Raw genomic sequence first — 72,089 nt, forward strand, 5'->3', positions numbered from 1 at the left:
TATACAGAAATATTTTAAAAGAATATAGATATCACAATACAGCATTCAGTATTTAGCTCTTAAAAAATAAAATAAAATAGGGCACCTGGGTGGCTCAGTCAGTCCGACTTCAGCTTAGGTCATGATCTCACAGGTTCGAGCCCTGTGTCGGGCTCTGTGAGGACAACTCAGAGCCTGGGGCCTGCTTCAGATTCTGTGTCTCCCTCTCCCTCTGCCCCTCCCCCACTTGTGCTCTATTCTCAAAAATAAAAATATTAAATTTTTTTTAAATATATCTTTCTACATAGCCACAATGACTATTTTTATACCTAGCAAAATTAATAATTTCTTAATTTCATTTTATACCTAGCCATAATCAAATGTCTCCAATTTCCCCTGGTTTTGTCCAAAATCAAGATCCAATCTAAAACTATGCACCACAATGGTTATCATGCCACTTAAACCTCGGTTAGTGTAAAACAATATGGATCATTTTCATGTCATTCCTTGAAGATAACAGAGCTCTGGATTTCTCTCATGACTGCTTCTTAGTATTTTTTAAATCTAAACTTAATTTTTTTATTAATTAGAAATTCATTCCAGTCCAAAGGTTGAGGAGATTTTAAGTTAGCCATTTTAGGCTGGTGGAATGCATTGAATCTGATGTTGCATTGGACTGCATTTCAGTAGAAGACAGAGACTCTCTCCTAAGATTTGGTTTAATATCTAACTCAAATGACAACATGTATTTTTCTTGTCTTCCCTTTTCTCAGTGTAATTGTGCATTGGAGAATTTTTTATATAATTTTAAATCAGAAAAATTATTCTCTTTGATATTCAGTATAGTGAAACATTGCTAATAAGAGCCCTCTCAGGCTTTTGTCTGCTTTTAAAAATGACTTCATTAAATTTTCAAAACTATTTCCTTTTCAAAACATTTAACTTTTTTTCCCCAGTCTTCTTGAGATTTAATTGACAGATCCCATTGTGTAAGTTTAAGGTATACAGCATGATGATCTGATAAATGGATATATTTTTAAATGATTACCACAGCAAGGTTGGTTAGCATATCTGCCACTTCACATAGTTTATCATGTGTGTGTGATGACAATGCTTAAGATCTACACTCGAGACAATTTTTAAGTCTACAATTCAGTATTGTTAACTGTAGTTGCCATGCTGTACATCAGATCCCTGGCACTTACTCATCTTACAACTGAAAGTTTATAATCTTTGACTAACATCTTCCCATTGACCTTATTATTCCTCAGCCCCTGTCAAGCACCAGGCTGTTCTCACTTCTGTGAGTTCAGTTTTTTTAGACTCCACATACATGTGAGATCATATGGTATTTGTCTTTCTCTCTCTGACTTACTTCATTTAGCATAATGCCCTGAAGGTTTATCTAAGTTGTCACAAATGGAGGATTTCCTTTCTTTTTATGGATGAATAATGCTCCATTTTATATAAACATGGTGGGGGGGGGTGCGGTCAAACCCATAACCCTGGGATCATGACGTGAACCGAAATCAAGAATTGGTTGCTCCACTGACTGAGCCCACCCAGGCGCCCCAGAAGTCGAATACTTTAACAAGCAATAACGGGAAGTATCTTTTAGTTTTTAATGTTACACCTTTTTAATTATTTAGATAAAAATTGAGGTTTGCCTTTCAAAGATTGAAGCATATTTACTCACCTTCTGAAATCGGAAGATTGGTGTAGAAATTGTAGGGGAAGATAATAAGAATCGTAATCTTGATTAGATACTAAAACAGATAAAAATCAGAAAAAAATATAGAAGTGGCTTTTCCTGAAGTTTCCATGAGTTTGGGCAGTGGCTAAAATCCACTATGGTTGCCAAATTTCCTCAAAGTACATGTTCCTTTGGATGACTTGCTTGAGAATTCTTCTTGGATTAAAAAAAAAAAAAAAGAACAAAAAACAAACAAAAAAAACCAGACAAATGGTAAAAACACTGTTTTCTCAACTGAAACTATCCAAGTTAAAAAAAAAAATTTTTATCTTAGGAGATGAGCTTTTTGATACTGGCAAATGGTAAAATTCCTTGTTGAAATGACAGGTGTTTATAAAAACACATTTCATTCATTTTAATTATTGCTTTGACAAGGTACAAAGAGTTTAATCTTTCCTAAGTCCCACTGTAATGTTTGCTTTCTACAAGATTCAGTTACCTTGGACAAGGTCTCCATTAGCTACTTGCTATGGACTGATGATTACTTGATATGGTTAAGCTAGTTCAAAGGGTAATTAAATTAATAGCCAAAGAAAATATGAGCCACATATGAATCCAACTCTTAAACAGAGTTTCCTAATAAATATTTAGGTCATTGACTTTCTTTTTATTCGTATTTCCTGATGTAGCTCAAGGATTTCATCATAGTTTCCTCATTTGGTCTCTTCAGATCTAGAAGATGAGAATACATACATACATGCAAGCATACCTATATGTCTAACAAAAAGCAATTTCCTAAATAAGTAGACTGATTAGGATTTCAGGTCTTTTCTATGTCTCTGTGTTGTTTTCCTGTACTTTGCTGTGTTTACATTTGCCTACATAATTCCACAGAACTGTACTTCTGCATACTTTGACATTTTAAAAAATGGTACATAAAATGAAAGCCAGTGTTTCAAATTTGAGTCTTCTGGTTCAAGTAACAAAAGAAGAGCCTTAATTTCTCAAATTTCTTTCCAAATGTTTCCATAATTTTGTTTTCTTTTCTCAGAAACATCTCCACTAAATTCAATGCTCTGAAAGACATATATGATGTTTCTTGCAAGATTGATAAAATAAAGGAAAAGGACAGGAAAAATCCAAGAGTCTATTATGCAATTTGCATTTTTAGAGACTTGCTTGCAAACCTTAACTAAAAAAATAAGTCTTAGATTAGATTAATTTAATATTCATTTAATGGAGGAAAACCAGAACTTTTTAAAAAATGTTTCATGTGTATAGGTCAGGCAGAAACTTGCTTTTTCTTTTTCTACTTCTCAAATTCTCTGAATTTCACATTATGAACTTAGTATCTACAAGAGAGATGTATTTGCAATGAATAAAGAGGCATAATGTTTTACAATTAGTTTCTTTTAATTTGAACTGATGTCTGTAAGTGGTTTGTTTGGCTTAAAATATTGAATAATTATTACCTACAGGCTATTGGGTATGTAATTAGTGGGCACACAAGAGAGACTAGAGTAAGAATGTAATTAATTGTATAATGATGCTAAAACAAGAATGTATATGAAAGAAGTTGAATCCATGTCTTCAACAGATTGTGGAGAGTAAGTGCTTTAGAAAGGAATTCCCATAATAGCAAATATTACCAACATAGTAATGTATTTGAATATAATGATATAAAAATGATTCTTAATAGAATATTAATTTGAATAGTTTTCCAAATATTAGTTAACTAGGCATTTCCAAATATTATTTGAGATACATTAATGTAAGATGAGATGTATAACTTTTATCTCTTTAAACTCCTGGTTTATTTCCTTTACCCCTTGGGTATCTTCAATTCCTTTGAACAACCAACCAATCAGTGAAGTGTTTATTAAGTGTCTACTACAGACTCCGTAGTCTGCCAGGTATTGAGGTGTGGGGCATGCATATGTATAATCCATGGTCCCTCAACTCAAGGAATTTACAATTAGGTAGTGAGTGCTATGGGAAGCAAAGTGAATAAACAGACATGAAAAATTGGAGGTCAAAAACAAGGTAGACAACAAGGATGCGAAGATAATTCAATGAGGAAAGAATTAGCACAACTGTATATGAGCACACAAAAGAATGGGTTGGACCTCTATCTAACACCCTATCCAAAAATTAATTCAACATGGACCAGAGGCCTAAATGTAAGATCTAAAACTATAAAACTCTTAAGATAAAATGAGGGAGTAAATCTTCATGACCTTGGATTAGGCAATGAATACTAAGATATGACACCAAAAATCAAAAGACAAAACACCAGAAACAAAAGAAAAAAAATACATAAATTAGACATCATAATTGAAAGGTTTTGTCTTGCAAAGGACACTGCAAAAAAAGTGAAAAGACAACTCAGAATGGAGAAAAATTTTGCAGATCATACCTTTTTTAAGAGACTTGTCTCTGGAATATATCAAGAGTGCTTCCTATTCAATAATACAGACAACTCAAGAAATGGGCAAGGGAATTGAATAGAGATTTCTCCAGAGAAGATTTACAGTTGGTAGATAGGCAAATGAAAAGATGCTTAACATTATTAGCTATAAGGGACATGCAGATCAAACCTGCAATGAGCTACAACTTTATACCGACTAGGCTGGCTGTAATCACAAAGACAATGATGAGTAGTGGGAAGATGTGAAGAAACTGGAATTCTCTAACTATTGGTGAGAGTGTAAAATGGTGCAGCTTCTTTAGAAAAGGCTCTGGCATTTCCTCAAAATGTTAGACATAGAGTTATTACATGACCCACCATTTCTCATAGATTACTACGTGAGGAAAATTAAAATCTAGGCTCATGTGGAACATGTACACTAATGCTTTCAGCAATAACATTCATGAAATTCAAAAATTGGAAACAACCCAATTATCCATCAACTGATGAAGGGACAAACAAAATGTCGTATGCCCACACAAAGAAATATTATGTAGCATAAAAGGGAAAAAGTACTGATTTAGGCTATGGCATGGCTGAAACTTGAAAATAGTATGCTCAGTGAAAAAAAGGCAGCCACAAGGGGCCATATATTGTATAATTCCACTTATGTGAAGTTTTCAAGATAGGCAAACTCATAGAGACAGAAAATAGATCATAGTTGCCTAGGGCTGGGTTTCAAATAGGGAGTGGAGGGGAAATGGGTAAGCACTGCTGATGGGTTTCTTGGGGTGATAAAAACGCTCTAAATGGTCATGGTTGCACAACTCTGTGACTGTACTAAAAACTACCGAATTGTACACTTTATGTGAGTTATACCTCAATAATTCTGTTAACTTTTGTTAAGTAGTATGAATATAAGTGGGAGGTTTTTTTTTTTTTTTAATTTTTTTTTCCAACGTTTATTTATTTTTGGGACAGAGAGAGACAGAGCATGAACGGGGGAGGGGCAGAGAGAGAGGGAGACACAGAATCAGAAACAGGCTCCAGGCTCTGAGCCATCAGCCCAGAGCCCGACGCGGGGCTCGAACTCACGGACCGCGAGATCGTGACCTGGCTGAAGTCGGACGCTTAACCGACTGCGCCACCCAGGCGCCCCTATAAGTGGGAGGTTTAAATGACGCCTTCAACCTTATTGATTCTATGAAGAGAAGAATAGTTTTTTTTTATTTAAAGAAAAAAGGAAGCAAAAGAAAATTTTAGACTTAGTGTAGAATTGAGGAAACATCTAGTCTCCCTAAATGCCCCCATTTTTCAGATGAGCAACTTAAACAATAGAGTGGCAGTTAAGCCCATGAATTCTGGAGGCACACAGGCAGTGGGTCTCTATCACTCAATGACTAAGTCCTTCTGGACAAGGCCTGTGAACTCACAGCCTCAGTGTTGCCATCTACAAAGAAAGATGGATACGGAATATGATCTACAGTTGTTATGGGATTAAACAAGAACACACACATACAGGCCTGAAATATAAGGAGTACCCAATGAAAATTAACTATTGTTATTAAAGTGTGCTCACTCCCTCAAGTCATTTAGTATATGTAGTGGAGCTAGGGTATTAAAATTTTTCTGACTTTTTTTTCCCCTATGCTCTTTCCATTATACCAAAGATTAAAAATTAATCATTCCACCAGAAAAGAATTTGAATGTATCTGAAAACAAATCACTTGAGAATAATTGATTTCCTATGATTTTGAGTCTATAGTCAGAATGAACCTGTACTTAAGGTTTTAAACAGGTCTTGTTATGAACCTGTCACATCTAGACATAAAGTTTTGCCAACAGAGTACTTACAGCTTGACCCCAGGGATCATTTTTCTTTCCTCTGAATTCTCACTCTCGCCCAACATTCAACTTATTACATGTTCATCTGATGGGATGACTCATTACATCTGCATGTCTTAGGGAATGAAATCTGAAAACAACTTTACAAAGCAACTAAATTAAAAAAAAATGTTTTTAACGTTTATTCATTTTTGAGGGAGAGAGAGACCGCGCACGCATGAGTTGGGGAGGGGCAGAGAGCAAGGGAGACACAGAATCCAAAACAGGCTCTAGGCTCTGAGCTGTCCCCACAGAGCCCCATGCGGGGTGCAAACTGATGAACCGCAAGATTATGACATAAGCCAAAGTTGGACGCTCAACCCACTGAGCCTCCCAGGCATCCCACAACTAGCTTTTAATCTTTATCCAGGGTTTATCCTCCAGGAGAAACAGAGAATAGCTGCAGATCTTTCTTAGGCTTTTGATAGCATTCTATCTGCATGGCTAATATGAGTTGGCACCTCTTGTGCATATGTTTATTATTTTGATTATTGACCTCTGCAGGTGTCATCATAGTAACATTTTGATTAGTAGACAAAGAGGTTCTGTCTACAAAGGTACTATCTGAGATTATCTAGATGAGAATACAAAGCATTTAGGTATGAGGAATATATCATAAGTGTATATTTACGTACTGCTGATGAGAGTGTTTATTGACACAACCATTTTGGAGATTTTGGCAAAATGCTTCAAAAGCCTTCACCCTTTGATCTGGCATTTCCATCGCCAGGAATTTAATCAATAGGAATCATGAGACATATGCCCAAATATTCACTTATTAAAACTTGATCAAAAGATTATATACAGTCATGAAATTTTAAAAACAACTAGCCAGTTAATAATAGCTTAAAATGAAGTGTAACTGTGGTTTATATTTTTAAAATTCATAATTTTAACTTTTTTTAAATGTTTATTCAATTTTGAGAGAGAGAGTGTGTGGAAGGGCCAGAGAGAGAGGGAGACACAGAATCCGAAGCAGGCTCCAGACTCTGAGCTGTCCGCACAGAGCCCTATGCAGGGCTTGAACCCACGAACTGTGAGATCATGATCTGAGCTGAAGTTGGGTGCTTGCCTGACTGAGCTACTCAGGCACCCCTTAAAAACCATAATTTAGGGGCGCCTGGGTGGCGCAGTCGGTTAAGCGTCCGACTTCAGCCAGGTCACGATCTCGCGGTCCGTGAGTTCAAGCCCCGCGTCGGGCTCTGGGCTGATGGCTCAGAGCCTGGAGCCTGTTTCCGATTCTGTGTCTCCCTCTCTCTCTGCCCCTCCCCCGTTCATGCTCTGTCTCTCTCTGTCCTAAAAATAAATAAAAACGTTGAAAAAAAAAATTAAAAAAAAAACCCATAATTTAAAAGGATGCCTTATGTGAAAAAAATAGTTTCAAAGTAGTATGCACAGTAGGGTGACAAAGTTAGAAAAATCATTATGCATATACTTGCATTAAGGTTTATCATTTACTTATTATTTTATTTTTTTAAAGTATGCGTGCATGTGCAAGCAGGTGGGGGAGGGACGGGGGGGAGAGAGAGAGAGAGAGACAAAGAGAATCTTAACCAGGCTCCACACCCAGCGTGGCACCAAGGCGAGGCTCAGTCTCATTACCCTGAGATCATGACCTGAAATCAAGAATTGGATGCTTAATAGACTGAGCCACCCAGACACCCCAAGTTTTATTATTTAGATTTGATTGGCAAAGCGTCATTTGTATATTTATCCCAGTAATTCCTTCAGACTCATGAGCTTTGCAAATCTGTGGATTTCTCACCTAACTGCCTTTCTTCAGAAACTATTGTTATCAGAACTTGAGCTCTACAGACAAATGGGAAGAGTTTATTTAGTGCAGTTATTTTATGGTCTATTAGTATTACTACTGAATTGTATTAAATTCAACTTCAGTCTTCGGAATGTGAAAATGTAGATGCCATGACAGTGTTTCTGTAAAAGTTTTTATGAGTATTTTCAATGTGACCTATTCTTTGCGTTCATTCTTTTTCACTGTATTTATTTTAATCCTTGTAAAATATAATGGTTTTAAACCAAAGTAGACAAAGCAGAAAGTTTTGTCTGCTTGATGTGCTGTAGCGTATTTGAAAGACATCCAGATGTCATCAAGGCTGTTTTCCCAGTAACTCTGCCAATTTGTCATGCATTCTAGGCTTTGCGACGTTGCGGCTTTGTGGCTTTGCAGCTTTGCGATCTTTTTAAGTCATATAGTATTGTAGGCCATGTATCAGACAAATATGTAGTAGACATGACAGAAAATAGTCACTTCTGAGTCTTGTATCTTTTCTGTGTTTCTATTTTGAGTAAAGTCTCTTGTGCTCCTGGAATGCCGATTTCATATGAGTAAACACAAGAAGGAAATTTACCTCTTTGGATGTAGTCATTTTAGCCAGCTGTCTTCTTTCTCCGAAAAGAAAGGCTAAACTCATATGTGTACATGTAATACAGAAAATATGGGAAGTAATTATACTAAGGAATGGAGAAGATAAAACAGTTAAGATTCAGACTGTACCCCCCGCCATACCACTGGCAGTTTCCTTCAGTATGAGGGTGAGGTGCTTTGTGTTACCCTATTGTTGTACCATCACAACAGTGGGAGTGACTGAAGTGATGGCATGCATTCCACCACCAAGTAGCTGTTCCTCTGAATATCACCCAAAGCCTTTTTTGCCACTTCCCCCACCCCCGCCCCACCCACCTCCAGGTCAAAGTAATCTCTAGTGGGCTCTTTGACAGAAGGCATTGCCACATATGTTTCAAAAATAATATATTTATATATTTATATTATGTTTAGTATAAATTATATATATAGCATACATTGTATATATAGTATACATTATATATGGTATACATTGTATGTGTATAGGTGTGGATGTGTATGTGTGTGTATATATATGTATATGTGTGTGTGTGTGTGTGTGTATTTCCTTTCCCCCTCTAAGAAGAGAGTTGTATTCAGCAATAGAATAGATATTTTATTTTCTAAAAATTTTGAGTGATTATTTGAAACATCTTTAAAATTCACACTAAATATCCTGAGAGACAGTAGTTTTATTTTATTTATTTATTTTATTTTATTTAAAAAAAATTTTTTTAACGTTTGTTTATTTTTGAGACAGAGAGAGACAGAGCATGAACGGGGGAGGGGCAGAGAGAGAGGGAGAGACAGAATTCGAAGCAGCCTCCAGGCTCTGAGCCATCAGCCCAGAGCCCGACGCGGGGCTTGAACTCACAGACTGCGAAATCGTGACCTGAGTTGAAGTCGGACGCTTAACCGACTGAGCCACCCAGGCGCCCCGACAGTAGTTTTATTTTAAAGAAAAATTAATGATCACCCCATTTCGGACATGATGCATAATTCAAGACTCTTCATAGCACTTTTCACGTAGGAGTCTTGCATGGCCTCCCATGGCTCCAGGGATCAAGTTACCCCAATGCAGATTTGAGACTTCCCATTCCGAAAAAGATAGCTAAATGATAGATGATGCCATCTTGCTCGCCAACTTAATGCTGCAGAGTCTATGTAAGGGGGTGAGAAGAAGCATAAGGGCCAATGAACTAATGTGAAAGCTGAGCAACCTGGGTGGATAGAGAGCAGAGTGGCTTTATATGAAGCTGGCAGGCAGCCTGGCGGACTCCTGCAGAAAACAAGCTGGCAGAGGAGCTTTTGAATTGTTCCTTTTCTCTTTCTATGAGAAAATAGCAATATCCTCTTAGGGACAGCATCATTGCAATACCCAGAGGGTAAGGAGCTGACAGAAATAAAAAAGGCAGACAAACCCTAAACTATCCCAACTTTTTTCCTTCAGGCAATTTTTCCATTGTTATTATTGAACACTTAATATGTTCAATGTGTTCTTTATTTTGTATATCTAATTTTTTTTTAAGAAAGAGCACAAGTGGTGTAGAGGAGGAGGAGGAGGAGGAGAGAGAGAGAGAGAGAATCTTAAGCAGTTTCCATGCTCAGCATGAAGCCCAATGCAGGGCTCGATCCCATTCCCTGGGATCTGAGCTGAAGCCAAGAGTCAGTTGCTCAACCACCTGAGTCACCCAGAGGCCCCTATGTGTTTAATTCTTGAAACAACAATAACAACACAACAGATTCAGAGAGGCTAACTAACCTGTTCAATATCACATAGCCAGTAGAGGTAGTACCAGGATCTGAATTCAGTTCTGCAACATCACAAGGCTTCCTCTCCCTTAACATTTGAAATTTATAATATTTGGGATTACAAATTTCACAAACAGCTGTCTTCAAGTATTATAAATGAATCTCCTAAGGAGTCATTTTCAAATTAGGCTAAAATATAAGTGTCCCCTGAGACTGGAAAATCCACTAAATGAATTAACATTTGGTTATTGGTATTCTTGAGTTACCAGCAGGCTGCAGACTAGAGTAATGAAGCCAGTGAAAACCTGAAAGAACAAATGGAGGGCAGAAGAGCTATAAATGAAACCATCAAAGTAAATTGTTCTTTGCTCTATCTTTTATTGATGACATGTACGGTCCTAGGCAGAGTACAATTTGCACTCTTTGAAAGCCATCTCTACATGAAAACCTCAGAGACTTTACTTTCCCAGTAAACACTCATGATTACAGCCCAGGATAAGAGACAAAACTGTTTATCAAAGACTGGTCCTTTTATGGAGAAAGAACAAATAAGAGGTTTCCTCACATTGAACTTAATCAAACAAAGTTGCTTAAATGTAGAGTTCCAACTGAAGTAAATACTTAAAGAGCTTGATTAGGAACATAAATTGCAATCGTGTCTGGCCATTTAAAACATACACTGTTTCAAAGAAAAAGAAACATCTTACTTAAAAATATCATGTGTGAAATAAAGCAACTATCCTCTTCTAATTTTGGATGTTTGCTTAAGTATTTGGTTTAAGCAATATCATGAAACACTGTGTTAACTTGTCTAACTTCTCCAGATATTAAATATTTTTAAAGTGGTTGATTGTGGAAAAACTAAAATAGTATTTATAGTTGGTCATTTTACTTTTCTCATAATGTGTAAAAAAAATATTTTTGATAGCCATATGCCATACTGTATTGTCTAGCTTAGTCGTTTATCTTTACGTTTGTTTCCATTTCAAAATTATTTAATTGTAATACAAACTCGTTTATGTTTATCCTTGATTATATGGCCGGTCATACTTATACTTGATTATGGGTTATTTCTCTTTGGTCATACTTCAAAATACTTTTAACAAGAGAAGGGACATGAAAATATAAGATTGTAATGAATGGACATTTTATGACTGGACATGGATGCTCATGAATCAAAAAGTGATTCATATGAGAACTATTTTGATCTTTGAGAACTGTGCTTCTCTTTTTAAATCAAAGCTAAAACTTACACCAGTAAAACAGCTTCATGAAAATACAGATTTAAAGTGCTCTACATTGAACTTTGTACAAAGAATGCTCAAAAATATTGAAAAACTGACTGAAATATAATTACATTTGACATATTAAAACCTCTCTAGGAACTGTCATTATCCTCTTCCTTTGGGCAAATTGAGCAAGTCTGACCTTTGGTACATCTGAGTTTGAATTTTATGTCACAACACATTATTTCAAGAGCAGACTTAAAGTATAATAGAAGTATCTCTTCCAGTGACATGAAATGACACAGAATAGTTAAAACTAAGCTATCCATAGATAAGGATTTTGGCTTCCCACCACCAAAGCTTTGCTTGAGAATCTTGATTTGGATAATGATTTGCTGTGTTGTCCCTGCTGTTGTCTTCTGGCTTTGGCCCTTCCATTCAGGCCACAAATCCACTGTAGACAGCAGCAACAATTAAGATAATTTTCTGGGGTCCCTCATCCACCACTCCATTTGATCTCAAGGTGCTTTAGCTTTCTGGATGACCTTACCTGACTTGTCATACCAACGATGCAGTATTATGCAGTATGTAGTAATATTTCCCTATTTTGCTTTGGTCACTTGTAACCGTGTTTGGCTGAATTTTTCCTCCCCCCCCCCCCCCCCAAGGATCTTTCTGGGCAAGAAGCCTTTGCCAGTGCGTAGAGATCTTACTAACATTTTTAGGTGTCTGGCAGTTTTAACTGCTTGATAAGTAATAGATGTGAATTTAAAATGTTCTGAGATTTGGGGTACCTGGGTGGCTCAGTCAGTTAAGCGTCCGACTTCAGCTCATGTCATGATCTCATGGTTCATGAGTTCAAGTCCTGCGTTGGGCTCTGTGCCTACAGCTCAGAGCCTGGGGCCTGCTTCGGATTCTGTGTTTCCCTCTCTCTCTGCACCTCCCCCACTTGTGCTCTGTCTCTCTCTCTCAAGAATAAACATTAAAAAAAAAATTAAATTGTTCTGAGATTTAAATTCACTTCACCTAGTACATGCTGGGGGGATGGGGCGGTTAGGGCAGATCCATGCAAGGTAGTGTTTCTGAACTTGAAAGGCCATTTTGATCATCAGCTGTAACTGCAATTTCTATTCAGAATACTTGATCTCATTAAGGCCATCTATCTTGAAACCAGATGCAGACTTAGAGATAGTTAAACCAGGAACTTCTTACAAAAAGATGGCTCATTTCCCAGTATTATAGATGCTAGTTTTGATAATAACAAGTCAGGTTGGGTTGGGTAATCCCAGAACAGAGCATGAATAAATGTTATTTTTATTTCTCAGAATACTATAATCTGACCTTTCCTGAAGAGTTTAATTTACTGAGGCAAATAGGGAAAGTAGGGGGGTGGGTGAAATACTGATTACAGCTAAGGAAATGTAAGACCCCTGCATATCCTTGTTTGTCCCAGGGCTATTCCAGTTCACAACTGTTAGTACCATGTATAATATTTATGATGAATTGAAACACAACCAGAGTCATGGAATTTCATCTGGAAATGGCACTGTGTGAACTCGCCCAGGTCTTTTCTATAACTTTTATTTCTTTGTTTTCATTTCTTTTTTTAAAAAGTTTGTATCTTTTGATATATATTGGTATTTTAAAATTGATATATAATTATATGTATTATAATTATATATATAATATATCACCACTTCCTTTCTCTTTTATCTGTACATTAGGTTGTTTCCATGTCTTGGGTATTGTAAATAATGTTTCAGTGAACATGGGGGTGCAGATAACTCTTCAACAGTGTTGTCTTTTCCTTTGGACATACACCCAGAAGTGGGATTGCTGGATCATATACTAGTTCTATTTTTTAAATTTTTTAAGGAAGCTCTATTCCCGCCAACATTGCACAAAGTTCTCTTTTCTCCACATCCTTGCCAGCATTTGTTATCTCTTATATTTTTAAATTTTTTTTTTCAACGTTTTTTTATTTTTGGGACAGAGAGAGACAGAGCATGAATGGGGGAGGGGCAGAGAGAGAGGGAGACACAGAATCAGAAACAGGCTCCAGGCTCTGAGCCATCAGCCCAGAGCCCGACGCGGGGCTCGAACTCAAGGACCGCGAAATCATGACCTGGCTGAAGTCGGACGCTTAACCGACTGCGCCACCCAGGCGCCCCTCTTATATTTTTAATAATAGTCATTCTGAGAGGTGATATCTCATTGTGGTTTTGATTTGCTTTTCCATGATGATTAGTGATGTTGAACACCTTTTCGTGTACCTGCTGGCCCTTCATATCCCTTCCTCAGAAAAATGTCTGTTTATGTGGTGCCAATTTTTTAATTGGATTATTTTGGCAATTTTTTTCTTTTCTGTTGCATTGCATGAGTTCTTTGTATATTTTGGATATTAACCCCTTATCAGATATATCACGTGCAAATAATTTTTCCTTTTCCATAGGTTGTCATAACGTCTATTTCTTTGTAAGATTTTATATTTTTCCATTTATTTCGAGAGGATTTGTAATTGATTCTTGAAGCTGCTTTAAAAACCTTGTCAGATGTTCCATCGTCTAATTTATCTTGTCCCTGGCACCACTTGATTGTCTTTTCTAATTCAGATTATGATTTTCATGGTTCTTGGTATGATGGGTGATTTTCTCTTGTGTCCTGGACATTTTGGTTATTATGTTAGAAGACTCTTGATCCTAGTTATACCTTCTGTTTCAGAAGGCAATTGTGCTGTTTACGCTGAACATATAGGTTCTGGCCTGTTTTGTTGTTGTTTGTTTTGTTTTGTTTTTTTGCTCTATTTCCAATGACATTTTGATTTTCTGGGCCCTTGAAATGTTATTCTTGTCAGCTGCACTCTTTTGGTGCCGTTAGGGTTATTGCTCAATCCCTTGTGATGCCATTTGTGGGGATAGAAGGCACTTACTTCCTCTGGCTGCCTACTGTTCCTGGGTGATCTTCTGGGGGAAGATGCCACTCAGGAGCAGGGAAAAGTGAGTATGCCTTCTTGTTTCAGAATCGGAAGCCAGCCCATGTCTTTACGTATTCCTCCTAAGAGCTCCTGAGAGTCTTGACTGCCAAATGCACAAGGATGTTGTCCAGAAAATGTGTAGGCAGAGGAACATCCAGATGACAACATCCATAAAGGAACATATCCCAGTGGAGAACAAAAGTCCATTCATTGCTGTTAGGAGGACAAGGGAAGCTCTATACGGGTCAAACATTTCCACGTATTCAAATTGCCTGATGGATTTCTTGAAATCTATGTTCCATTTGTCATGTTCACTTCGGGCTGTCCGACTTCAGCTTGGTGAAAACCTAGGCTCCATGGGGTTGGTCCAGGAGTACCACTATCAGGAAAGTAGGCAGTAATTCCAAATAGCAATTCCACTGAGGATTTAGAAACCCTGGCACAAATAAGTTATCTATTCTTTCTTCTTTTTGAAGAAAATTTTCACTCCTCTAGGGGAAGTGGAGAATATTTTGCAATTATTTACCAAGCACTTTATATCAACATTACCTGCCCACAAAAAGGCTAGTTAGTATCTAGATGCTTGTTGAAAGATCCCTGTACCTCCCAATTACAGCCTGGTTTCTCTTCATTTCCTGACCCTGCTCTAGCATTTGGCCCAATTACGCTATTTATATTGGGAGCTTTTTCAGCATGTCCTAACTTTTCTCATTTTAATGGATGTGACTCTGGTTTTAACTCTAGGAACCTCAACGCTGTGCTACACCAGCATTTCCCAGGTAGGGTCTCAGTTGCTGATGACAAGTCACACTACCCAGTACTTCTTCTAGTTTCCTTTACAGTAAGCCATGCATTATGGATACCTTAGATCTCATAGAAGAAGTGCAGTAGGAGTCTTGTTTTAAAATAAGACCCTCCTGCTTCATCTGTCCCTGTCAATTCACATTAATCTTTTGTTCCAGGGCTGTGAACTTCTCAAATACTTGGGCCTCTGGCATGTGACTACCCCAACCAAACCAAACAAAACCAAACATAAAAACAAACACTGTATATGATAAAATGAGCCCTTCCTTCACAGTTTTTGCCTGATGGTCTTGTTGCAAAACTTCCATTCAGAGACCTTGGAACATTCTGAAAAATGACACCTCAAGTTTTCCACCAGCTAGTCCCAACATCAGAGATTGGGAGGGGGCCTCACTGTCATTGTTCTTTGTTGAAAAAATATCTCTAATTTACATTCCATCTACCTGACTTGCATACTTTGATCTTTTCCTTAATTGGCCAGCAAGGAATTCTGGACACAGTTCTTTTCTAAGGCACAGATTTCAATGTTTATTTAATTCATCACTAACATTTTCTAACATTTGCATTTATTTCTAACATTTGCAATGTTTATTTAATGTATCACTAACATTTCTAACATTTGCATTTATTTAAAATGAACTTTCCTTTAACAATAGTCATAAGGTTTGCCAAATGGAAAAAGATTTCTACAAAAGTTACGGAGAGCTTAAAGTATACTGGGTACTGTGCAAAGTGTTAAAAAATAATAATATGGATTTGGCTCCCAAGGACAGTGCAGTGTAACAGAAGAAAAAGTACATGTACACGTAAACAAATAGTTACATACAGTATTAGAAGTATAATTAAACATGGACAAAGCCAGAGGTCCTACGTAAGAATTACTTTTGATAGCATTTGAATCAGGAAAGACCCAGCAGAGCAACTGATATTTGAATTGTGTTGAGAATAAATAGGAAACTATCACATAGGAAGAGAGTGAAGACATGGCAAGTTTAGCAAGGTCTTTGTGCCAAATCACAGATGTGTGGGGCAGTGATAGGAGATGGGAGATATAAATAATTCTGTGTTGCTCGAGTACCAAAAGATGTCAGAAAAGACCATGAAAGGCTCTGCATCCCATGAAAAAGAGCTTGGATTTCATTCACTAATAAGGTTTCTAAGAAATAGGAACCTTAGGATAGATTAAGGAGGGAAAATATGGTGTGATCAAGTTTGTGTCTTCAAAAAAATCACCATTTATTACAAGTAACATTTACTACCCATTTAACAAATTTAAATTGATAAGTTCATAATTATATTGCCCCTTCAAAGGGCAGAAGAGCTCTAATATTGTATAAATTTAGGCATAAAAAAGCACTTAGGTGTCTGACACCTCTTAGGTGAGGCTCATGTAAGAATATCTGGTAGCTTCTCTCTGGCCCTATGGAACTGTAGAGACAAAATGTGTCCATCTGAAAAGAGAAAATGTCCTTCCTTTACAGATTTTCTAGCAAGCCTTAAGGCAAATGAAAGAATTATTCCTGGGATGCTTTCAACTGTCTTGTCCTACCAAGTATTCCTAATGGATGGGAGACCCTGCTCTGTGTGAGCATAGAGTGTGCTTGTTTGTGCTGTTAACTTATGTCCTGCATCTGTCTTCCTGACAACTGTGCATAAAGGCAGCCTTCATGCCCTATTTCCAGATGAGAACTGAGCTCAAAGCACACATTAAAGGGAAAAATTTAGGTTATCTGTGCAAGAGTATCCATCCATTGCTGGTTTTCTCTTAAAAATATCTGACTATAATGACATTTTTATGTTGCTTCATAATGGTGATTGTCCGAGAATGATCAACAGATCAAAGCTACAGTGTGTACAGTACCCTCTTGTGGAAGGCAGCCTATCTCCTTCTCCCTGTCTCTGTCCTTCTCTTGCACTCATGACCCAGAGGAGCAGACCAGGCTGGCAGTATGACTGTGGCTTCTAACCCTGGCTGAGGTTGACACACATTTCACAGACCATGGCTACTACTACAGAAGCACATCAGCCTGGATTATATCAGGAAAAATGTGTTTTCTATTGGCATCTTTAGTTCTTGATAGAAACTTCTTCCTGCATGAGGAAAGTGGCAGAACAAAAGCAGTTGATAAATAGAATAATAACCTGGCATCTCAATACCTCATGGATATGACCTCCATGGATAAAATACAAATCTACTTTGTGTAACTGACATGTAGTCCGTTAGTCATTTTTAATAAAAGAGGAGAGAAGTTACTCCCCTGTGGCTTTTGCTGGTACTTTTAATAGCTGTGGTGTGGTAGGAAGTAGGCCCCTAGTTCCCTTGGCAACAAGTAGGGTAGACGCGATACACAGAAATCTGAATCATCAGTGAATCATCTGAGGATTTCTGTTTCCAATCCTTGGAAATAATTTACTGATTGTTCTGATCTATGTGTTGTTTGCTGACTCCAAGTGAGCACGTGGAAAGCATAAGAGTTACTTTGGTCAATCATTTAAGAAACATTCGCTCCAAGTGGACCTTAATACTGATATCCAAAAAACAGTTTGTTTTGTTTTGTTTTATTAAGTTTAACACTCACATTTGAGGAGCACAGATTGGCACATCAAGGCATCAGCAGTGGGGAAGGTACCCTTCTACAAAGAAATCCAATGTCCCTACCAGGATGTTTTGGGACCTCACCACATGTAAACTAATTTTTTCTTTCTGTCAAAGAAAGGTGATCTCTCTACAGCTCGATGTTAGTACCAGAGAAAATTTTCATACAATTGAAAAGAGAAGTGAAATGGCTCACACCTGAAACGCCTGTGTACAGACACACACGTGTGAATACACAATCCCCACCTGAGACTTCTGGACATGATTTGCTCAGTTTCTCCTGCTATTTTTTTCCCCACTCATACATCTCTCGTATGATCCCCTTATCTCCATTTTTGTTGCTAATACCTTATTTCAATTTACCACTTTGTTTTCTTGACTCAGACTATCCTTTACTTGATTCTTTGTGCAGAGAGAAAAATAACTTCCCCTAAAAATACTTTTTTCTCGTGGCAGCATCCAATCAAAACTCATTTATGGTTCAATGGCTTCTTGAGGACCATGGCTTATTTATCATTGTATTTGAAGCTTACATCTGGTGGTATCTGACCCATAGAGGATGTTCAATAAATGTTTATTGAATGATTTGTAATTATTGTGGTATTTTTGCTTTTATGACTCCCACATTAGACCTAAATCTACTTGTGAACAGGTCTGATGTCATGTTTTTGTATGCTCCTAGCATGGTCTCCATGTTCAACCAACATTTATTGAAACAGTGAGTGCAATTCAAATCCTGGGAAATCTTGAATACATATTGTTGTCTCCTCTACCTACGTGACCTTATTTCCCTACTTTCCTGGGAGGTGTGTGTTTGTACCAGTCAAGATCCATTAAATCATTCCGGCTATTTCCCACAGATGAACGCCACCATTCTCCCCACCTACTTATGTTCCATCCTCTTTCAAGGCCCAGCCTCCCTCGTTGTATTCACAAGTGGAGAGACTTCTTGATTCCTCCAGCCCTCCCAGATCTCATGTTATTCAAACTCTTCCCATCAATCGCTTTTATTCAAATGTTTTCCCTAATGTATTCATCTATTGTTTGCCTCCTGGGAGATGTCACCTATTTCCTAATACTTGGCATTTCCCACACATTGATGGCACTAACCACCTTCATCTCTCTTTAGAGGATCAGAACTTGATGTTGTATAAGCTATTCAGTCTCAAAAATCTTACAAAGTTGGTTCATATTGTTAAAATTTGTAGGTGAGTTAATTGTATTTTTTTTTGGTTAGAATGAGTCTTTTTGCTTTTAGAGATATATATTAAAATACTTATGGATGAAATGATGTGTGGTTTCAAATGTATTTCAAAATAATACAGGAGGGAATAAAAAGGAGTCACACTCTTCTATGTACTATATGTTAGAAATGTTTTATAATACAGACTTCTTAAAACTTAATTCATTGCCACCCTCTCTTATCCCCTTTAGCCATTTTGAACCTGATCCTCCTTTGCTTAAAAGCATCCTTTCCCCTCTATTCCTGTCCCAACCTTCTGGGACATTCTGTAGAGGGTGGAGAGCAGAGACTGACATGTGAAACCAAGTCTGTTTAACTGCTCATGAGATCAGTGCTCAAATAGAAGAGACTGGTATCAAGCCAAGTAGTTAAAAACATTTTTTTAAACAAAAGTTAAATTCTGAAAGAAAACAGAACTGAGAGTTACCCTCCACCCTACCATGTCCCCAGTTTTGTGATTCTCTATATACATGACAGGAGAAACATCCAAAATCAAGGGTCATGTTGTGTCCTTTGCTTGAACTATCCTTCCCTTCTCTTAACTACTTAGAAATGACCTACTCAAGCTTCATTTGAGACTGTTCAACCATCCCTTACTGTAGCTCCCCCTGGACTCTTTCTCCCATAGACAGAATTAAATACTTCCTCATCAATATCCATACGACATTATACTTGCTTCCTTTTTTTCTCCACCTCTGTGGAGTACAGTTTTTAGTTATGGATGTCCTTTGGGCATTGCACTACTCTGGAGAGGGAACTCAGACCATCTTCCCCAGAGTCTAAGCTCTGTCTTCCTCTCCTCGGTTCCCCTGTTAGCACAGTGCCTTAAAAAGAGTGGATGTTTGATGAAAGGTGAAAATTGATTCAGAGAGAATTAAATTTTTTTAGTATATGTTACTCCTCTTTTCTGCTAATATTCATATACTGGAAGTCTCCTTTTCTAATCTCCCCACCCAAAAGTGCTCCTTCCTCCTCTGATTTCACCAAACTTTTTTTCCTCTCACAACATGTATCATGATCTGCTTTGGTTTGGGTATCTTATCTCCTTTGCTGTCCATGACTTGTGAGAACAGTGACCATACCCTCTCCTCCTGCTACTCTCTACAGAACATGCTCAGGGTTTGGTTCCTGAGTATATTTGAAAGATTTGTCGAATTAGATATTTAAGTAGAAAAGACCTGGGAAGAGTCTTGGTTTTGTACTTGAGATCAGCTGAACTGACTATCTGATGTCCCTCACTTGCTTAAATAATTTCATGAGCTTCATTATTTATAGAAGGAATAAAAAGCAGCCCCAATTCACAAGACTCAATCATTCTTTAAGGCTTCCAGAATGATGCAGCATATGCCACCCATTGAATCAGTTGCTGCTCATAAAAGCACAACAGTGGAGGGTTTGCATCGCCACTTGAGAGTTGAGGAAACTGAAGCTACGTGAGCGACAGGTTCAAGAATAGAGGTCAGAGTTTGATTCCAAGACTTTTAAATCCAACTCCAGTGTCCTTCCTATCCATACCACAGGTTTCTGTGTGTAAATGATAGCAGATTGAGTTCCTCTAATATGTCTTACCCATTACAGGTCTTTTGAGAAGCATTACAACATAGAGAGCTAGGAGGAAACCTCTGTTGCCAGTCTGTGTTTCGATCCTGGCTCTACTGAGCCACATGACCTTGGGCCAGCCAGCAGTCACTCTGGAAAGGGAAAAATGTGCTTTATAAAGTGGAGCACTGTGCTTAGTGAGGGAAACTCAGATGCGCTGCTGTAGATGCTTCTTTCCCTCTAATATGCTTACTCTCTGCCTCAGCTTCCACATCAGTAAATTAAGGAGGCTAATAATCCCTATGTGATAAGGTTATGCAGAAGATTAGAGGAGTTAATAATTCACATAAAGCATGTAAAAAAACAGTTCCTGGCACATAGAAAGCACTATATGTAATGGTTTGTTTTGTCACTACTTTGATCACTTATTTTAAAATACAGCATGTGCAATACATTTTGTACAGTATGAAAGGCAAAAATATTAAGTGACTTTTTGGGGTCAAGTTTTGAGACCAGTCCCAAGATATTTGTGGCATTAGCATCTAAAATCTATTTCATATTCTCTACAACTTTTCCAAACATACGTAGTTTGCAAAATCAGATTGGACATTGTACAGGAATAGCTTTTCTCATAATATTCCAGTACTTTTAGTTCTATTCCAGCTGGAGCTGGAAATACTGTTGCATGCAGAAATTTAAAAGTATGTGAAAACAACATGATCCCAATCTTATTTTTTTTACTCATTTTCAGGAAAATTGATGGTTCACATGTGAAATATAAGCAAAATTGCTAGTTATTTGCTATCACCAGAATAAAAATTAGTCACCTTCTCACCATCTTGGGAGCTATTCTGGTGTGTGGTTGTAAAAGAAAAACTAGAAAAATTATTAAAAATATGATGTATTTAATCATTGACCCTTTAAATATCAGTTGTGCACTCTCTTATGTCAGGCAGTATTCTAGAAAAAGGACCCACAGCCTATGTCCTGCAGAGGAAGCTTGCTTACAGGTGTGAGGAGACAGAAAAATAAGTAAACAAATAAAATAATTACAGATTTTATGGTGGGAATTATGGAAGAAATGTACAGGGTGATAGCTACTAGATTAGTAGACATGTGGAGAGAGAGCATTAGGGTGATATGTGAAGGTTTGAGCAGAAACCCGAAAGACCAGAAGGCACAGAATTTGGTGACATGATATTATGAAAAGCAGAGTATAGAAATATCAACCATAGAGAGTTAAATTACCAACAGTATTTTTTTGTGTGTGTGGCTCACCTTACATATATATATTTTTCCCACCAGTAAATGTGATTTGGTTTAAAGGTAGTTAAAATAGCTTAGACAAAGGTCAGCTATTACCCACAATGCATATTGCTTTCTCTCTTCCCTTTTAATATACAAGTAATACTCATTATAAAAAAATTTGGAAAATAAAAATTATAAATAAAATTTACCCACAATTCAAAAACTTAAATGTAAATGTTACAAATATGTTAGTCCATTCCTAAAGCAGAGTTTTAAAAAAATTCTGTTTGTGGTTATCTAACCTTTGTGAAATGAGGTTAAATAAAGTAGGTAGTCCACTCTGATTAGAAAAAAGAGAAGCAGAAGCAGAGGTCATGTTGATATTCAGAGTTCACATGGTAATAAGCATGTTTTGGTTTAAAAATTAGAATTGATCACAAAAAAAATGTTGTAGTGGTCAGATCAATAGGGACAGGTAAATGTTTTGATTTCAAATATTGTCAAATCTTATCTCCCTAAGCAACTGAGCAAACAAACAAACAAACCAAAAAGGCTATAGTCCCACCCCATTTTGGAAGTAGTAGCCTTGAAGGTAAGGGACCATTGAGAAACTAGCCTCATTCTCATAAACAGAAGCTGGAGTGGGAGGTGACAGTGGTGGCAGTGAAATTGGTGGCCTGGACCTGCCATAGTCCCAGCTGAGCCCCAGTCGATGAGAAGACCACACTGGTGAATATCTTACTCATTCCACACCATTTGAGACTGAGTTTCTTCTTACCTGTCAACATATTTTCTTCCTTCTCCTCTCTCTCCTTCTCACAGATTGATGAGCCTAGAGGTTACAGCCTGCTTTTCAAGGTGATAATGAACTCACAGACTTCAGTACCACCTTCTGCTGGACAGTGTCAGGTTTGTGCTTTAGGGGAAGAGTACACAATACTTTCTCCACTTATAATAAACAAAGAAATCGAAAATAAAGGTGCAGCAGCAGTGAAGTCTTCAAACAAGAAGAGCCCATGCATACCCACTGAAAAAAGAATATACTGATTTAGAGAATCTTCCCCTGGGAACCAGGGATGGGAAACTAGAAGAGAAATGATTGGGCTATTGTTAATTTTTTTCTTATTTTTCACTTTACACAATAAGGAGATTTTCACTTTTTCAGTACCTACTGTCAAAAAACAAATTAGGCTGAAGCATTGATACAGGCTAGAGAAGATTAAAGTACATTGTTTTACCTCCATTGCCAGGAGTCACTGGCAATTATTTCCTTCCTTTCAAATATAGGTCAGTAGGTAAGTAGGTAGTAGGCAGATAGATAGATACAAGTATTTATATATATACACACACACACACATACATACTGTATGTGTGTGTGTGTGTTCATTATTATAAATAAAATTCTGTATCTTTTTTGATAAATATAAGCATCTTCTCATGTCATGAATTCATCTTCAAAGATATTTTATTGCATAGATAATAATCTATTATCATACAGATGTATCATAGTTTGTTTATCCAAAAGTACCCTATTGCTGGCCCTATTGCTGGAATTTTAGTTTGCCTGTGATGTTATAAATGATCCTATGATGAATATAATAGGATATTAATTTTCATCTACCTGCAGTTTTTTTTAGGATAAATGCCTAGACATAGATCCAGTGTGAGCAATTTTATGAATATTTGTCAAGGTTCTTGCCCCACATTGTTAAATTGCTCTCCCCATAGCAGTATTTAGGAAGACCCTTCTCACTTCCCACCAGTATTAACTATCTCCCAAAAAATCTTTACTGGCATTAATTTTAATACAATTTAAGCTCCGAGTCACAGTCGTTTTTTATTTTCCTTTCTATTTTTCCTTATTTCTATCTTTTTTGGGCATGAGGAGATCAAAATAGGATTCCTGGTAGAGCTCAAACATACACAAAATGACCAGGAACAGTAGTTCTAAAAGAACATGTAGTTCTAAAAATGTGCATAAGATTGGTTTATATGTTTACACTTAGGAAAATTGTTTTCTTAGGGCCATTTCAGTGACCTTGGGTTAATATTGCTTTTGAATCCCTCATGGTCAACATTGGCTAATTTTGAGCAGAGAAATTCCTAGAACTTATTTAGGCACTAAATACACTTAAAATAATATGGACCATGGGTTAACATTATGTTTTAAGCTACAAAGAAGAACATTTGGATAAAAAGTTTGCCTCCAGCGATACCATAGAAATGGCATGATTTAAATATTTTGATTTGCACTATAAATCATGCTTATTTCATTTAACTATTTTGAAATGAAATCATTTACCCTTTGGAGTATTTTGAAAACATTTTATTTTACTGAAACAGAAAAAATTAAAACTGCTTGAGTCTGTAGGATTTTAGCTGAACTCGTAAAACAAACTCATCCCCACAATTGTCAAATCAGATAGCTGTTTTATTTCCAATAACATTTGATCTTCATATTTGTCATTTCCTTTGTAGAAATTGTGGATTTATCACCTTTTCCCCACAATGATTTTTTTTTAACTTATCTACCTACCTATAACCTATCCATTTTTAGATATCGTTATTTAAACTTTAAGTATTATCTACAGCGCTAAAATACCTATGATAGTAATATTAAATTCTAGTCCCCCTCTACACGGCCCACGATTGCCATCAGGTTAATGTGGGTACTTTAGACTTTGTTTTACGCATTTGTAAAAATTGATAATTGTAGAGAAAATGCATTGTTTTGGTCTTTTTTTAAATAAAAATTGTATCATAATATACCTACCATGATACCAAAACCTGATTTTTTTTTTCCTTTATCAGTGCCTCTTTCCTTTAAATTGGTGTCTTATTTTCCATACCACAGATTAGGAGTCCCTCTATACATAGACGTTGAGTTCACTTCCAATTCTTCCCTGTTAGAAATTTTTTATTTAAGAATACCTTCCAGGGGCACCTCGGCGGCTCACTCAGTTGAGCATCTGACTTCGGCTCACATCATGATTTCACAGTTCATAAGATTGAGTCCCACATTGGGCTCTCTGCTGTCAGCATGGAACCTGCTTCAGATCCTTTGCTCTGCTCTTGCTGCCCCTCTCCTGCTAGTGCTCTCTCTCTTTCAAAAATAAATAAACATTAAGAAAAATAAAAGAATACCTTCCATATCCCAACAGGAAAAAAAATTATACTATTAGTGTAATACTCTTATAATGTTATGCTTAGATTATAATCATTTGAAATTTGTCTTTATGAATATGAGATATGAGCTTAATTTCTAAACATCTTTCTAAATAAGTAGATAATTCTCCCAAGAACTCATATTAAAAAATGAACCCCTTACTCCATTTATTTACAATGCCACTTCTATGGTATCTTAAATTAGCATACGCTTTTCTCTATTTTTAAACTCCTCTTCCACTGATGTAGTTATCAATTCCTATCCCACTAATATAATATTTTTTAAAGTTTTTTTTTTAATTTTTTTAATGTTCATCCATTTTTGAGAGAGAGAGAGCATGAGCAGAGGAGGGGCAGAGAGAGGGAGACACAGAATCCAAAGAAGGCTCCAGGCTCTTAGCTGTCAGCACAGAGCTCGACGTGGGACTCTAACTCACAAACCACGAGATCATTGCCTGAGCTGAAGTCAGACACTCAACCGACTGAGCCACCCAGGCGCCCCTATAATATTTTTATTACTATAATCCTATAATATGTTTTATATGTAGCAGTCAAGGCCATCCCTTCATTTTCTTTTATACATTTATCTTGTTGTTGTTGTTGTTTTTCTCAGAGGCCATATTTATCTTCTCTGTATAGTTCTAATTTTAGTATATGTGCTGCCCAAGCAAGCACTTGGTGATTTCTAAATATTCAATCTTCGGGGCGCCTGGGTGGCGCAGTCGGTTAAGCGTCTGACTTCAGCCAGGTCACGATCTCGCGGTCCGTGAGTTCGAGCCCCGCGTCAGGCTCTGGGCTGATGGCTCAGAGCCTGGAGCCTGTTTCCGATTCTGTGTCTCCCTCTCTCTCTGCCCCTCCCCCGTTCATGCTCTGTCTCTCTCTGTCCCAAAAATAAATAAACGTTGAAAAAAATTTTTTTTTTTAATAAATAAATATTCAATCTTCTTTGTGGATTTTAGAACAGGTTTTAAATTTTGGTTAAAAAAATTCTCTTTTTTATTAGTCTTGTGCTAAATTCATAGTTTGTTTTGAGAGAACAGACATCATTAAATATTAAACCTTCTCATTCATGAACAAAGTATTTTTCCCCTTTTATGCCTTCCAGTAAAGTCATCGTAGGATTATTCCCAAGTATTTGATGTGATTATTATATTATAAATAGACCTCTTGTTCTCTTTTATTTTCTCATTGGCTTACTGTTATGAATAAAAGCTACAGGTTATCATATGGTGAACTTGTATTTGGCCATCTTGATTAAATTCCCTTATCTACCCCACTGAGGTTTTCTTATAAATGCTTGTATTATCTGCATATTGTCACAATTTTATAACTTCCTTTCCAATATTTGAGTTGTTTTCTCTGTTTTGTTACACTGGCTGGGACCTCAAGTTAAAAGTTGAACAGTTTTCTTCTTCTTGTCCATATAAACCTATTTCATCACTAGGGATAGGGCTTGATGAGGGCCTTGGGTAGATCCTTTTATAAATCAAGGATATTACTTTACATATTTTTTTATTTTACAAAAAGCTTTTAAAAATTGTTGTAAACATCTTGAATTAATTTAGAATAACTTTTCAAAATCAAATGTGATGATCCAATGATTTTTCCTCCTTTAATATACTAATAGAGTACATTCCACTGAACGAGTTTAGTGGTAAGCCATTTTTGTATTCCCAAGAGAAAGCCCTACTTGGTCATGCTGCATTATTTTTACAGTGCATTGTTGGATTCAATGTGTTACCACTTGATTATTTTTAAAGTTTCTTTGAGAAGGAGAATGAGGCACGCCTGAGTTGGGGAGAGGCAGAGAGAGAGAATCTCAAATAAGCTCAGCCTGGAGAATGTGGAGCCCAAGGCAGGGCTCTACTTCATGAACCACAGGATCATGACCTGAGCTGAGATCAAGAGTTGGGCGCTTAATGAACTGAACCACACACACACCCATTTTAATATTTATTTATTATTTGTTATGATCTGCTTGTTTAAAAAAGAAATTTCCTGTTTCAAGAAGATTTGTCCATGTTCGCTTATAAAATAACCTGGGTCTGGGGGCGCCTGGGTGGCTCAGTCGGTTAAGCGTCCGACTTCAGCTCAGGTCACGATCTCGCGGTCCGCGAGTTCGAGCCCCGCGTCGGGCTCTGGGCTGATGGCTCAGAGCCTGGAGCCTGCTTCCGATTCTGTGTCTCCCTCTCTCTCTGCCCCTACCCCATTCATGCTCTGTCTCTCTGTCTCAAAAATAAATAAATGTTAAAAAAAAAATGTTAAAATAACCTGGGTCTGGAGCTATTAGTGAGGACCAGTAGGGAGCAAGTCATTATTTCATTACCATTTCAATATCTGTTACTATTTTTTTGTCTTTTTAGATTTCCAGGTCTTCTTTTGCCAATTTTAGTAATTTTTAAATCTTGTGTATATATAATTGAATATAGTCTTATTTTTAAAATCTTTTCCTTTTTTCTTAATTGTAATTGTCAAAGGTTTGCCTATTTCATATGACCTTTCATGGAATTATTTTTATTTTTTGAATTATGTCAATTATTTCAATTTGCTTGATGCATCAATTATATGTATCTTAATTCCTTTCTTGGCTTTATTTTTGTTCTTCTTTTAGATTGTTGGACTGATTGCTTAGTTCTTTGATTTTAAATATAATTTTCTAATAAATACATTTAAGATGAGAAAGTTTTCTCTAAATACAGCTTTGGCTACATATCACAGGTTTTGATATGTTAGGCTCTAATTTGAATCAATTCCAAACATACTTGTTTCAGTCTTCGCTAATGTTATAATATAACTTTCATTTTCTTCACTTGTTTACTTTGCTGATTAGTTACCCTTTTATTCCTTTGATACTCAGGAGAGGTAGAATATTTATTCCCTGAAAATAGAAAAGCCTTGAAGACTAACTAGAGTGATCACACAATGACTAGAGACTGAACAATACACAGCATTTCATTCTTATGAATATGAATCCTTAACCTATTACCTGGAACAAATGTTATACATTTAATGGCCTCTCTTCTTTGAAAAAGACTTAACACACTCCTTTGAGAAAGAAAAGAATAAGAGTCACTTGACACTGGAATTGAATTCAAAGGGGTGACACTAAGCAAGGTCACATTACTATTATTATTTTTAATTATTATTATTAATTATTATTTTCATTTATAGGCTTTAGAAAAAGGCTGTTCTGGGGATTGTGGGTGACTCAGTTCAGCTCAGGTCATGATCTCACAGTGTGTGAGTTAGAGCCCCATGTCAGGCTCTGTGCTGACAGCTCAGAGCCTGGAAACTGCTTCACATTCTGTGTCTCCCTTTCTCTCTGCCCCTCCCCCATTCATGCTCCTTCTCTGCCTCTTAAAAATGTTAAAAAATGAAAAAAAAGAAAGAAAAAAACTTTCTAATTATCTCCAAAGTCCAGTATCATCCATCCATTTCACTGATTTTTTTGTTTTGTTTTGTTTTGAATACAAAGCCCTAAATTGGTAAGGAAGTCTATTGGACTGGTAGGAAATATTTCTCATTGCCTGGGAAAGGAAGAATTGGTTAGATGGTGTGAAATTCAACCGTGGGACTCATATCTCTGGTAGGTTATGCTGTTTCTAACAAAACCATTGTGCACACTCATATCCTCTTTTACACCACCTTAACACAGAATTCTGCTAATGTAACTTACTAAGGTAAATGTTTCACACAAAACCCAGTTTTGCAGACATTTTATTTTTTGATGTTTTGATTATCACCTTTCACCTCACAGGGTTTTAGAGAGCTAGAAACTTTTTTTTTCTTTTTTTGCAGTGCACAGACTTTCTGTTTCCCTCACTTTTCATATACATTTTTGAAGATGATTGGCTATGAATCTAATCTTGTTAGCACCATGACCTTTCCACCGCCAAGTTGTAAGATCTACCTGTTAGACCACTGCATAATACCATTAGGAAGTAAAAGGCATGGGGTATATGAAGTTATCAGGCAAAATAGTATTTGTTCCCTATTGATATATATCTAACAAAACATTATATAAAATACTTTCTACCTGCTTTAAACAGTTTGTATTAATTCTCCTTTTCATTTTAAGATAAATAATATTTACACTTCAATTAAAATTTAACTAAATTTGGCAAGCTGTGGAGGTTCAAAAGTTCGTGAAAGTCCAGAAACCTTCATATTTTACTTGAACACTCATTTTTTAACCTTAGCTGTAAAGCTACTTTGGTCTGGTTATTTCCTACTTAAAATTGCTAATCCTTGTGCATTATAAAGGAATTGATAAAGTAAATATGACATTGGAGTTGTTGATAAGACATTTCCCTAAATAAAGAAAGAGAAAGTGTGGTTTTTTGCTGGCTTATAAGAATTAAGCAGGCTTAATTTGTAACCTTTAGTGGCCAGTAAAAATTTAAACAAAAAAATGTTCAATGTAAGAGTAAATTCTAGATAAGAAATAATAGCCATCATTTGACAAATAATAAAGCTCTGACAATGAAATACGAAGAAGTCTAAGGAAAGATATCTATAAGAATTTTTACTATAAATTATATATTTGTATCTACTTTTATTTTATCAGAAAAACAGAGATTCCTGTATTTGATTCTTAATTAGTAATCATTATGGAATATTAAGTTAAAGAGGTATTTTTTTTATTTCCACTTCTATAAAACATTTTGCTCACTTAAATCAAGACAGTAAGTAAAGATCAAAATCCAAATACAGTTTTTGCCATCTCTTGGTCCAAGTTAGAGAACATGATCTTCTTTATCTTAAGGGGAATTTTCAATGTGAAAGCAAATTATCTTCAGCACAATCATGTCCTCTTATCATGGTAAAATTATCCTTGTTCTGAGGAGAAAGGTTTCTGTGGTATCTTAGGAAACGTTTAAGTATGGATTAAAAAGTCTTAACTTCCTTAATTTAAATACTTCCTCATATTTTTCTATTGTCAACTTACTAATAGAAGTAGTATTTTTCAAAAACTAATTTTATAATTAAAATTTTAGTTAGTCCATCTGATCTCTCAACTTGTTTGTTTTGTAAGAGATATCTAAAACCCCACCATGGAAAATAAAATGTGAAAAAGACTTTATGTCTATCCCTGGCATAATGAAATTGGGCTTACGTACAGAAAGTAGTTCAGTTACTTTGGTTAAAAAAAGTTTAGGTCTCGCCATGAAGATAGTGCTGTGTCTGTTGAAAAGGTGGTGCTGTTGATGATGGATATCATCTGTACAAGCAGGTGTCACAGGAAAGATGAATGTGGTCATAACAGTCCTTTCCATGATCTTTGTGCATATAGATTGTCCTTTGATTGTTGTGGTTATTATTCACAGTGCCTGGAGCTACTTGTAACCCAGTCCTGGAAATGCGCAATGGCTCCAGTCTTCCCTCTTTTCCTATGGCTGCCTGCCAGCTGGTCTGTAGGCTGCAGTGGTTTCTCCCAGAACTGCATTTCTCTTAAAGCTCACCCCAGAGCAGCAAAAAAAAGTGTATTTTTTCTACCTCCAAACTTACGTCTTTTCCTCTTGAGTTCACTAAGCAACGATCTGGACAGCCTGTTGTTACGCATTTACTGCTTCTAGCCATTAAATCAAAGTGAAGTATTTAGCATTCTTTCACTGATAAATCTAACTTCTTCACAGTGAGTAAATCATGGGATAGATCACCAATTAATGACAAGCCAGTCACTCACTCTGGTAACCTTAAAATCATTCAGTCAACATTTCTGTTTTGTGTTCTTTTTGGATTTAAGTTACTATCTGTGGGAAACCCTCATTCAGGATTGCTAGAATGCAGGAAATTTAGGTTATAGTTTTCTTTTTTTCGTACTTTATTTTGGAATAGACCATAAATAATTTGTGATCCATTTACATGATTCCATCTACTTTTTTTGAAAATACCTCACCACCAATCCTAAAAGAAAAGCTAGTATTGATTGTATGTGCTAATTGCTTCATATACACTATTTCATGGCAACTCTATGAGGAATGAGTGCTATTATTATGAGTCCTGTTTTGCTAATAGACATGAAGAGGTTAATTAACTACACCAGGTCATATAAATAGTTAGTAGTAAAACCAGGCTTTGAACCTACTCGTCTAACCCCAGAGCTTCAGCTTCTTCTCTCTCTTTTTCTCTATGTCTCTGTCTCTGTCTCCCTCTCTCTCTCATTCTCTCATTCTCTCTGTATATATATAGACAATAAGCTTACTATCTACAAGCAACTCTTCTAATGTTCTATACATATTAACTCAATCTTCATAATAACTTTAAAGTAAGTACAAGTATTATATGTTCTGTATAGATAAGAAAATTGAGGCCTAGAGAGGTTAACTTAATCATGTCAACACAACTGGTAGGTAGACAAACTAGGAGCCCAAGCATTTTAGTTCCAGAATCTGTGTTCTTAACCTCTGTGAAAAATGCTCATGGTAAAAACATGCAAAAATCTCTAGTAATAGAAGTCTACCTGTATGAGGATATACTTGCTGAAATAGAATATGTTATTTTTATTCAAGCATATCTTTGTTTTCCACATCTATTGTCAATATTTATTAATTATCAATTTCCCACAAGTGACAATCCCATGAATATTTATATTTTACAAAACCACATTATGTTTCAGATTCATCTCAGTTAATCATGATTAATGTTTTTCTAGGCCTTGTATTTATATTTGGCTTATTAATTCTAAAAAGGGGTCAAGTAAAAAAAGGGGAGATACATGAGAATGGAATTAAGGTGGATAGCAACTTCAGTTTGGGGAAGGATAAAGAAATCTCAGCTGGAAACATAAAGATGAGTTAAAAAACCCAAGGCCTATCCATACCCAGGGTCACATTCACAGTATGAGGTTCTAACTGACATAAACAAGCCACTGATGACCAAAGAGTTATTCCAAACATAGTCCTCACAATGCTATGATTAATAATACCTCATAATAGTAGGATTAATAATAAACTTGTCATTGTTACTGTGCAGTAGAAAGAAACATCATAGTTTCGCCCAGTGTGACCATTTGATTAATGCTTTTCATCTCGTCTCTTAGATAAATTCTGTAATTTCAGACATGGCCTGTTTTAAATGACTAGTATATATTAATCATGAGTATGTGCTCAATGTTGAGCCCAGAGATGCCTCTCAGTAACTACTGAAGGAGTGAATGTATGAATGCAGATATAATAATGACTGACGTTAAAGTGCCCATAAGCCTGAATATAACCCCTTGTGTACCAGATACAAAGCCTACAGTACCAAGAGTGAGTTTGTCTCACCAGATAATGGGCCAGGGATGTCATTGTGTTTCCTACATTGGTGGAATGGCTGAGTCATGAGTAGGACAAACTGACCATATAGAGTCTGGGGACATTTGTCTGTGTGTACTCCTTGATTCGAACTAAACCAATCACTCTCCCTTAGTATATTTGACACAGTGGATCGCCCCTTCCTTCTTGATACCATTTCTTTACTTCCTTTCCAGGACACTCTCCTGAGGTTTCCTATTGCATTAGCCATTTGTAAGTAGACTGCTTGGCTGATTCTGTCTCTTCTTCTCAGCTTTATATATATATATATATATATATATATATGTGTGTGTGTGTATGTATATATGTATATGTATATATGTATGTGTATGTATATGTACGTATATGTATGTATATATGTATGTATTTGTACATATATGTATATGTATGTATATGTACATATATGTATATGTATGTATATATATAAATATGTGTATATATATATTTTTTTAAAGTGTTTTTCTTTAGAAGAGCAGACTTGTAAATTTTTGATCAGATCCAGTTTATCAGTTTTTTAACAGAGTATGCTTTTAGTGTCTCATCTAAGAAGTCTTTACCTAATGTCAAATCACACACATTTTCTCCATTGTTGTCTTCAATATGTTTATAGTTTCAATTTAGCAGTTAGGTTTCTGATGTCTTTTGAGTTAACTTTTGTACACGGGTTGAGATAGGAATCAAAGTTCATTTTTGCATGTGGGTGTCCATTTACTCCAGGGCTGTTTCTTGAGAAGATTGTCTTTTCTCTACTACATTGCCTTTGAATCTGTCAGAAATCAGTTAACTAATAGAATGAAAGGACAAGATACCAAGTGAGAGAAAATGTTTGAAAATCACATATGTGACAAGGACTTGCCCCACAGTAAAAAAAAGGAACTCTCAAAATACCACAGTAAGAAAACAACCCAATTAAAACATGGTAAAAAAAAAAAAAAAGAAAGAAAAGAAAGAAAAAACAACAACCTACCAGACACTTCAGCAGACAGAATATTTGGAAGGCAAAGAAACACAGGAAAAGATGTTCAACATCATTAACCACTGGGGAAATGCAAATCAAAACCATGCTGAGTTACCATCACACTCAAGTTAAAATGGCTAACACTGGTGAAGATGTGGAATAACCCATACCTTGCTGGTGGGAATACAAAGATAAAAATAAATGGTTGGTTGGTTACTGGTTTCTGTCCAATTGAATCCTGTAACATTAGACTTGCATGTTTGTATGACCTGGAAATTCCCAAGTAATCACTTTTGAGTAGCAGATGTTTAGATAAGTTAACAAGTTCTTAAGGAAATAAATCCCTTTATGATTATTTCAGAAAAGAAAAAGGATATTGAGACCAAGATAAAATTTTCCTGCTTTAATTTCCTAAGACAACAAGGATCTATCATTTTCAAAACAACTTTAACTTTATAGCGTGTATTGCCTTATTTGCAGGATTAGGTTATGAAGACAATCTTTTAAATAGATATAACACATATTAAGATGTATATAAAAAACAATATTTTGGATGTGATGTAAAATATAATAATATAAGGGGAGGTATCTAGAAAAAATGAGATTGATTTTTTTTCTTTGTGCCTTACTTACTGGAATTATTGAGGAATAAATAGTTCTTTAGAACTAGCAAGACAAACAAGATCCCCCTCACTGCCAAAGCATTGAGCTTCTCAAGTTCAAAAGCACTTTTCAGCTATTGCCTAGAGCCATTTCCTCGTTGTTGATGACAGCAAAAGAGTGGTTCATTTTCTCTTTTACAGTGTTATGCCCTTTAGCTAATTCTGATTAAAACTGCTACACTTGTTTGGTGAGAATTTTTTCAACATTCCGTGCTGAACATATCCACTGTTCACACCCAGACCACATAAGTTCAGAGCCTAGAGACAGATTCCAAAACACAAATGCAAAAGAAAAAGAAAACACGATGATGTGAGACCTTAACATTAATTTGCCAATCTGTCTTGAGTTGTTTATAAACCTGACTTTAATTTTCAAGTGCCAGCTCAGGCTTTGTAATGAGACATTTAGGGTGACGACTCTGAACAGTTCACTTGTTTCACAGGCCAAAGGTCAACTCATAGTTGAAAACTTTTACCTGAGACCTCAGAGAATTAAGTAATGCTTTTCACAGGTCAAAACATCTACTGGCTGTGCTGTTCACTTTCTGGTAAACACTGGCCTAATGTGTGAAGAAAAAGGTATATAACACAAGAGTCATGACATAACGTTCAGCACTGTGAGCATGAATAGTCAACAGTCACCGTTTCGCCTCACTGTACTTGGTGCTGTTTCTGTTAAACAAAATACTTTCCAGACATAAAGCCCTGCTACTTAAAATTCAGGCATAAAAACATTTTCCTGAGACTGGTTTATATCTAAACTTTCTACAAATGCTCATGTGTCAGTGCCCAACCATGACTTCAGTTTAATGTCAACACACAGATAGGAAAACTCATGCATAGACCATATTTATTGAATTATTTCCTATCATAGCCTCATTGAAATGCAAAATGCCTACTGCTTAGAAAAACATATAAATCAATTACCCTAATCTGGAACTTGCAGGCAGGATATCAAATGAAATTTTAGGGCCTTATTTCATCTGTATATGAAATTGATAGCTGAGAAATACGAGTTTATCAAGGACATTTTTAGCTTGTTATAGAAACCATTGCACGCTCATGTCAAAAAATTTCATATTTTTTTAGGGATAAGTAACTTCTGTTGGCTTTCTCCTTTTAGCTCATTTACAGTGACTCCTAATTCCTGACTCAGAGCATAAAGTAGGAAAGAAGGTGTGGGAAAAGAGTAGAACATTTCAGGTTTGAAGAGTCTCAGTGTGAGATGCTGTAAGGACTTTAATCAGAAGGACTTGAGCCTGTGGATATGGCAGTATTGCAGAGAAACCTGAGCTAAAAATGCAGATTTGTGTCAAAGCATATTAGTGCTACAAGAAGCTACATAAATGAGGAGACAAAACCCACTAAGTTTGAGTTGTGAGGAAGGCCACCTTGGGTACAGCAACATTTATGGGATGGGTAGAAGAAAACTCCATGAACAGAAGGGAAGTAGAGGGCAAAAATAAGATATGGTGCAAATAAAAGCCAAAGGAGGAGAGAGCTCAAGGAGGAATTAATTGCCCATAGTATCATCAGACGATGCTGAGATATCAGGTAAAATAAGCATCCCAAAGTCATCTGTTTTAGAAATTAAGAGATCATGTGTGCAGTAGACTGGTAGATTTCAGCAGCATGGTGTGACTGGGCCATGAGCAATAGGAGGCAGTTTTTCAGTTAGCCTGACGGTGTAGAGAAAGTAATGCCATAATCACAAGGGATAAAATGCAGGGTGGAGGATTTTTTTTTTCCTTTTAATAACAGAGAACCCTAAGCTTCTTCCCTTAGTGAGAGTCAAAGGTAAGGGAACAGTGATATCCCAGGTTCTTACCTTGTGATCAAAGAGTAACATCTTTTGTCCAGGAAAACAACTCAGGCCCCCCTTAAGAAGCTTCTATAGATAATACAGGAGGAATCAAACTAAAGGAAGGCATAAAAGAGCAACCTATAGTCTCTCCCTAAGAAAGTGGTGTGACCTTACTGGAAAGGGGGAAATTCTGTCAGAGGCCTAATTTGGAAAGGCAAAATGGTGAGAAGGGCCAGCTTGGAAATATTCCACACAGATCTTCGTTGTCAGTGTTGAGTAACATCTAAATGTGGTGGCCATGAGAAGCCCAAGAATAGGCAAAAACTCCACAAAGTGAAGTAAGTAAACCTGACATAAGTCAATATTTCTTCCCTAATTTTTACCACTGCCTCCATTAACAAAAAATACTTTCATCTATTCTTATATTTTTATTTGAGATAGTTTTCAACTGGACTTATGCTCAACATACCATATTTCCCAAAAGTTTTTAAAAAATATTTAAAGTTAATTTAAAGTAGATACCCATTAAAAAAAAAATACTCCTGACTCAGGTAATTTAGGTCCCTGTGATATGGCACAGTATTTGATAATATTCATGTTGTAAAAACAGATCATTGACAAAAATAATTTTTCCTTTGAGCAGCTGCAGTATAAACATAATGTTTAAAAGACTATAATTTTATATTATTTTATCTTATCGTATGTTCTCAGTTGCTTGAATTACTGATAGGTATCTTCTAAATTAGTTGTTGCTCCAAATGCTCAGCTACAGTTTTAAATGCCCAAATTTATGATATGCTTGTTTAGAATATATGTATATCAATAACTATAATCCAACAGAAATCGAAGTCATCACAATAAAATATATAGTGAGTCTTTGTTATTTGTTGTGCCTTTTGTTTTTAAAAGCCTTTTGTATTTGTTATGCCTTTTGTTTTTAAAAGCAGAAAGAGTTGAGTTTTCAGGAGTGGTGTACATTCGGAATAATTTTCAGTAGTTAGAAGGTGCTACAAGATATGTTCTTTCTTAACAGCCATTTAGATGTTTTCATAATGGCAAAGAAAGATAGAGAAGGTTAGGATGTGCCCATCTCTTGCTCAAGAGGACAGTTTTAAAACAGGAGTCCCCATTAAGCAGAAGACTTAAACCTTGTAAGGGAAGCTGGTTTTCCCCAGGTGAGCTGACCCTTATCAGTAAACATAGGGTGTTCCCGATGGCGAGATTGATTTCTTGGATTTTTCTGTGCTTCTGACTTGAAACTGTAAATATAACCATGAACATGACAGGTCTATAGCACAATAAGGACATTTACCCTAGTGTTTTCTCATGGCAGTAGGAAAGTTTGTTTATTCATTGCCTCTTAGTGGGGTAACGTATCTCTGATCAACTAGAAAATATATATTTTTTTTAATTTTTATTTTTTAAATCGTGGTGAAATACAGGGGCGCCTGGGTGGCTCAGTCAGTTAAGCGGCCGACTTCGGCTCAGCAGTCATGATCTCGCAGTCTGTGAGTTCGAGCCTCGCGTCGGGCTCTGTGCTGACAGCTCAGAGCCTGGAGCCTGTTTCAGATTCTGTGTCTCCCTCTCTCTGACCCTCCCCTGTTCATGTTCTGTCTGTCTCTGTCTCAAAAATAAATAAATATTAAAAAAATAAATAAATTGTGGTAAAATACACATAACATAAAATTTGCCATTTCAACTATTTTAAAGTGTACAATTCATTGGCATTAAGTATGTTCATATTGTGCAGCTAGCATCATCATTTATCTCTAGAACTTTTTTATCTTCCCAAACTGAAACTCTACATATTAAATAAAAATTCCCCTCCCCACCTTCTCCCAGACCCAAGCAATCACCCTTCTATTTCTTGTCTCTATGAATTTGACTACTCTAAGTACCTCACAGAAGTGAAATCAGACAATATTTGTCCTTTTGTGACCGGCTTATTTCTCTTAGGCTAATATCCTCAAGATTCATCCATGTTGTAGCATGTGTCAGGATATCTTTCCCTTTAAAGGCTGAATGATATTCCATATACATATATGCCATGAATAAAAATGTTCATGTGCACCTTATAACCTAAGCTATATGGACATAATGTCTAAAAAATTATTAAAAACTGAAAATTGAATTGATGAATTGTGTGAAGCAATCTGAAGGTATGGAGTCCCAAAAATACAGATTTAATATAAATAAGGCAAATTGAATTTCTAACAAATAAAATTAGACATTTCTTTAGCATGGACCAATTAATAGGAGAGACAGATGATAATGACTTTAAACTTTATATGATCACTCAGGTAATTTTAATCTTTCCTATAATGGCTTTGAAATGAGAAAGATAGCTGATGGTTGCACAGCATTGTGAATGCACTGTGTGCAGCTAAATAGTACATTTTATTTATTTATTTATTTATTTATTTATTTATTTATTTATTTATTTTAATCTTATATATTTTGAGAGACAGCAAATGAGCAGGGGAGGGGCAGAGAGAGAGGGAGAGAGAGAATCCCAAGCAGACTCCGCACTGTTACCACAGAGCCCTACGTTGAGCTCCATCCCACAAACCGAACCTTAAGATCATGATCTGAGCCGAAATCAAGAGTCAGATGCTTAACCAATGGAGCCACCCAGGCACCTCTTAATGGTATAATTTAAAATGGTCAATTATGTGTTAAATTTACCTCAGTAAAGAAAAATGCTATAATGATGGAAATTTCCTTTAACTTTCTACTGTGATTGCATTTTTAATATAAATACACATGTTGGTAGACAGTGTTGATACACATTTGTATTACAATTTAGAGGATTAACTTAATATTAAAAAGCAAAGAGGCAGGAAAAAGCTCTATGGAAATGCCTTTGTACATATGATTCTCTCTGCTCAGAATATTTCTCAAGGTCTGCCCATCTGCAGAGTCCAACTCATTGGCCATTTCCTCAGAGAAACTTTCCCCATTTCCTAAAAATAAAAGTTTCCCCCTTTTTGTACTTCTGTATAGCCTTAGGTTCTGCCTAATTCCCCCTGCTAAACTTAAAGTTCTTTGAGGCCAGAATCATGCTTTCTTCTTCTTCATATTTACCAATCATACAGTACATGCCCAGTCAATGCTGGTTATGTGGAAACTCTTTGAGTTGAATTAATTAAAATTGATTTTCTAGCTCACTGGGTTTTACAAGCCATTGTTTTACTGTAATTGTTTTCTCAACTGCTCTATCCATTTGAAAGAAGGAACATGAACAAAGAAACTTACAATTAGACCTGACTACTTCATGAGGTCATATGCAACTTAAGTGGTTAAACAGGTATTTGCCCATTCTCTTTAAGAAGCATGCATTTCTTATTGCTTTACTTTTAAATTAGTTGCTACCCATGTGTTTTGTTTCTATTTTAAAACAAAATGTTTCTTGACTTCTCTTATATGTCTCCTTGGTCTACTCATCATAACCAAAGCAGTTCAGTTTTCTAATAAATACCCATGCTATGTAAAGCACTGCACAATATCCTGTTGATGACAGTCACTGTTCTTGAAAGACTGAAATAGGGTCAGTATAGATAAGCCATATACACATGAACTCATTTAAAGACAAGGGCGAAACAATTATCCAATACAAAATTATAGACGATAGAACAAATTGATCATAACACAATTATTTATAAAATACTTTCCTCCATGCTGGATATGAAACTATTTCCCATGAAACAAAAGATCAAACAGAATGAATCAGTATGTGATACTGAAACATGAGCCTTGAGAAGTGGCTAAGTTTTAAAGATCTGCAGATAAAGGCATACAAAACAAGGCATCCTAGATAGACAGGAAAAGACAAAGAAGGTCAATGTCATGATAGCCAAGGAAGGAGATTCTTGTTTGGAAAATGGGCAGTGATAATCTAGGTCTCCAGGAAAAGATTAGAAAGCTCTGAAGGAGTAAATAATAATAAGATGCTTGTAATGGAGTTGCAAATTTACTCACATCCTCAGATTTGAAAAGAAACCATGGCCTCTTTATTTCTTGGTGACACCTGGATTGTTTTCATCATATGCACCTACAAGGTAGGAAGGACTAAAAGAAAAAGTAACAATTTAGTCTCATCCCCAAACTAAATCCTCTATAATAATAATCTATGGTAAAATGAACAGTATCTTAGATAAGGCTTTCTCCTGAGCCCTTCTCTAACAAGGCTTCTACAGTTTGGAAGTGTGTGGTTTAGTTGATCATTGTAGAAGCTGTGGGAAGGGGTCACCTCTGGTGTGAAGTATCTGGTTTAGTTTGCTGCCTCAGCCCAGTGGCAATGGAAGGTCTTCCAGAGCATCTGAGCAGTGTTCAGGCATCTGCTATGGAAACGTGAGCAAATGAAACTCACATCTGGACACCCTGGATTTGCTCGGGGCACAGTCCACTTCCTGCTGACTCAGCCCCTCTGTAACCTTCACAGGCACTTGATTACTCATCCACTGAGCCTTGACTTCTGAGCTTCCCTGGGGCAGCCCCCAACCTGACTCTCAACTTACTTGTGCATGTCCTCGTCAGGGACAACAGGCACTGTAGATTCTATCTGTGACACAGAAGAAGCAGGTGAAAGAGGAAGCCAGACTCAGGTTGTCTCCCCAACACCAAGTTCACCTGATCCATCTGGCCCGGATTAATGAGAGACTTTGGGGCATCTTGTTTTATTTCACACACTTTCCCCATTAGGACTTCAGTCTGGAAAAGAGATATCTAGCCATGTGTGTCTCTGCCTTCTTCTACCTGCCCCTCCTTTTCTCTTCCCATCAACCCTTGGCACCACAGGGCAAGATTTTCTTTCTTCTTCTTTCTTTATGGCTAAAACCTTTTTTGTTTCCCCAAAACTCTATGATCAATCTTGCTAAGCCAGTTTCTAGAAATTTTAAAGGGAGAAATGAGGGATTTTAGGAAATCCTCTCAAAGTCTGGCTGTCAAGACTACTGTCTGTCTGCATACTGCCTTTGGGAAGTTCTCACTCTTTCTTGACTTCTCTGCTGTGGCTCTCATAATCACCCCCAAGATCCCAAGTCTGCCTAAGGAAACAACTATTCACAAGGAAATGCAAAGACATAAGCATATTACATTTCTCAAAATAGTATATTTGTTTACTTTCTTATAATGCTATTCTTTCTCTAACAGGAAAATACTTAAATGATACTTCTGTGCTCTTTCAAATTTTCCTGAAGAGAAAACTGAAGCTTGTTTCATTTCTGAACTTCTAATGCCCCCCCCCCTTTTTAAAGGACTTTGTATTTTTAGAGCAGCTTTAGCTTTACACAAATAATGAAAGGGAGGTACTCACATTTTCCAAATACTCCCGGCTCCCACACATGCAGAGCTTCCCCCATTATCAATGTCACTCACCACAATGGTGCATTTTCTACCAGGATGAACCTTCACTGACACAGTTACCCAAATTCCACAGTTTACCTTAGGATTCACACTTGGTGTTGGACATTCTAAGGGTTTGATAAATGTACAATGACCCGTATGATCACAATCACCTCAAAGAGTATTTTCACTGCCCTAAAATGCCCTTTTTAAAAAACATGTTTTCCATGTTTACATATATATTTTTTCTTGGTAACTATTGTTACATTCCCTAGCTTTCTAATGTTCTAAAAACATAATGTTTACATTTACTTATTAATTTGTTCAGATTAATTTCTGCATCTTAAAGATAAAACCTAATTCAGTTTGTGTAAATTTTGAACCAAATGCATTAGCACCACTGTGTACCATACCTCTTCAGAGAACAGTGCTTGCTGTTCTCTGCAAACTTCAAAAGGATTCCTTATATTTTCCTACTGGTGTTTGATTATACTTGTCTGTTAACCTTTTGAGTGTGAGACAAATTCCATGAATGTAGATAGTAATGTGTGTTTCATTTTTCTGAACTTTTAGTAGAGTTGGTAGTTCTTTTCTAGCTGTTTTTAAACGTCTCAATTGTAGATGCATTTTTGACAGAAAAATTAAATCTGAGGATATATATATTTGCAAGCTTCAGAGTAAGTGAAATTCAGAGGTGTGATTTAATCAGTGAAAAAGTGGTAGACACTATTTTGACCACAAGTACCAATCATATCAGTGGGAAAGGATGTTTGGACCAGAAGGGTAGAGACGTAAACTCATTTTAATTTCTCTCCATCTTCCTTGAGTATTTTATCAGATTACCATGCATAAAAACTTGCTATTCTGTGGTTACTCACTTCTAACATTGTAAATGTCGAGAAATGCCAGACTATCACCGTGGACTAAAGTGTGATTGTTTGGTGTGCATGTGGTTTCATACCCAAGTGAGTCATTCTGCCAAGAACCTTGAGAATATCAGTCCAGTCTAGACATTTCAATCTTAATGATTGACACACCAGCACTGGCATAAGATCATGTATCATCAGAAGGAGGATGTAGGTGTAAAGTGATTCTGTGCAAATACAAACATCATATATTTAAACCCACAAAATCTTGACTAGTCATTTCCTCTACTAAACCTTTCCATTCCCGCCACTTCCATTTATTATCAACTTGTATCAACAACTGTTCATCAGGAAACCTCATATCTGTAGAATAATCTCTTCCTGTCCTACTTGTATTTCCAGCCTGCCTTAGTAGCTTCAGTAAAAATTTGTTGAATGAATCCTGACTTCAAGGGACTTACAGGAAAGCCACTGCAAAATATGCACCTCTGATGCTCGTATCCAACTGTTTGTCTCCTCAGTTTCTTCCCTAAGTATTTCTTAATGGCTTGCAGAAATTCTTCACTGATTTTCACATTGTTCTCTTATTTTTACCAACTAGCAGATATGACTTTACCTATGAATGATCATATAAATGTGACTGTTACCAGATATTGTTTTATAGAAGAATCTAATTTAATTGCAAGATATTATTTAAGTTGAGAGAGTATCTATGGGAACATCAGTCACTTTAGCATGAATAAATATGCTAGTGATAGTCATAGCAATTAAAGTGGAAGTTTGGAAAACTGGATCTTAATGTCATCCCACACTATTCCTTTGGGCCTCAATCTTTAAAAGGTTTTAAGATGTTGGAATCAACTGGTAAATATATTATGAACCCTATAAATCTCTTATGAAATATTTTGATAAGCATGATATAAAAGGATATATACTGAAGGCATAGCCTACCAAATATTATCGGTATGTATTGTTTTCTTTATTGAGAAAAGGCATAATTCTTCATGGTATAAAAACAGAATATTCTTTTAGAATTACCAAGGATAGCATGCTTTATAAGGATAGACATGATGAGAAGTTCCCATTTGCCTAGGGAGGGTACCCTTTAGGTTTTAAAAATTGAAGAGAAAACTACCCAGTGTTTTGGCTGAATCCAAATCAGGGCTGCTGTTCAGATGATATGCCCATATCAGTTGCTAAATTATAAATATTTCTGTACTAGTTGGTATACAGCTTCCTCCCTGATTTATTTGCCCTATTCCTTTCCAGAAACAGTGGACCTCCTTACAAACAAGCCACTGCCTGATGAATGATCTCCAGGATCCTTCTTGGGTTCTAGGGGCAGCTTCAGTTTTAATTCCCCTGAATTCATACAGCATCACCTGCTGGGTCATTGTGAGTTTAGGCCCACCGTACATGATGCATTGGAATCTCCATAGCAAACCTGAATGAATGTTCAGGCAGCACTGAAGATAACAGGCAGAGCAGAGGACATACTACAAGTCACTCTGCCAAAGGCCATGCCTGAGGTACAGCTACACCTCTCACAACTCAGATGCTCCACTAGAGAGGTTCCACTGCTACCCAGCTATTCAGACCTAACTGCCATCATGCTGTAAAGCTGCCTGCCCCCAGAAAGCAGCACCTTGCCCATGGTATTCGCCTACCACATACAAATCCAATAGATTATGTTCTATTTTTCTCATCCATGAGCAACAGGAAGTAGCAAAATCTTCAACCTGAATAGTTGTGGTAATGTTGGGGAATGTTCCAGCATGCATAATGCTAGGGAGATATCTGCCCCAACCAAGAGTAAGTAGTGCTGATAACTTGGCCCACAATTTGCTAAGGCCAATATTTTTTCTCCCACCAGAGCATCTCTTTAGCAGACAGGCTACTGACGCAGGAACAAGCTAATCTGGGTTGCCCAGTGAAATACACAAAAGCAGCAGATACTGTGGACAATAAAGGCAAATTCTTTTTTCCTGAGCTGAACTTAAATAAAATACTGAAAAATAAACATGCTCTCATTTGGGAGAAATGTTTTTACCCTCTACTCTAACATTGTACCAACTTTCCTTTGGATTAATGGTATCAAGAACCTGTTGCCTTTTTTGGGCAGGGGTGGGGCGCTTTTTTGGTCCAGTTTTCATTATAATGCCTATGTCTTCCTGATTCTTATCTCCTTGTCTTTAACCGACCATAGTAGACACAACAATGACTCCCAAAGATGTCCTAGTCCTAATTCCTGGAAGCTATGATTATATTATGTTACAAGGTAGAAGGGAATTATGGTTACAGATGGAATTAAGGTCACTTCTCAGCTGATTTTAAAATAAGGAGATTATTTTGGATTGTTTGGGTAGACCCAGTCTAATTATAGTCCTTAGGAGAGAACTTTTCCTGGCTTTAAATCACAAAGAGAGAAATGATGAAAGAAGTGCTAGAAAGATGCTACTTCAAAAGGGGTTGACCTGCCATTGCTGGCTTTAGTGATGGAGACGGGGGCCATGAACTAAAGAACGTGAACAGCCTCCAGAAGTTCCAGAAATGAATGTGGCCCTGCTGATGCCTTCATTTTTAGCCCCGTGAAACCCAGGGTGCACTTCTAACCTATACAACTATACATTATTATGTTTGTATTTTTTAAGCTATTGGAAGTGGTAATTTGATACAGCAGCAGTAGAAAACTAGTACACCAAACTTCCCCACACCCCACATTAAAAAAAGAGAAAATAAAACTAAATAAGAGAAGTTCATGATAATGACACAACTCTCTTGGGCCACATGCTCTTGGAGCCAAGAAAGGAGAAAACTCCTCCTCAATTTCCTTTCATTTTGACAGACTTTTTCTCGGTTACTGGTATCTGTCTGGGCTTTCATGTACACTTTTCTGAAGTTACTGAGAAAACTGTCAGGGTGAGGCATGCTTTGGCACACAGCAGAAAAATAGGAGACCTTTTGATGTTTTACAAGTCATAGGGCGAAAGCCAAACTTCTTAAAAGATAAATTCATACTCTTTATCTCCCTGTTCCTGTTCTAAACATCTGTCAGCTTGAGTTTGTCCCATCATTAGTGAAACTCATCTGGGGCCTTCCTAGAAGTGGGGTGAACTGTGTTTGTAATGGAGTCTGGACCTGATGGGTACCTGAGCAAAGCTATGTATGGAAGCAATAGTTATAAAGTACACATTTTTCTCTCCCATCATTTCTGATCCTTTTTGCTCAGCATCTCAGTCTTGTGTCAGGTGTCAGAAGGGGGCCAGTCTGGCCATCTTCACAGAAAGCCAAAAGGAGAGTATCAGCCAAGACTAGAGTGCTGGTAGCTGCAACCAGTGAAGGACATTTTCACTAGGAGAAAGTTCAGGGTGGGAGAAGATGAAGGATAATTTTTAGTACATATAAATGTATCCTTGGGATTTGGGGGAATACTTGGGAATGGGGTGTCAGGGTTGGGGCTGCTAACTTCGTACATCCAACCAATGGACATTTATTTAAGCAACTCTTGTCCAGGTGTTTAAGGAAAATCTAAATTTATTTTGTGGTCCACAATGTAGGAAAGTGTAGGTATTGGTTATAGTGTCTGAGACACAGGAGGGTTACTTTGCCAGGTAAAATGTGCATCCTTATTACAAACTCTGGAATGGAGTATTTGGAATGTTGTACTGATACGGATAGAAGACATCATATGGATAGTGGATTCTCAAATACCACTTCTGCTTTCAAGGAACCAGAAAACTGTGATGAGACTGCAATTATAGAAATCCAAAGCGTTTGATCCACCATCGCTGGCTTTAATGATGGAGGAAGGGGGCCATGAACTGCAGAATGTGGACAGCCTCCAGAAGTTCCAGAAATGAGTGCAGCCCTGCTGATGTCTTGATTTTTAGTTTAGTGAAACCCACGGTGCACCAGCCAAAACGCTGGTTTCATACCCTGACTTGGTATAGAGAGAGCTTAGGAAGATTGTCAGAGGAAGAAAATTAAGACTGCAGTCGTACTAAAGCTTGCTGAACAAATTAATTACTTGAAATCATTAGGAAGATGCTAGCAACAGTGATCTGTAAGTGCCCTACCATATACATTAATATTTTGAAGGACTAAATATTTTTTTTAGAGACTGGAAAGTGGGTACTATGATGTATGACATGAATCTAGACCTAATAGAATCCCTGTAAATCCAAAGTTGAGCATGCCTTCTATTACAGAAACCATGTCTAAAATCATTAACCTCCTTTTCAGTCCTGCTGCCTCTGCACTGGTCACAGACCTCCTAGGCCCCCTCCTGGATCAAGTGGTGAGAGCTGCCGCCTGGTTTCAATGCTTTCATACCTCTCAGTAGCCTACCTGTGGCCATCAAGCTCTTTTCCTAAACAGAGATCTGACCTTGTCTTTCCCCCGCTCAAAATCCTTCAGTTAGCTCCTAATACATAAATAACAACACTTAACATTTTAGGATCGAGATGTAAAGTCCTCTAATAAGTGATTCCTGCCTAGCTTTCTGGCATTATATCCTGCAGTAATGCCCCCTGCTGTTTCACCCCCATAAATCTAGTCCAAACATTTTTTGTATCCAACTACTTTCATATACAGGAGAAAAGAGCTTGATATTTTGAAAGGGAAGATGTAGGTTTCAATCCGTCAGTCACTAATGGCATTGACTTGGGGCAAGTTCCTTTCACTCTCTTTTCCTTGATGCATCAACTGTAAGATAGGAAACTAAGATGGATGCTTACCTTACAGAGTGGTCAGGGTAATACAAGAATAACAGTGAAAGCACATTTTAATCTGTAAGATGGCTTCTGGATGTAAGTAATAAAGATGGCCATTCTTTCCTGTTAGATACTTAGCTCCTATACCTAACTACCCCAACTTCATTTTGATATCTCCAAAATCTCACGGCAATAGGCCCTTAACAAATGTGCCATGAATTGAAACATGGCATATTTAGGCTCCAACATTTATAATATGCATCCTTAGAAGTTTGCACAATACAGGGATCCCCTGGGGTGGAGGGGGGAAGTAGAATTCTCCGTGAGTAAATTAGAAGCCTACAGATGAGAAAATCTATTTTAATAATACACATTCTGTTCTCAGAATTTAATTAGGACAAAGAAATTAACATCACAAGGGCAAGTTTTATTATTACAACTTTTCTGATATATGGCTGATAGTAATAATATTTACAAGAATTCTAGGAGCCACATGATAGGTAAAATGTATAAAGTCAATGATGGCTTTGTAGAAATTTTCATACCTTTTAATATTTATAAGATCCATAATGCATGACGTTTTCAGGATGCACTTTTTTAAGTCGAAGGGGGCAAAATGAAAGGGAAATGGAGATAAGAGAAAAAGAAGAGAGAAGCTTCCTGTGTTCTTTCTTAATTATGGCATTTTGCATTATGGATACCCTTTCTTTCCTTATAGGTAATGGTGTCTGAGGAGGAAATGAATTAAAGAACATAGAATTTGAAAGCCAAAAGTTTGTTGTTGTTGTTTTAAATAGATTATCAACTCCAAATTCCTTGTTTTATAGGTGAAGAAACTGGGCATGATGATGACACAGGAGTAGTCTAGTGTTTTAAAACCTGATAGTGGTAGATTAATTTTTTGCTAAAGGATTTGACAGTTATCTTTAAATTTATCTTCCTTCTAGAAAAGCAGACACTGCTGCTTCTGTTTCTTATAATGGTATCTTTATTTCCTAGGGAGTCTCTCCAGTGTGACAGGAAGTGCTTGTCCTAAAGCTATGAATAATAACCTCTCTGCTTTGTCAGGCACTGCAATACAATGCAGGGAACAATACCCTGGTGCCCTCACAGAGTTAATGAGCCTCTCAAGGCTACTAATTTACTTTGAGGGAGTAGCTTAGAATTCAGGAAGATTAGATTCGTCTTTATTATATCAGTGCCCTTTTATTTTGTTAACCTAATGCCCTTAACATTTCCCACCATTATACTTCTTTCCTTCCTTTTATACCCAAAGCCCTTACATGAGTAGTGTGTGTGGACCGTCTCCCTTTACCTCTCACCCCTTAATTTGCTTTTTGGCAGCTTTCCATAAACCAATACACATTCGGTGTTTCAGGGACTTTGCTTCTTGACAAACTGAAATGTCTTTTCTTAATCTTCTCCTTCTTGATTCCTTTGTCATATTAAACAAGTTTGACTATTGCCCTTCTTAAAACTCTTTCATCACTCGAATCCATAATCCTAAAACAACAAACTTCCTGACCACCCCTGACCATCCCTGACCACCCCTCTAATTACACTTCATCCTTTGGTCCATTTTCAGTGGGTATTCCTAAGGCTAACTGGTTTTCTTGCTCTCCTCCTGAGACCAATTTACCTAAGTGGATGGCCTCATGATCACATCCATGTGATAACCCCACATCTTGGTCTCTAATGAGCATTCTAATCTTGTGATTCCAGCCGTTCTTCTCTGAGATCTTGCCACATCCTAATTTATTATATCTAAAACCAAACTCATCATCCCCCTAACTAAATTGCAGCCCTTTCCAATACACCATTCAAAAGAAATAAAACTAAAATTGTCTAAGCTTTTGCACTTCAAACATAGTTATTTTTGTTCCTCCATTAAAAACATATTTGAAAAATTACGGAATTGCTTTGATTATTGTGTTTTCTTTTTTAAAAACGACTTTTTTTGAAAAATATTTATTTTGAGAGACAGAGAGAGTGAGCAGGGGAAGGGCAGAGAGAGAGAGAGGGAATCAGGAGCAGTGCAGAGCCTGATGTGGGGCTCCAACCCAGAACCCTGAGATCATGACCTGAGTCGAAACCACAAGTGGATCACTTAACAGACTGAGCCACCCAGGCGACTCTTTTGTGTTTTCTTAGCGAATGCTTTCATTTCTTTACCTGCTGTCATCACCTGAATCCATCCATCCACCCACCCGCCATCACATCTCGGTTAACCTTGTTCGTGACAAACCTAATTTTAAATGGTCTGTACGAAGAAACCTCAGTGCCACTTTTCGCTGAACTAAGTGTATTAAGTGTTCCTGGGGCTATTGAGCAGCTCCACTTGGTAGAACTGCTGTTCCTCACCTGCGTTTAGCCAGACTTCGCTCTAATTAGGCACCAGGAACCTAACTTCTCTGTTACAAAAGGGTGGGATCAGTACAGCAGAAATCAGCCTATCCTTTGTTCTTATTTGGGTGGGAAGAAACTCCACGAGGACCGGGTGGGGAGAAACATCTCCCCACCATGATAGTTTATTTAATAATGTCCCGATGCCAAGGTCATCCTCGCTTATAAGAACTATTACCTCAACATCTCTCGTTGTCATTTTTAGCTTTTGCCAGCTACTTGCCTTCATGCTCTAACAGCACAGCCCTTGGCTGCTCTACTTAGCGAGGCCATTTGCTGTGCCATATATACATATCGCTCTGGATTTTACAGCTGAGATCTTTTTTAAACGCCAAGTGTGGGTAACCGTCTCAGGGAATAGGCATCTAAACTGTAACCCTTGAAGAAAGTTAGTAGTCTATTGTTTTTCTCTATAATTTTTAAGTCCTCTTGTTCCAGAAGTTTGTTGATTCTTCAACTATGGTTTCATTCATTTGACTTATAGGATGGGGCCACTGCTACTGGGTGTCAGGTTCTTTGGTTCTGAGAAGAAAATGTTTAGTATCATAGACCAGACTCTGCCTTCACAGAGTGGGGAGGACAGATACAAACTAGGCAGTTATGAAGAAATTTCTGGAGTATCATGATAAAGGAAGTCCAACATTCTGTGGAAGCATGTGGTATTAATATTACCACCTCAGTTCCACTACCTGTTGGCAATGAGATCATAAGAAAGTTACTTAAGCTCTCAAAGGCTCATTTCCTCATAGGTAAAATTGCGGCCAATAATAACAGCTGCTTCACAGATTTGTTATGAGGATTAAATTTTTAAAAACACTCAGTACAGTGTTTGGCACATAGTAAGCACCCAATAAATGTTAACTGCAATAATAACATTAATTTTATGTTACAACACTATTTTACTATGTTCACTTTTATTTCTACAACTTAAAATTCTTTTTTTTTTCCCTTCTCAGCAGCCCTATTTTTCATTTCTGACTCAAAGTTTATAAAGCTTCTATACGTTTGTCCATTTATTCAGTTTCTCAGGCATTCTGTTATTCAACCCATATTTATTGGGAGCCCAGTCTAAAAAAAAATTTTTTTTAATGTTGATTTATTTTTGAGACAGAGGGAGACAGAGCACAAGTGGGGGAGGGGCAGAGAGAGAGGGAGACACAGAATCTGAAACAGGCTCCAGGCTCTGAGCTGTCAGCACAGAGCCCAATGTGGGGCTTGAACCCACGAACTGTGAGATCATGACCTGAGCTGAAGTCGGACGCTTAACGAACTGAGCCACCCAGGTGTCCCAGGAGCCCAGTGTAAACTAAACTCTGTGCTAGACACTGATAGTAACATACTGAGCACAGCATATAGGATCCTCTCCCTGAGGGAGTTCACAGTCTCGATGAACAGATCACCCCTTCAAGAAGTACAGGATGGCAAGCTGTCTCAGTATGTGCAAAATACATTTAAAGGTAAAAGATAATGGTCTTTTATCTGAGCAAAAGCAAACAAGATTCAAGCTATAAAATTAGAACAAACTAGTCCCAATATGGAAATGATTGCTTCCTTCTAGAACCTTAGATCCTAACAGAAGCAAAGATTATTATTATTAAAACCCAGAACATTGTATTTCGAGTAATTTTTTGTTTCCTTGTTCTATGAGATAGCTGGAAAAATAATACTTATTATAGCTTAAAAATGGGCTATATTAAACAAATAATTAAAATTTAGATATGGTCATTTTCCTGAGAATGTTACTTATGCTAAATACTCTGTTAGCCCTAGAAAAGCACATTCTATTTCAGTCTAACAGCACAATACCCAGCATACATTTTTGTTTTGCCGGTGAAAAAAATAGGCATACCAAGGAATATACTGATATGTTATTTAATGTGTGTCTAGGCCCTACAATTGCTTAAGGATGTAAGCACTGGAATTTATCTTAGTTGAGAGACCTGGACCAGTTACTTAAATTCTCAATGCATAGTTTCTTCATTAGTAAAGTGGGGTTAATAATAGTATCTTCCTCAAACGGTTACAATCTGGCACCTACGAGAACCCAGTAATACTGTGATTGGATGTTAGTTGCAGGTTTTGGGTGAGTTAAAAAAAATGAATTATTTGGGGCCATTTAGGACAGGATTTAGAGTGCCCCGCTTTCCTGCTTTGCCAGAGAGTTAGTTTCACCTGACACAGGACTTGCAGTGCTAGTGGGACAGTCCAAGGCAAAAAGGGACAGTTGGTTATACTACTCTAAATTCACATATGTGGAAGGCAGAGTTCAAACCCACAGGGGCCATCCCCTGTTTATATGACACCATTGATCTGACAGAGGAATGACCAATACTTTTTCTTTCAACTAAATTGCAAGGACTGATGAAGAAAGCATCAAGAAAGTGAATCAAGGATCATGATAAATCTAATATGGGGTACCTGGTTCTTGAATTTTAGTTCTTGAATTTTGATTGGTTAGCATGCTTCAATGTTTTCCATATCCCACAGCTGAAAGCCAGGGGAAAATGAATAGTTCTTCAAGTTCTTCCTGAGCTAGTTAGGAGGGAGAATTGTTACTTCTAAGTTTTGTTAAGTATGTTGCCTTCTGCTTCCTACAATAGGTTATAAAGGTCAGAATTTAGCACCTGTGCCTTAACAGGTGCTTAAATAATAACAATAATCTTAGCCCAGGACAGTTGATACTGAGAGAAGGACCACAGGTCTGACCCTTAGGTATGTCCTAAGGGCAGCAGCATCACAGTATGTTGAGGAACAACGCTCACATAAGCGCCTGAATTCTGGCATTCTGCTAATCTTTTTCCTTATTTTTTTTTTTTTCTTATTCTTCCCATGGAAGGTCTGCATGTTATCTTAAATGTCGTACTCCTCTCGTAAACCTGAATGTCTTAATATGGTGTCTAACCACAGTTAGGTTTTCAACAACAAAAAAAGTTTAATTGAATTTTCATTAAGGCTGGAGAATTTTTTTTGCATATTTTTCCCTCAGTACCTATTGCAGTACCTACTGCAAATCAGTACCTATTGCAAATTTACAGACCTATTTAAGGAGAATAGGAAAGTTGCAGATTTGATTGTCATACAGATGAATTTCCAGGTTGGCATTTATTTGCTCTGACACCACTTTGGCGCCCTTTACAAATCTAGCTTTGGAACATGACATTGTCAGTTTCCTGAGCTCATGCTTCACTGTGAACCCAGTTATTACCAATTGTTATGATGTTGATATGGAAAAGGCGGCTACTGTATTTAGCAACTGTTACAGTGAATCATTCTCCAGCTGTATGAGAGTCACAATCCATAGTCTTAAATAGATATAGCTGTTGTCAGTTTTATGAGCTTCAGGTTATATGAATCATTTCTTGGTTTTGAGTATAGTAACTGGTGTGGGCAAATGTTTTTCTCAAAATGATTTTTTTTTTTTTTAAAGACACACAATTACCAATTCAGTTTTGTTTGACAAATACAGAATTCACAAACAGTTTTGTACTTTAACTATATAATCCATCACTATATTTTCATTTTGGATCTCAGAGTCCAACTGAAACTATTAGAGATGTATTGAGGTCTGTTTATCCTAAATCATCATCTACTAACTTCCTACCATATGCTTTATGGAAACCTGCTATGGAGGATGAGAAAGACTCTAATGTTGGGGAAACTAACTCAGAGTCTATTTCCATCAAGTTGAGAAATTAAATACTGGGCTTATGTATATACAATCAATCTAATGGAATTAAAGTGTTTTCACAGCACCTTCAAGCACAGACATACTAACTTTAAATAATTACAGAAAACAAAGGAGAGAGGGGAAATGGTGTATTAAGATATTTCACTCTAGGAAATACATAAGAAAAGACAAATCTTGGTTCTGAGCCTCCCACTTCACAAGGGAAAAAGGGAAACATGATGATTACTTCACTTTCATGGTTTGGAGCAATGAATATCAAATTAGTACTCCCTAAGGAAGGTTAAAGACAAGTGTCAGGACCTAGGCCTCTTAGGTCTGAGTTGATCACAGTAGTTCAATGTTCATCTGTTTTCCATATTGGGATAAAGCACAGGCTTTAGATTGACCACAGTTTATATGGCTTTTTTTTTTTAATGTGATAAATGACTCACATAACTTGAGCAACCATATAGTTCAGAAGGAGAAATTTTTTTTTTTGTTCTGATTCAGAGTTGTGGGAGTAATTTCCTTTCTTCCTCTTTTTTTAAAAAAAAAAATCCGTTTTGAGAGACAGGGACAGTGCAAACAGGCAAGGACCAGAGGTAGAGGGAGAGAGAGAATCTTAAGCAGGCTCCACACTCAGTGCAGAGCCCAATGCGGGGCATGATCCCACGATCCTGAGATCATGACCTGAACCAAAATCAAGAGTGAAGAGCTTAACCAACTGAGCCACCGAGGTGTCCCTATGAGTAATTTTCAAGCTATGGACTATTAAAAAAGTACCAGTTCTTCAGAAAAATACAGAGGCATATACAGTAACTAATGTTCATTTTTAAAATTGTTTCTCAGTAAAAGTCTAAGGCATAATAAAGTATGGTCCCATAAGACAATTCCAAATGGAGTTGGGTTGATATTATACAGGCCTGCAGTTTCTAATGATCAAACAATAGCTTGTAGAAGATTGTAATAAAGTTTTATTTTGTATTTTTATTAGTTTGAGAGTTTATTCTCTTAATACATTTGTTTTTGAAAAGATAATATGTCAGACAACTCCAGAATCTTCAAAAGGCATACTGAAGTCTCTCTCACCACAATGTTCTTTAGCCTCTTGTGACAGAACCACTCTTACTAGTTATTTGTGTACCCTTCTAGAGGCATGAGAAGAAACAATGGATCCATTTCTACTTAAGGGGTTAGATGTATGCATGCATAAATAAAGTAGTATATTGTAAGTTCTGGGTGAGTTATTCAAAATAAACTCTTCAACAGTTGAACAGGAAGAGAAAAGATTTGGCTGGTCTGCCTAGGGAAGTCTTCACACAGAGGAAGTGATAGTGGGGCAGTCTCAAAGTACGTACAAGTTGTTGGACTTTTAGGGGGTTATTTAAAGTTTTAAATTCTTTCCTTCCTCTGTTGATAATGAAGATGTCAGAGACAGACAAATATCTAAGTGTCAGTTATATGATGATAAATCAATTGGAGAACTTGGCTTTAGGTCTGCAGCAAAACAGCTTGCAAACTGACTTCCCTCCAAACCGCTTCCCTAGTTTGGTTTTGGGACAGCCCAAGGAGCTCAAGTTTGGGTGTCTAGCACAGACTATCCTAGAAATCCTTCTTCTCATTGGTCCATAGCAGAGAAGCAAGGATAAAAGGGTAAAGTTTCCTAGTACTTCGCCTCTTTGAGAAACACGGGTCAACAGATGCTATGTTGTCATATAACTCATTCTCCATCTTTCACTCTAAGTGACAAGGAGGCAGAGCAGGAAGCCAGGAGTGTTGCTCAGATGGTGTTCCTTCTTCATGGGAACGGTAAATGAGAAGAAAAAAAGTCTCTTCTCACAAGTCAAAAACAGGAAGAGAAAGGCATCACCGTAATCTTTAGTGGTAGTACTACCCAAGGGGAAAAAATGAATCTAGAGAAACTATATGGTCAGTTCAGGGGCACAAAGATAAAAGTTTTCTCGTTTGTCCTATATTTCCAGAACTGAGAAGTGATGGCATGAGGAAAGAGAGAAGGAGAGAGAGACAGAGAGAGAGGAAGAGAGAAAGAGAGAGAAAAGGAGGGGGAGAAAGGTATTAGTAATTGTTTAACAGCTCTGGGGGAAGGAGAGCTCTCATTTGTAGGGCTTGCTGATTTCTATGGTATAAATACTTCCACTGTGGCTAATTTCAAGCTATCAAAATGACATAAATGAACACAAAATTGGGAAGAGGTGCACCACCAGCTCACACAGGTAGGTCCAAGCCAGTCCTCATGCACCCTTGGAGGAGGAAACACTGAAATGTGAAGACGGGAGCAGTTCAGTAATGACGAAGGTGTTTTGGGTAGCAGGGTGGGAATGGTTAACCTCCATATACGTTATTGTTTCCAAAATATGTTCTAGTAAGACCTAAATGTTTATAGAAGACCACTTGATAGCCACATTGGGCAGTCTCAGCCTTCAATGAGCCAGAGAAGCTGCATTTTCATCTGTCTTATACATTGTCTAAAAATGTTCTGAAAACCACAGGTTTTAATTTGTGCTGTTGTTTTATGTTGTAAGAACCTTCCTAGGATATAATGCTCATTGTGTAATGTTTTAAAAAATGATTTGCTTATCATCGCGATTCCAGGTGTGGTAGAGCTGGCATCTGTACCCTGCAAAGCTGATCTTGTAACTGGCAGACTGTCCAAGGGTATATGAATGAATAAAGTGTGGAAGTATTGCCAGAAAAAATAAAGAAAAATTGTAGTAGTCGAGGCAATCTGAGAAGCGTCCCTGGCCTCTCCAGACTGAGTTTACAGTGTTCATGCATGTAGAGTGTAGCCCTTCCTGGAAAGGACCCTTCTAAATACCTTGGGACTGCTAGAGCTGCTGAGGATAAGAGATAGACCCAGATGAGTCAAAGCCTGGCATGGGGCCTTGAGAAAGTGGGAGAGAACCAGGAGCCTAGCCTCAGGCCACCCTGGAGATTTCCCATAGGAAGAGGAAGTCATATGTTTTAACCCAATCCTGTTTCTCCAATGTACCCACTTTACCGTGGAAAATTCCAGGACTTGACCGCACCCTCTGGCCAAGCTCCCTCAGGCTGTGTTGTTGTCCGTTCACCCACAGCCCAGTGGTCTATGCCATGGCACAGCATGAAGTCCTGCGACCTTCTTGATTCCCTTCCATCTGTATTCCTGTTCATTTCACAGAGTACAATGATATGCATGGCATTTTTGTTGGGGGTGGGGGGTGAACTGGTTGATTCTCGGGACTCTGGGGACTGCCACTCAAGTTTCCTGTTCAGTGACCAAGCCCCACCCAGAAATAGAAATGGAATTTGGAACTGGTATCAGAAGAAATCATTCTCAAATATATTTTAGGTGAATTTTTGCCTCCTCCCCACCACACACACATATGCACACCCCACACCTTTCCCATGGTAAATTTGTGACAATCTTGCCGAAACCAACCCTACCACTGTGAACCTGCTATTGTGACCTTGGTTCTGTTAGGATAGGGCCAAAACTTTACCTGGCCCCTCTACATCCCAGAACATCAAATGCTTTGTTAGGGTCCAAAGATAAAGCCAACTCCAAATAATACCTCTAGGACACCTCCAAGGGCTTAGGCTCTATGGTGGTGTTCTTTCGTCCCCTGAGCTATGATTTCACCAGCCATCCCCAACCTATGTATAGTCTGTACAGAAGGCATCATTCCTGAAAATACTGGAGGTGAACCATCCAGACAAATTTATATCTCCAAAATGTTTAGCTTTTTTACATGCCATGAATTGAGATGACATGCTCAACTTACAAGTAAATCTTTCTATACATTAAAAAGGTAAATATTTAATAAAATTATTTGCTTTTAAGGAGACTTTAATAGGGAAAAATACTCCATGATGATAGGATGCAATTATATCATTTATATAGATTATTTATTCCTGGGGGGGGGGGTGGTCCTAAAAACTGTGAAGCAATAACAACTTTTCTGGTTCCTCATAGTTAAAAATAAAACAGGGATCTGTGATGGGGAATATAAAGCCACTCTTTAAATCTTTGTCTTGGTGACCAGTTGGCTTTTTTAGTGTATCCCTTCTGCACAATAGGATTACCTGGTAGCTATGTTCTAAGGACCCCAAGTATGTATTCCTGGAACTTTCCTCTTTCCTTAGCCATCAGAATCATTTTTCAGATGCCTATCATATATCTTTCTTTTTATGTCCAACCTGAAATTTATACCCAGGATGTCCAACACCAAATTGATCCACCTCCCACCATATACTCTTTAATTCCCTGTCTCCTTAATGGCATCACTATCTGCCCAATGACTAAGAAGGAAACATGGGAGTCATTCTAGAAAACTTCTCTCTCCACATCTGTCAAGTATCAAATACTATTTACCCAGGAAATACTTGTCAAATCCAGCCTGTTCTCTCCTTTCTCATGCCTTTAGTTCAGGCCTTCATTTTTGTATTATAATAACCGCTTCACTCGTCTTATTTTTTTTCCTGTTGATTTCAAAATTGCTACCAGTAATTTTTCCAAATAAAGTGTGCACAACATCACATTCATTAATAATTACTCAAGGAAAACCTATGGACCTGTGAACGAAAACCGCTCTAAAAATAGCCTTATTAAAACCGAGTCCATGGACCTCTTAGGCACAAAAGAGCTTTGCCATAATTTTTAAGGCTCTTTATGCTCTGCTCCGGCCAATTTTTCCAGTTTCTTTCGCCAGCGATTTCCCCAGAACAAGTAAAGATTTTCTTTTCTTTGAGCAAGAACACCCCTTCTAGACTACAAGCCCAAGACAAACATCACAAAGTAATCACAGCAAACTTTCACATGAATAAGATACAGCTTCAGAAATTTGATGAATCAACTCTGGCCTTCAAGCAGCTGCTCACTGAAATTTTTTCATAAGATGCAGGATACTTGGCAGCTCATTTATTCTCTCTCCCACCTTTTACATATAACATAACTGAACACCTTGTAATTCAAGAAACACACTGCTCATTTTTGCCACCCTGCCTTTGAACATGCTGTTCTCCTTACCTGGAATTCTCTTCCCCTTCCCCTTCACCTGTCAGGTAAATTCATATTTCATCTATGAGATTTTGTTCTCAAGTGTCACCTTTTCTTTGTGATTTCCATGACAAGACCCCATTCTCCCAAACTCCAGGGAAGCTAAATTCATTCTCCGCTGTGCATTATAATTATTTATATGTTGGTTCCTCAAATAGATTAAGAGTGAACTTTTTTTTTTTTATTAATTTTTTTTTCAACGTTTATTTATTTTTGGGACAGAGAGAGACAGAGCATGAACAGGGGAGGTGCAGAGAGAGAGGGAGACACAGAATCGGAAACAGGCTCCAGGCTCTGAGCCATCAGCCCAGAGCCCGACACGGGGCTCGAACTCACGGACCGCAAGATCGTGACCTGGCTGAAGTCGGACGCTTAACCGACTGCGCCACCCAGGCGCCCCAAGAGTGAACTTTTGAAGAAAGGGAAAGTGTCATACTTATCTTTTGTTCTTTAGCACCTAACATATTTTCTAGGACACAGTAGGTTCTTAATAAATGATTGCATAATTATTGAAATACACAAGGAAATACACACCTGCCTCTAGTCTATCCTCCTACCCCCAGTCTTGCTTCCTAGAATAGTTTTAGTCGTTTATGAAGGATAGAACAAAAATCAGGTCTAGCCTTAATCCTCATGCTTACCACCAGTTAAAATAAGATGAATAATTCTCACAATGGATGAAACGTGTTAATTACTAAAGCATTCTAGTTCAAAGAGATGAGGAGACTCCAATTAATCAATAAGAATAACCTCCTTCATCAATAGGACTTGGTTATAAATGTAATTCTAAGGACCTTTAAATCTTTATTTCCTTTTTTTTAAGAGATAAAGAAATTGGGACTCTGAAACATGGAAAATGTATTTAAATTAGGAAGAAAGAAACATATACATTTTATGAAGATTTTTCTACCACTCTATCTACATAAACCACTATGTCTAAATAGGATTTTCTCCTAAACTTGAGAATTAGAAAACATCATTATCTGGGCATCCTATGGGCTTGCCATTTTGGTGGTGATTAGAAACACACATGTGAAAAACAATATGGATGCAGTATACTCTGCCTGATGTCTACCCTCAGTATTTTACTAATGTATTTGGAGGAAATCCATAAAATGTTTAACCATAAAGTTGTCCCACTGCAAAAGGCTTTTCTTTGCCCAGATACTTGGTTTGAACTTGGTTACATGGATAAGTAAGGATCTAATCCTGATGCTAAACAATTGTTGTTCTTGATTTCCTAGTCCATATCACCAGCAAAGATCCCAGGTTCTTGGAGCATCTGGGTGGCTCAGTCAGTTAAATGGCCAACTTCAGATCAGGTCATGATCTCACAGTTTGTGGGTTTGAGCCCTGCATTGGGCTCTGTACTGACAGCTCAGAATGTGGAGCCTGCTGTGGATTCTGTGTCTCCCTCTCTCTCTGCTCCTCCCCCACTCTTGCTCTGTCACTATCTCTGAAAATTAAATAAACATTAGAAATAATTTAAAAAAAAGATCCTAGGTTCTTAAATAGTCACCATAGATACAGTCTAAATTTATATGTATTCTTTTATGGATTTTTCTTGATCTTTTTTAGAAGTCTTATGTTTTTATTCTTTATTATTTCCTTATTTTTAGAGGTTCTTGGGATGAGTTCATGATGTCTATGAATCCCTAAAACTCCATACAAAACATTCTATGTATGTGAATATTCTCTGTGGAAAAGAACTGAGTTTTCATAATTGCACACAGGTTGCGTGCCCCTAAACCATGAGAATATTCTCTCTTTATTTTCTGCTCTCTCTTGTGAAGCTCTACAACTATTCCCCATTCTTTATGTTTGATTCTTTATTTATGTTTGGGTAATAGCCCAATTTATAGCCAATAACAACATGCCTAAACTCACTCTTACACTCTAGACCTGTATTTCCAAATGCTGTGGGACTAAACACTTAAACTCATTATGTCATTATTAAATCCTCATTAGAGTCCTACGGACTGCATTGGCACTAGATAGACAAGGAAGCCTTCAAAGACATTTTTATATTAACTATCATTTACTGAGCATGTAATATGTTCCAGGAACAGTGCTAAATATTTTACCTGTATTATCTCATTTAATTCTTACAACAAATCTGTGAGGTTTACAGAAAAGGAAACAGAGCCTTAGAGATTATATAACTTACTTAAAACTGCATAAATGTACAGGTCAGATGACTCAGTTTTAACTGACATTTGTGTCTCTGGCATCCAAGTTTTTGACCACTGTGTTATACTGTCTCTCTTATAGTATAATAGAAAGTTAGAATTGAAAACATGTTGCTACAATAACATATAAACTATGATAAACAATGGATCATCTCCAGCTTAAAAACTCTCATGATTTCCAGTGGTCTAGAGGATCAAGTACATACTCTTGAAGCCAATCTATAATCTGGCCTCAACCCACCTCTCAGTCCTCAGTTGCCAGCATATTTCCCATATACATTCTAATGTCGAGTCACAAAACCACAGTTAGTTTGCTCGATACCTCCTGTTCTCTTCTCATACTTCTCTGCCTTGTATATGTCATCCAGTGGGCTGGAAATCATTTGCCTTCTCTTCTTCTTGGAAGAGTTTATTTGCAAGATCTATTCAATGTGTATCACCTACTAAGTAACTCCCTGAGGCAAAATTAGTTGTTCCCAGTTCTATAATACTTGTGCCCCTACCATAAAGCTTAAATGTGATCGCATATTTAGTGATCTTGCTCCATTCCTAGGTAAGTACTAGAGGAAAAACTTTCTAGTTTTCCTAGAATTAGTATTAATGGGAGGTATTCAATCATAAATTACATTCAATCAGTGTAATGGCAGTTATTTAATACATGCCTATATAATGAATTGTATTCAGTCTTATCTGTCTTTGAAGTATAGTATCTTTATGTAGAGAGACAACCTCAACAGAATATATCTTTGATATGGCCATTTTCCCTATACATTTTAAATTTAAGTGATTTTTAAATATTATGTAAATGCTCCAAAATATATTTAAATTTTTAAAATTTATATGACCTATCTTCTTGAAGTTTGTCTTTCACTTTTGACAAGCTGACACAAATCTGAAGGGAAAATTGTTACAAGAAGATATGAATAAAGTGACATTTCCTAACTTGATCCCTTGGTATAAACATCATTTGGGGCAAGAAATGAGATTTAAGAAATGCCAAAATAAAAAGATAAGAGAAGGCTTGGAAGTGATATAAAAAAGTCCATGAAAGTCTGTTTAAAAAGAAGACAATGATTAATATTGGAGGGAAGATGCCCACATAATTCAAGAAGAGCAAGAATAGCCATTTTTTAATTAAATTAAATTAAATTAAATTAAATTAAATTAATTGACTAATTAATTTATTTATTTTTGAGAGACAGAGACAGAGCATGATCAGGGGAGGGGCAGAGAGAGGGAGACAGAGTATCCAAAGCAGGCTTCAGGCTCTGAGCTGTCAGCACAGAGCCTGACAGGGGCTCAAACCCACAAACTGTGAGATAATGACGTGAGTCAAAGTCGGATGCTTATCTGACTGAGCCACCCAGGCACCCGTGAATAGTCTTAAACAAAAATACTGGGATGCCTGAATATCCAGATGCAAAAGAATGAAGTTAGACTTTACCTCACATTATGTACAAAAATTAACTCAAAGTGGATCAAATTTTAAATGCAATAACTAAAACTATAAAACTCTCAAAACTAATTTTCATTTTCAAAAGTACCTGTTTCATAGGGTTGTAAGTTTGAGAGAAAGTACATAAAATGCACAGGGCCTGTATTCAATAAACACTAATTTTCATTTTTTTTATTTAAAAAAAGGACTGAACGAAAAAGGTAGACTTTATTCACTTTGAGAATCGAAAATTTATATAAATATGTAACTATAAAACTATAAAGCTCTCAAAAAGAAAGTCTGCAGGCAAATCTTTTTGACCTCAGATTTGATTATGATTTCTTAGATGTGACACCAAAAGTGCAAGCAGCCAAAGAAAAAAAAAAAATAGACTAACTGGGCTTCATTAAAAGTTAAAACTTTGTGTATTAAAGGTCACTATTAAGAAAAAAAAGTTGACCCACAGAAGAGAATATTTGCAATTCATATTATTTGTTAAGAGACTAGAAGTCAGAATATATATTAAAAAAAAAAACTCCTATAAGACACTAAGATAAACTAGTTAAAAATGGGCAAAGCATTTGAGTAGGTATTTCTCCAAAGAAGATACACGAATGTGTAATAAACACATTAAAAGATGTATGGCATCATTAGTTATTAGAAAAATGAAAAAAAACCTTAACCAAGTGGCTACCAAGATGGCTATAATAAAAAAAGAACAACAATAACAAGTATGGCAAGGATATGAAGAAATGGGAACCCTCATAGCTTGTCAGTGGGAATGTAAAATGTTGAAGCCACTTGAGAAACAGTTTGGCATTTCCTCAAAAATTTTAATATAAAGTTATCATATGCCCCAGAATTGTACATCTAGATTTATGCCCAAGAGAAATGAAAACATGTCCACACAAAAACTTGGACATGAATGTTCATAATAGTATTATTCAAAAGAGCCAACAAGTGGAAACAACCCACTTGTCCATCAAGTGATGAACTGGGAGGACAAAATGTACTCTGTCAACAGAATGATATGTCATTTAGCCATAAAAAAGAAATACTGATAGATATTGCAACATGGGTGAACCTTGAAAACATTATGGGAAATGAAAGTAGCTAATCTCAAAGACTATATATTGTATGATTTGATTTATATTAAATGTCAGGAACAGATAGAGCCCGAGAGACAGAGAGTAGATTAGTGGTTTTCTAAGAGCTGGTAGAAGGGAGAATAGAGAGTGACTGTGAATGACTACAGGGTTTTTTTTGGGGGGGTGGGGTGATGAAAACGTTCTGGAATTATATAATATTGATGGTTTCATAAATTAATGAATACACAAAAAATACACAATTGTACAGCTTAAAGTGGTGAATTTTATAGTTTGTGAATTTATTTCATTTTTTTAAAAAAATTATCTGTTTCATAGCATTGTTGTTAAGATTAAGTGCAAGAAAGTATATAAAATGCACAGGGCCTATATTCAGTAAACACTAATTTTCATTTTTCTTTTTGAAAAAGAACTGAATGGAAAAGGTAGACTTTATTCAGATTGAGAATTGAAAATTTACAGAAATAATATGCATTGTACATAACCTATATGGGAATTGAATGCAAATGTGTTAAAACTGTTTAAGAATACTTCTTACAGTGCTTATGAATCAAAAGGAAGACAATGGTCCACTTTATCCACATGATCCCGACTAGTGCAGTTTGTGCTAATATGAGTGCACCAAGCTGTCTGTGCTTCTGCCCAGTGTCACCACAATAACAAGGACAGGTCATTGGCTTAGGGATACACACAGCACCCCTTCCAACAATTGAGTAAACCAATGACTGAACTGACATTGTGATTAGTATTCTGGTTGCTATGTAGCACAACAGATATTCACAAAATACAGCACAATCACAATTACGTTACAGTTTCATATCATCATCAACAGAGCCACTATCTGGAGGCAAAAAATGCTTTAAATTATTAGTGCTAAATTATGTCAGCCTATAGTCTTGGATTCAGTTAGTTCAATTCCTGAGTGCAGTTAGTTCTGGTGCGCATTTAATTTGCAACAGTAGCACTGCACATTGTAAAAGTCACCTTATGTCATAACTATATACAACTAGTTGTTTATGGTTCTACATTCCTGAAAGTTGTGCATGCTGCACTAAATGTTTAATGTGTCCTTGACCAAAAAATAATGCAATATTAATTATGTTTTAATGACAAGTTGACTTCATACAAACATAGATAAATAACTTAGCTAAGCACAACAGTTTCAGGAAATCCTTGATCCCTGGGTTGCAGGATCTCTAAAGAACTTCTTTCTCAAGAATGTCATTTCAAAGAACATTCTCTAAATTCACCAAAGTTTAATGATGAAGAAATACAATAAATAAATGTTATTTAATTTGTTGGAAGGTGGTTTGGAAGTGAATGTCCAAGACTAAAATTCAGAGATCACAATCATGAAATGGTTCAAAAAGTTTTAAGTGAATTAATAAGAAAAACAAACAAACAAACAAAAACAAGCACATCCAAATTCCTGAAACAATTTGTTTCTTCTCAGTTCCAGGTTGAGCTTTAGTTATCCTATGACAGGAAGTTCACAACACTGGGAAAAGAAAGAAAAAAAGGGAGGGGTAGAAGGCAGGGAGAGAGAAAAGAGAGGAATGCGAAAAAATAAAAAGAGGGAAAAAAGAACTAAGACGAAAAGAAAAATTGTAGGGAGAAAAATTAAGGAAAGAAACGGAGGCTTTGCCTAAAACAAAACCAGCAAAACAATAAAACAATAAATCATCATCACAGTGTGACTCTTATTTTCCAAACTGATGGCTAATGTCTGTTTGGGCAATTTTCTAGTATATGATAAAACTTAGAAGCAATGATTGTAACCTCACTAAGACTGAATTCATCATGTCAGATAGATGTGTCTTAGGCTAAATGTATAGTATATAACTTCTATATTCTCTAAATTACTTACTTTTCTAAAAACCAACAAAGCCAGTTAAGTTTCATTATACATGAAACTATAGTAGACATTTGAACAAACAAGCATTTTTTGGTTGGCATTCAAAATCCTGAAAATGGAATAAGCATGTTTTAGGGGGTCCTGTTAGTTTCCCACCCAAATCCCCTTTACCAACTGCTGTACCCAGCTGTACCCATCCCCCAGACGCTCTGAGTGTTGGCTGACCAGGCTCACTGCTTTCCCTTTTTCCTTAAAATTTCCCTCTGCTCTGCGGAAGTCACTGCATTCTGCCTCCAGGAGGTTATCCTCCCTTTCCTCCTCCCTAACACAAGCCAGACCTCTTGCCTCAATGTGGGACCAACTCTGGATTCAATTGAGCTCCAGTCACCCATAGGACCGAACTGAAGCTGGGCCCATGCTGGCTCACGTGCCTCCTTAACTCCTTCTCCTACCTCATCCTACTTCTCACATGTCCTTCTCTTGAGAACACTCCCTCTGTAAAGCTCTTTAGAAATGTGACCTGAGGGGTGCCTGGGTGACTCAGTTGGTTGAGCCTCTGACTTTGGCTCAAGTCTTGATACTGTGTTTTGTGAGTTTCACTCCCACATCAGGCTCACTGCTGTCAGCCTGTCACGCTGTCAGCCTGTCACACTGTCAGCCTGAGACTGTCAGCTTCAGACTGTGAGTGCAGAGCCTGCTTCAGATCCTCTGTCCTCTTCTGTCTCTCTCTCTCTCTGCCCCTCCCTTGCTTGTGCTCTCTCTCTCTCAAAAAATAAATAAAACTTAAAAAAAGTGTGACCTGAAACAGAATTAAAATAATTTTCCCCTTGTAGACATTTTAGGAATAATAATTGTTTATGAAATATTATTTTAAAAAATGTATTATTCCCAGCATGTTCTTGTGACTGGATGTAATTTTGTTAAGTTCAAGGTAGAAACTAGAGCTCAAATCATGAAATCTGAATCAGAACTAAATATACCAGCAGAAAAATTTAATTAAGTCATTTTTCCTATATCTTAAACCTTCACCTGCCAAGCAAGAATTTCTTTCACTGTCATTAGACCTTGGTCTGGGTTTCCTCTGACTTTCTCAAGCCTGTTTGCTGGAGTAATGCCTACTCCTTGTCACTTCAGAATCCCCGAGGTTAGATGTCTTTTTTGGGGGTGGGGTCATTTTTATGTACTTTCAGAGTACATCATAACCATAATCTTCACGTTCATCATGCTCCATAGTGATATCCTGTTCACACTGCTCGCCCTGTACACCCGGTAAATTTTCTGAAAGCAATGCAAGGGCCGTGTTTTATTCTTTATGCCATCCCCATTACCGAGTACCTCGCAGATACTTGAACAGTGGTTGAAGGAATGCATCCTTTACGCCTATCAAATGAGTATTATACTGTACAAGTAGTGAAATTATCTGGCTTCAGCATATAAATTACTATACAGATTCTCTTGAACTACAAGTAATACACCATACTTGTTACTGACATATGAAAAAAAGAGTCACTGTAGATGAGAAAACTTGTGACTAAACCAACAATTAAAAAACCATGAATGTAATTTTTAGGATGTTTAACGTCAACAATAAAATGTCTAGGCTATGTTGTATTAAGTATATAAATTAAACTCAAACACATACTGATTAAGCACTTAACATTTCACCAGCACAATCATCAATTACATGGGAAATATAGCTTGTTAATGAAAAAAATCATAAATAAGATACAGTATAAATTAATGTGAAGAACACATGACAGAAGCCAGTAATTTATGAAATTAATGGGTTCAATTTGAATACATGGACAGTAGGTTTTCCAACAAACATGATGCTAAAGAGACAAGTATAAATTTGACATATTTATAAAATCATAAGAAAATTGGTCTGACTGCAATGGAGGGCATGTGTTAGGGAATGGGGAAGATACAATTAGATAAGAAAATAAAGTTAGACGCATTGATGAGGTTTCTTAGGATGGCTGTTTAAAGTTGGTTTGATGGGGACACCTGCGTGGCTCAGTTAGTTGAGTGTCCAACTCCTGATTTTGGCCCAGGTCATGATCTCACGGTTCATGGGTTCGAGCCCTGCTTCAGTCTCTGCTCTGACAGTGTGGAGTCTGCTTGGGATTCTCCGTATCCCTCTCTCTCTGCCCCTGCTTGTGCGTGCACTCTCTCTCTCTCAAAATAAATAAACTAAAAAAAAAAAAAAAAAAAAAAAAACAGTAAAAAAATAAGTTGACTTGATGAACAAGGAGAAAGTACAGGTTCTTCAGAAGGGAAGTGGAGTATGTATTCAGAACAAAATATTTTCAGAACAAAGCTCATGACAGTATCTAAGATGAAATGGGTATTTATTAGGTAAATCTAAATATTAGGAACCAACTAAGGTTAAAATTAGAAACTAAGGTTATAATTGGCTTAGAAATGATAGATTTAATCATGAACATAGGGTTGTATGGTGGAATTTTATATATGTGGAAGTAAATAAACTTTTATTCACAGAGCACTAGAAAATTCAATGTAGTTTATTCTGTCTATATTTAAAATTAGATAAGAAAGTAATGAGTACTCACTGTAAATCTCTTATTTTCTGAATTCACCTATTGAGGGGAAATAGAGGGTATTTATCATGAGGTCCAACTGAATTTAAGTCTTGAAAGCACCAAGAGCAATATAATAAGACCAGTATAATAAGACTCTCACCATATTTATCATAAGATAGATATGATACATATTTTTTAAGAAAGTCTCAAGGGGGGAAAAAAGTCAATGTAATAAGATCTTTTAGAAGAGAGAAAATAAAAAAAAAAAAACTCATTGGAAGCCTAAGGGGCACAGAATAAGACAAAGAGAAATGGAGACAGGGGTCAGGAGCCAAGTTGAAACTGAAGAGCAATGAAGTAATGTCAGTAAATTAATCTGAAGAAGATTGGTGTGTTAATGGTAGTTGGGCACATAAGCTAGTTGAAAGGTAAAATGTGTCTTAGCTCCACATATGCAACTACAAATGTTTCTGGAAAAAAGGTGCTAAACAAGGATTTTATTTTTATTCTCTTTATTTAGAAAGCATGAGACCCTGAGGCAAAATGTTTCCAAACCTTCTCAACATCTTGACAGACCTGCATGTCTGTCAGTACATTTCCACTTATGGAATTGGCCATAGTGCTTCTAATTGCTGCCGTCATAAAAATGAAACATTACCAGGAAAATATAAAATTGAAGTGAAAACTATCCATTCCAGTTACAAGAAAGGTATCATTCAAACACATGGACATTCTTAGGAATCAGAGATTTATAATACCTAGCTACCGGGGCGCCTGGGTGGCGCAGTCGGTTAAGCGTCCGACTTCAGCCAGGTCACGATCTCGCGGTCCGTGAGTTTGAGCCCCGCGTCAGGCTCTGGGCTGATGGCTGGGAGCCTGGAGCCTGTTTCCGATTCTGTGTCTCCCTCTCTCTGCCCCTCCCCCGTTCATGCTCTGTCTCTCTCTGTCCCAAAAATAAATAAACGTTGAAAAAAAAAATTTATAATACCTAGCTACCTATTAAATACACAATTGCTTTTTCTATGATATTCGCCCAACAGAACCAATACTTCACAAAACATGTTTAGATAAATATTATCTGAGTAAAATTAATGACATGAAAATACCACAAGACAATTTTAATAGCTGTTTATCATGACTACCCATCTTTCAAAAAAGAGGAAACGATATGGAGTACACTTAGGTGGTACAGTTTGGTCTTCATGACTGCCCTGTGCTGTATGAATGAAATTTGCTTATGTGTGTGTCAGCTAGGGTTCAGTTCAGGACAATGAATAAGCTCCAGATACTTGAGGTAGACCGAAATTCAATATAGGGAATTAAAAGCTTACAAAGTAATTGGAAAGTCTAGAGATAGAGGCTCCAGGCTAGGCATCAAGCAATGTTTCCAGAACGCAGCAGAACTGACCTATTAGGGGAACTACTACTTCTGCTTCAATCAGAAAGGTGAGGAATCCAGAAGTCACTATGGAATTTATTGAGTTCATAAACACCCAACTGGAGCTACACGTAAGGGCTCAAGAAATCACCACTGCTGCCACCGCAACAGCGTCTCACAACCCATGAAACAAGAACTTGGACGCTGGAAACTATCACACAAAATCATGTCTTCACAATCTCGCTTATTGGCAGAAAACAATGCAAGCGGCAGGAAGATGACCTTCACTTGACTTCTGCCTTCCAAATCTCAACAAGTACGTTTAATTGGCTGAACCTAATTTGCATCTGCAACCTCAATTGCCCAGAAATCTGGGGTGACTGCAGTCCAGAAACGCACACTATAAAATGGAGAATGGTTGCCAATTGGCCACATCCACAATACTGCAATTCAAAAACTTTAGAAATTTCTCATCCAAGGTCACAGAACTTGTGAGTGCTAAAGCAACAAACTTGAATTCAAAGATTTTGGCTACTTGCCCAGTGCTCTTTCCACTACATCAGTCTACAGCACTGATTACTCTCTGAAGACATTTGCCAAAGGAGACATATTTTCAAATCTTGTGCTAATTATATTTTTCACTGAAGCATTAATTCAGGCATCTGTGAATATTGTTACCTTTTAGTCTTATGTCAAATCCAGTTCTTCTTCCAAACTCAGACTTAATCTTATTTTACAGTACTTACAGTTAAACCAACACTGCAAGGGTTTAATACCTTTGAGTATTTTTCTCAGCAGGCTTGCTGCTTAATCCATTTAATGTCAGAACAACACAAACCTTCTTATTAAAATGGGGGGAAGGACATTACTAGAGACTACATTCGTGGCTTTCTTTCTGCAGGGTAAAACCTGCCAATATGGTGCTATTTGTACCTTACGTTTATTTGTGTTTTCTGCTAACCATATTAAAAAAAAAAAAAACACATTGAAAAAGGAAAGATTTGGGATGTCAAGTCCTCTTGAATTTTAATGATACATAAAAGAAAATTAGAATGAAAATTCTCTTAGAAGAGATCTTCCGGTTTGTATTTTAATATTAAAATTAAAAATACAGTATATGTAAATAAAATATTTGGATAAATGGAAATTTTGTAGTGTATCAGTAATACCTCATTAATATCAATTAGACCATAATTTTCATTCCAAATGATGATTTTTAAAGGAACTTTGGAAACATATTTTTATATGCACATTTAATGATCTAAGCACAGAAATTCCTTAAGTAAACATTAAAAGAATATAAATTATTAGATATGTGTCTATTTAGACCTAACAATACTATATTAAAATGAAAAAAGGGAGTTAAATCTATGTTACTACAAAAAAAATTCAGTTCTTGCAAAGTTAACATGTAACTCTGAGATGTTTGAGAATAAAAAGTCAAAGTTTGTACTTTATATCTTTCATCTACTTTCTGTATACAGTGAAAGCACTTTAGAAGATTCAGATTATTGTTTTTACTAATGTGCATGTTGACTGATTATTTTTGGCGATGGTGGTGGTGATTTGCTTCAAAAATCATGTGAAAAGTTCGTTAGAAAGCTGAGCACTCATAAAATCTTAGTTTAATATGGAAAAACAATAATAAATATTTGAAAATCCTGGTTTCTGAAGAGTTTAGGTAAGGATTGTTTACATTATAATCTAGTTGGCATTTCTTTAAATACTAATGTACTCCAAAATAATTGTTTGCTCTCCATGCTCTTTTTTAGAGACACATTTACTTTATGTGATTCTTTATGGATTCAGATAACCAGCAAGGATTCAATCCAAAGCAGGGACTGAAAGAATGTAAGAGATTTATTCAAAACTGGGAATGAATTGAATCCTTCCAATCCATTTCCATCAGGACTCCTCGCCTCTGTAAAGGCATATGGGAAGTCGATCTGTGTTCAGTCAGGAAAGCAACTCAACTTAAGTTTTTAGTTTTACAAGGGAAATTCTTCCACCCTGCCTTAGGAGGGAAGGGTGGAGAACCTGGTGTTATACAGGACACTCCACCCATTTATATCCCCTTGATTAATTATGCAACCAGATCTCCATTGTCATTATCAATTTATCAATCAGGTAATGGGATATTTTTACAACACTTGGTACAGGCTTTGATTGATAGGGTCCTAGGACCCTTACTTATCATTCTTGTTCTGCATAGTACTAATGTGAAAAGATTTAATGTGGTGTGCAAGTTAACATTTTTCCCAAAATATTTTTTTAAAAACCTGTTATTTTAACACGTGAGCCTTACAGATATAAATCCTGACTATTGATGCATTATAAAGTTTTATACAATCCAGGGAGAATATGCAAGAAAATGGATAAAGAAGAAATTTCAAATTTATAGTGTAAGAACAAGTAGAAGAATATTTGTAACGTATTAGAAACTATTAGCATTTTAGTATATATAACTAATGGTAGAATGGTAGAATGAATGATTTGTAGTTAGTATAAACCAGCTAAATTCTTGAAATGCTCAACTAATAACACATATATTCCTCAGCCCACAGATGCTGCAAAATGGGGACCTAGACTTCTCGGTTTGTTCTCACACTACAGAAGTGCAGAAATTTCATGTGAGTCTTTTAAATTATCTTCCATCTGTTTCTTAGAATATCAAGGGTTAGAGAAAGGTCTAAAGCTTTATCTTAGCAAGTGCCGTATGATTAATACATCAGTCCTGGCTTCATCTCTCACTGACACAGTTATTAGGTTTCAAATAATTATTTTGTTTCTAAATTTTAAACTTGAGGGGAAAAGGTTATTTGCTTTTGCTATTAGTTTTTCTTTTTATTGTGAAAATTTCAACATATGGAAAAGTTGAAAGCATAATACAAATACCTATATACTTTTCACAGTGGTATATATGTTTGTACCAACATGCATATATGCGTATGTTGGTGTGTATTTTTTTTTTTTTTTTGCTAGACCATTCTTAGATTAAGTTACAGACACAAGGCTATTTCACACTTAAATGTGACAGCACACATTTCCTGAGAATAAGGATCTTCTGCATTACCACCGTACAACTGTTAGTCCTGAAAATGTTTATGCCCAGGCTACAACCTACATCACGAAATCAAAATCTTTGTAAAGAAACCCTAGACGTAAGTATTTTTTAAAGCTCCCAAGTGATTACAATGTACAACAGTAGAGAACCACTGTTTACAGATCTAGTAAATCCAAGTTAAACATTTTCAAGAAAGAAAGCATTGTTTTTGCTTTTTAATATGCATAAGAACGTGGTAATCTTTAGCAGGTCTACATTACAGATTTTAAATCAAAATGTCACAATAATTTACATTTCCTTATGTTTTCTGTACATGTTTAATATGATTTTTAAAAATATCTCTTTCATATAAGTATATTTGATCTTCCTTTCAATTTCTTCTATATGATCGTTTAAAGTGCATAAACTATGTATCGTTATGGGAATCTCAAATACACTTATCTTTAAAGTTAAATAACTTTAAACAAAAATATTTATACATGTGTAATTTAATAAATGTTTAATAAATCAGATATGAATCTTAGCATGTAAAACATAAAGCTTCTTCATAATCTATCATGTCATCAAATTTCACATTTACAAGAATAAAAGTTCCAGCAAGCAAAAGTCAAAATCTAAATGGAATACATGTTAATATTTTAAGAATGTTCTTTCATGTGTTAAAACTCTTGATGTTTCTTATAACAAAACATTAACCCTAAGTAAACAAATATAATTTTGACTAATAAATTATTCCTACATTTTATTGTAGTTGACTTGTTCATGTTAAGATTAGTATTAGCCTAAGAGATATTTCCAAAAGTTTTCAACACCTATTAATCACTTTTTATTTTTGGCTTCTGCCTATGACATTGTCATAGATTATCCAAGAAGGTAAA

General features: G+C 36.7%; 1 long non-coding RNA gene and 1 pseudogene across 1 annotated transcript; both read right to left on the bottom strand.

The window, feature by feature from the left end:
- Positions 1-24,776: 24,776 nt before the first annotated feature.
- Positions 24,777-41,623, bottom strand: LOC123606516. The gene is made up of 3 exons (XR_006716321.1): positions 40,112-41,623; positions 39,573-39,662; positions 24,777-24,810 (listed from the first exon to the last, which is right to left on the bottom strand). It is a non-coding gene; the product is annotated as an uncharacterized LOC123606516 (long non-coding RNA).
- On the bottom strand, positions 25,450-25,547 carry LOC123607777 (annotated as a pseudogene).
- Positions 41,624-72,089: the final 30,466 nt, after the last annotated feature.

The sequence above is a fragment of the Leopardus geoffroyi genome, chromosome A2 (genome assembly GCF_018350155.1).
Source record: "Leopardus geoffroyi isolate Oge1 chromosome A2, O.geoffroyi_Oge1_pat1.0, whole genome shotgun sequence".
Taxonomy (NCBI): Eukaryota; Metazoa; Chordata; class Mammalia; order Carnivora; family Felidae; genus Leopardus; species Leopardus geoffroyi.